The sequence below is a fragment of the Nannobrachium achirus genome (genome assembly GCF_963921795.1).
Source record: "Nannobrachium achirus genome assembly, chromosome: 24".
Taxonomy (NCBI): Eukaryota; Metazoa; Chordata; class Actinopteri; order Myctophiformes; family Myctophidae; genus Nannobrachium; species Nannobrachium achirus.
In genome coordinates, this window is record NC_137831.1 from 23,723,898 (window position 1) to 23,791,312 (window position 67,415).

At 40.6% G+C, this 67,415-nt stretch overlaps 3 protein-coding genes across 3 annotated transcripts in view; 2 read left to right on the top strand and 1 right to left on the bottom strand.

The window, feature by feature from the left end:
- Positions 1-21,068: 21,068 nt before the first annotated feature.
- LOC308280540 (N-chimaerin) lies at positions 21,069-58,566 on the bottom strand (the record flags this gene model as incomplete). Its single annotated transcript, XM_080720860.1, has 15 exons — positions 58,461-58,566; positions 58,231-58,361; positions 56,315-56,353; positions 52,188-52,243; positions 46,116-46,147; positions 45,008-45,121; positions 42,063-42,189; positions 40,150-40,308; positions 29,032-29,109; positions 26,290-26,374; positions 25,629-25,802; positions 24,688-24,765; positions 24,007-24,144; positions 22,944-23,049; positions 21,069-21,240 (listed from the first exon to the last, which is right to left on the bottom strand). Exons 2-15 carry the CDS (start codon positions 58,247-58,249, stop codon positions 21,069-21,071), a joined length of 1,377 nt encoding a protein of 458 aa, XP_080576986.1. The 5' UTR covers positions 58,250-58,361; positions 58,461-58,566.
- A 4,052-nt stretch (positions 58,567-62,618) lies between these two features.
- On the top strand, positions 62,619-65,168 carry LOC308280428 (gamma-glutamylaminecyclotransferase-like). Its single transcript, XM_080720693.1, has 2 exons — positions 62,619-62,660; positions 64,506-65,168. Exons 1-2 carry the CDS (start codon positions 62,640-62,642, stop codon positions 64,998-65,000), a joined length of 516 nt encoding a protein of 171 aa, XP_080576819.1. The 5' UTR covers positions 62,619-62,639; the 3' UTR covers positions 65,001-65,168.
- A 2,161-nt stretch (positions 65,169-67,329) lies between these two features.
- The window catches only part of LOC308280152 (gamma-glutamylaminecyclotransferase-like), a gene marked incomplete at both ends in the record, with an annotated part of 474 nt that continues 388 nt past the window's right edge, over positions 67,330-67,415 (top strand). The window contains one exon of the mRNA XM_080720413.1: positions 67,330-67,415. This exon is cut by the window's right edge and continues 388 nt beyond it. Within this exon, the coding sequence (XP_080576539.1) occupies positions 67,330-67,415 (86 nt within the window).

Sequence of the window (67,415 nt, forward strand, 5' to 3'; positions counted from 1 at the left end):
AAAGAAGAAAAATAAATAAATAAAACACTATATCAATATTATGAGTTTTCTTTCTTCCAAATGTACTTATGATCAGCTTAAAAAAATGGGTATATTACATATGCATATATGCATATTTGTTAAAATATTTACCACTAAACATTACTAGACATCACTGTGTAGTACAGTGGTAAACACAATTATACACAGGTATTATTTAATAACTGAGCATGAACATGAACACCATAGCTATTGAAAATGGTTCAAAATGCATGTATATCATTTTGGGTTATTAGAAGTGAGTTGAACCATACCATCTAGTGAAACACAAACTAATTTCAAAGCTAATACAGTAAAACCAACAACCAACAAGTATATCAGTATATATTTTATTAGTAAACAGGAACAAGTATTTACAAGGATATAATGATATACAATACACCTGACTGAATACACACACACAAAACATCACTATGGAGTACAAAGTGATAATAATAATTTACACAGAGTTCATTAAATAATTGAACATGATCACCATAGGTGATTCACCATAGGTCTTCTTTCATTCTTCTCAGTAAAATATACATTATTGAGAACTATAGTGCAGTACATGTTTATGCAGCTGGTGACGAGTTACTCCAAAATGTAACAAATTCATTCAGCAAATCATCTTTCTTCATGTATCCACCCAAGACATGATCAACATTAATGTGATCAAAAGTACATTCTTTGGATCAATGGAATTTGACCTAATTGCCCCTAATTGATTGAAATCAATCAAAAGATCATGTCTTTGTTTTCTTTGTTTTTGGTTTCATGTTGTTGTCAATTGATTTGACTGTAAGCACACGTTTCCTTTTTTGCTTGTTTTCTACATGGTCACTAGAATTGTACCAGGGCAATGTATTCAGAGCAGGAAACATTAATATTACACGTCTTGTTTTCAGAATATCCAGGAAAGCAATACATGTTGATTCATCCTTGGCCATAATCGTGTCCACAAGTTCAGTGGCTGGGTCTAAGGAGATACGATTATGGCCAAGGATGAATCAACATGTATTGCTTTCCTGGATATTCTGAAAACAAGACGTGTAATATTAATGTTTCCTGCTCTGAATACATTGCCCTGGTACAATTCTAGTGACCATGTAGAAAACAAGCAAAAAAGGAAACGTGTGCTTACAGTCAAATCAATTGACAACAACATGAAACCAAAAACAAAGAAAACAAAGACATGATCTTTTGATTGATTTCAATCAATTAGGGGCAATTAGGTCAAATTCCATTGATCCAAAGAATGTACTTTTGATCACATTAATGTTGATCATGTCTTGGGTGGATACATGAAGAAAGATGATTTGCTGAATGAATTTGTTACATTTTGGAGTAACTCGTCACCAGCTGCATAAACATGTACTGCACTATAGTTCTCAATAATGTATATTTTACTGAGAAGAATGAAAGAAGACCTATGGTGAATCACCTATGGTGATCATGTTCAATTATTTAATGAACTCTGTGTAAATTATTATTATCACTTTGTACTCCATAGTGATGTTTTGTGTGTGTGTATTCAGTCAGGTGTATTGTATATCATTATATCCTTGTAAATACTTGTTCCTGTTTACTAATAAAATATATACTGATATACTTGTTGGTTGTTGGTTTTACTGTATTAGCTTTGAAATTAGTTTGTGTTTCACTAGATGGTATGGTTCAACTCACTTCTAATAACCCAAAATGATATACATGCATTTTGAACCATTTTCAATAGCTATGGTGTTCATGTTCATGCTCAGTTATTAAATAATACCTGTGTATAATTGTGTTTACCACTGTACTACACAGTGATGTCTAGTAATGTTTAGTGGTAAATATTTTAACAAATATGCATATATGCATATGTAATATACCCATTTTTTTAAGCTGATCATAAGTACATTTGGAAGAAAGAAAACTCATAATATTGATATAGTGTTTTATTTATTTATTTTTCTTCTTTTCATAGGTGAACTAATATTAATATTAGCTTTACACAATAGTACAATAAGTACAATCAAGACATGGTGGTGTAGCTATGAACGCAGTCTGTACACATGGTTGTAGAACCATCCATGTGCTGTAAGATCTCTTTTCATACTATTCAAACCAATTCTACATTATTAGTCAGGATTATACTCAATCATCAACTAATTAGACATAGCTTTCAGCAAATAAAACATTATTTTCATTATGATTAAAGGTATGAGGACCAGCACTTGCCCTTGCATAGCAAGTGCTCACACAGAAAAGCTAAAGCATTGGGTTCCAATGTATACATATTCACAATGTCACCGTATAATCACGGTTGTAAGAACTTTAACTATAATTTGAATTCGAGAAGCCCGTTGTTAAGGCTATGTATGAGTTCTGTCATTTTTTGGTAACAGTTTTGCACATGATTACCAGCTGAACGTCCGCACAAGTAACACCATTCCTGTGTAGCCAGTGTCACATATATCCTGTTTGTTAATTTCATTTTGGGTAGTTTCCATGCATCGGGGGCTGTGATTATGTTTGGATGTGCAATAAATCCTCTACGGAATCTCTCCTGACCAATTGCAATCTTTAGCCGGTCGGGTGTATAGTTTGCTTTGAGATACGGACATTCTCCTCTGCTGTAGAATGCATGCTGATTTAAAAGTTTATCGCCTGGCAGAAACTTTGAAAGCAGAAGGTGACAGACTCCGCAGCGGTGATTATTCCCTACCCCTGTGTGCTCCATGTTAGCCGGTTCCCCTAACCACTCAAACTGCGATGATTTAAAATTGAAAGCACTATCATTGTTTGAATTGCTGCTGGACACGTGTTGTGGTGGAAGGCCGCATAGAGCTGCTTCAGATGCGTACATTGAATGATCATCTGGTGGGATATTTTTCCCTCCATTAGTATCATTCATCCATTTAATTCGACCTTGCATAAATCCATCAAAATAGGGATCTATGCCTGTGGGTACATATTCTCCATCTTTAAAAATGATTCCGGGAAAGATTGTGGGCTTTCCATCTTTCTCGTTAAAGCCTAAGGATTCTTCTACATCTTTAGCGAAGGTATACAATACATTGGTCGCTACTTTGCCATAATCCTGTTTTTCTAGCCCCAATTGATGGGTATTATCCATTTTTGAAAAAGAGACTGAAGTAGACTTCTCATTCTCCTTTTTTATATCCACGGCTTTCCAACGTCCCATAGTGCATTGCGCAATTTATTCTATTGAACACTTTATTATTAGAACATATTGTGTATTTTGTCTTTACGTTAATGGACAAGTTGTGTTTTTTATGTTTTTGTGTGGATCTACTAGTAATGTGTAGTAAGTATGGTGTTGATTTCTGTTGGTGATGTATATTTGTGCTGAATATACAGTAGTTGATTTGATATTATGCAGGCATGTTGATGTTGTATAGTTGTGTTGTGTAGTCCGGCCTGTACACTTATACAGTTTGTACGATTTGCATCCCATACGGTCTAACGATTAGTATTTCATGGTTTTCACCCCGGCAGCCCCCCGGTTCAACTCTTGGTATGGGAACTAATCTTTTATCCGCCTGTCATTCAAGTTAAATCTTTAGATTTCACGCAATATTTAGTATAATTTAAGGAATAGCTAGTCTTTTAATCCATCTATAGATAATATACGAATAAACAAATAAATGTTTTCTGTGTATTGGACTAATGTCACAAACTTTAAAAATGTTAACATGTTCATGTTTTAGTGAAAACAATGTAAATTGACTGACCATGGTTAGTCCCTTGCATATCATAAAGTTATACACAGTGAGACCCCGTATTTAGGCTGTTTTGAGATTTGTTCACGCAAAAAGAGTAAACTAATTTTCTCACAGACCCCACCCTGTAACAGGTCTGTCGCATTATAGCTATAAGCTTTGTAGATCGGTCATTTTTGCCAATATGGTTCAAGTGGTTAAAACACTAATATGAGGTTATTTTTAATCGGTCATCGCTTTGTTGATATAATTGTAACATGTTTATGGGATGGGTCGATATAGTTGTAGCAGAGACCATAGTTGGGGTTAATATCAGATAAAAATAATAGAAAAAAAAAACTCGTTTACCAATACTCTGTGGAGATAGTCAGTAGCCTGGTAAGAATTAATAGACCTATAGGGTATTGACATGTAACAAAATGATCTGACTGGTTGAATAAAACAGTAACTGAATGAACATTTGCCAATTTTAACATTATGATGGCTTTAGTGCTTATGTTATAATTTGATTAGGGATTATACCAATCATACAATCATATTTATGCTGAGAATATATCACAGTCAAAATATTAGATCTACAAGCTGACACTGTATCATTTTTGTAATATTAGTACAATTTCATGTGTATTCTGTCCAATATCACTACAGTGAAAACACCTAATGAATGATCCAACATGACTGGGGACCAAATGGTTTGGCAGACAAACCCAACTAAGTTTTACTGTATTACTAAGTTACACTTTATGATCAAGATGTGGTTAGATAGATCTTTTGAATCATTTAACATATTGGAGGCCAGATTGGACCTCAGCAATAAAACTATAAGTAGTTGAGCTAATCAAACTAGTGAAAATAGCAGATCTATAACTTTGGTTCCTCTCTCATTTTGTAATGTTAATGAGAATTACATGTATTATCTTACAGATGGAATACCACTACTGACAACGCAACTAATGCCTTGAATTCAACATACATAGTCCTACCGAGCCAAATGATAAAACATACAATATTACCAGTAGATTATGCAACCTCTTATGGAAATAATACTCTTACATCACCACCCCAGTAAAAATAGTAGATCTGTAAGCTATTACCATCAAAACAACACATCTACAAGCTGGTTGCCTTGGGACTCAAAAGAGCCCATCTATAAGCCTGTACTCAAAAAATAAATAAATACATCTATACATTTTCAATACAATATGATGCATGCAATCCTAAAATATGGATATCTTCCTCTTAATGTCATAGACCTTACACAGTTTGCAAATCTATAATTGTTATGGCCCTGTTACCAGTGTACTCTTTCCTATGTGTGACCTGGTGCGGCTTTGCATTTACTCTTAATTATACCAGACAACGCCACCTCTATTCAATAGAGGACAATTCAATAAACCTTAAATTAGGCTCCCCAAAAACAGGCTCGAAACAAGGCTTGAGACAAAAGGTTCCTCTACACAGAGGATTTTATTTAAATTTCAGGTAACAGGTTTAATAGCAAATCAATAATTAAAAGTAACAATAACCAATAAGAACTTCAGTGTAATACATTCAATATCAAGCAACAATATAATCAGTAAAAGCAGCTTTATCTATATGGCTGAGGGGCTGGGTCAGGACTGCTTCATAGGGGTGTGCCAAAACTAAAACTAACTCAATGCCCAAGGCCAAGCTAAAGAAGAAAACACATCACACACACACACACACGCATGCAAAAGAAATAAAGCGACACCGTGCAAAGGGTGATCGCGTTCACACAAAAGCCTTACTAGTGGGCGATTAGTGTCTTTATGGTGACCCCCTGAATCCAGCCTGGCTGTTCCCCTGGTGCCCAGCAGCAGTAGGTAGGTTGCTTGTTACATTTGGGGGGAAACAAAGAAGAAACAAATATTAAACAAAAGAAATGGCTCAAATGAAAACAAACAAAACTCTAACTAAACAAAACAGCAGTGGTGACTCAACAATCTATGGGAATAAAACACACTTTAGTTTACAAACAAATAAAACTAAGAAATCAAAGGATCAAACAGGAATCGAACAAAAGCATCTACTGTATATACCTTGAAGTGTCTTTCATTTCATCCCTACGGATGAATGGGCAACCTGGAGTGTTCAACGCCCCCTCAACACCACAGCACACCATGGAACATTGCAGTCAGACTGCACTCTACCTGGTAGGCATAACAGAATATTAAATTACAAAAATGTAAACGTTGTACAGCAAACAAACATAAAACAACTTTTACTCACCCCTGTGTAGGGAAATAAACACATAAAAGACCTCGGGTCACGAAGCCCTGCAGCCGACACTACCCAGCGTTTGTGTCATGTGTCTGTGCTGCCGGCTGAGCATTTAAATACCAACACTCATTGAAAGGAATGCGGATGTGGGGCATGCCGGTAGTGCTACGGTGGCCCCACTAGTTCACACCTAGCCGGCCACATATGCAAAATGTTTTCATTCAATTAGTCAAACTACTATTCAGACTGAATATAACATATATAGCCATATACCTGCTGTCTTATTGGATGTTTTAGGATTAAGGGTTGAAACTATTAGTTCATTGACACTAGTCTATTGAACACATTGTTAGTAACATTGTTAGTAATATTGTGACTTTTTGGTTTCATGTTTTGCATGTTGCATGTGTTTTAGCTTTTGTTGTGCTGTAATATGTTGGAGTGTTGATGTTTTAGGATTAAGGGTTGAAACTATTAGTTTATTGACACTAGTCTATTGAACACATTGTTATTAACATTGTTAGTAATATTGTGACTTTTTGGTTTCATGTTTTGCATTTTGCATGTGTTTTAGCTTTTGTTGTGCTGTAATATGTTGGAGTATTGATGTTTTGTTGATGTAAGTCAAACTAGTGAAAATAGCAGATCTACAAGCACATAATATTGCATGCTACGAGACATTGTGAGCTTGTAAATTGGTTTACAAAGAGGTTTGGTGTAGGGTATAATGCAATTATCTTAGGTAATGGCTCTAGTGGTTAAATATATGAAAAAAACACAAATTGACATCCAAAATCCACTAATGATTGTGCTGTCAAAAAATGAAACTATAAGAAAATCTCTGAAAAGGTTGTGGTAACACCATAACTATTGGTACAGCTGTCATCTCTCACACCACATAAACCCTTCCCTGCGCTGTCACCTAACACCTGTTCATAATACACACACACTAGCTAATGGATGCTTTAGGATTACTGGTTGTTATTGACACTAGTCTATCGAACATATTGTTATTAACATTGTTAGTAATATTGTGACTTTATGGTTTAATGTTATGCATTTTGTCATGTGTTTTAGCTTTTGTTGTGCTGTAATGTGTAGGGGTGTTGATGTTTTGTTGATGTACTGGGTTTTGTAGATGTGTATGAGGGTGACTGGGTGAGCTTTTTTAATTGTAGTGTGTAAAACAAATATGTAGTGAGAGGAAAATAGAAAGGTACAGTAGCACTGGTTTATTTCGTAGCATTGTATAGCTGAGCCTCCATACCTCCCTGCTATTAGACCAGTGAAATAGAATAATGTCATAGATAAAACACCAAATAGTCAGCTTTGCATACATGTTTTACTGCAAATATAACGTACATGGTGTGAGTAATAGCATGTTCATTAGAAACGTACTTAACCTACAGAACACCCAAGAAATAAAACAATAAGTTGTCTAATTACTATATACACCCCTATACATGGTATGGTTAGGGTGAAAATCCTTCTCTGACAACTGCATTGGCAATACTTACTGTGTGAAATTTGACATTTTGTGTAACTTAGGTACCATTTCATGATGTACCATATCATCTATTGAAATATATAATTAGGGGGGAAAAAATGTATGTAAGAGTGTGATAACTCAACTAATGAGTGTTGTTAGTAATAATCACTGTATAATGTTAGGGATTAACCATTAATTTAATGAGTTTGTTTACGTACACTACCGGTTCTACCCTTTATGATGTTTTGCCTATAATATGTACAGTATACAGTACCACCTATAACTACCATATTAGGGTAAAAGGGTAGTAAAAGACCTGCATCAAAAACTGTGCAGGTATATCACATGGTATGCCCCTAAAGATTTAAATATAAACACATATATGTATAAAGCAAAATCACAGAATCCGTTTTCTGTGTATCTGTATTCTTAAGTTCAGTTCCCTTCACCGCTTTAAAAGTAGGCAAATCCACAATGCAATGCAAGAGTCAGTAAAACACCTGAAAACCTACAGAATTAGCAGATCTACACGCACATAATATTGCGCACAACAAGACATTGTGAGCATGTAAATTGGTTATTTTTGGCAAAAAGGTATGGTGTAGGGGATACAAAATAGCAGCCTAAGTAATTTATTAAGACTTGATGGTGGTCTCCATCAAGTATCTGAAAAACACACATTGACATGAATCCAAAATACACTGATGATTGGGCTGTCAAATAATGAAAATAAGGAATATAAGGAAATCTCTGAAAAAGTTTGAAGGGGTCCCTGGTAACACCTTTAACCGTGAGAATTGACACCTCTCTGATAGTACAATATGTTATTGTTGTTTAACATGGTATAGATATCATTCTCAGTGTTAAAAGTCAATGCCATGATGTTTTGATCTGATAACTAATGCACGAGACGAGAATCTGCCCCACTCCAGGGACAGAAAGATTGACCGGCGAAATGTCAAAGTGTCCTGGACACTGGATAATGAGAAACCAAAACATTCTACATCCTTGCTTCTGAGTTCACGAGACTCAGTCACAACACCATCTCATGATCCATTGTTATGCTTAATTGTCCAATCATAATGTGACTAATGTATTTTATGCTGTACACATTCAACTATATATGTGGAATCATTATGCTTTGTACTCAGAGAAACTATGGGTGAGAAAATGCTCTATACTGTACTTGTACAGTACTTTGAACTCTGACTAAACTTCAACACAAAAACGCATATTCTCCGGTGTGGTCTCATTCATTGTGTGGAGTATTTTATTATGATTGGGGAAACTGTTTATCCATATGGAATATGATCCAAAATTCCATCAAATGGTCCATTCGATTGCCGGATTAGCTCCGAGGAGATATTGGTCTCTTCCGCTGCTAGAACCAGTTAACAACCAGCCGGGGATATTATCAGACGTTTCCCCTGACTCCCACGGAAAGGACTATCTCCCACACGTTTTTTCCTCCTGCGCGAGGAGAAATTACCTTGGGACGCCCCGAGCACAGGGAGGCAGAAAACACCTGCCGAAATCTAAACAACCTTTTTACAAACGGAACAATTGCACCATTTTTGAGCTTGAAGCCTCTCTCCAAAGCTTGGAGAATGAACTGATAACAGCCGTAACGGCTAAGTTCCACACCAGGGACCGGACACAGACAGTTTCTCTCACAGAGACTTGAGAGGCGGGCTTCATTCTCACACACTGTCCTAATTCAACAGAACCCAGGTCATACGTTTATACCTGCTGTCTTAAGAGGCTAGCTAGCTCTTAACACAGCTGCGTTTTTATTGTTTAATGTTTAATGTTTTGTAGTCTATTGTTTTTGTCGCTTTTTGTTACATGTTTTGAGGACATAGCAGCCGTTTGGCCACGGAGATTGCTTGTCTAAGGTTGGGTTTGTATCAGTACGAGACTTCAATATAGATTTCATTTTATGCTCTAGAACGGCTGTTTCAAGAAGTTCTGAGAAGAAATCTTTTTATTTGGGGCCAGAACATATTTTGTTCTGAAGGAATGTCTCTTCGGCCAGTACGATAACCCAATACGGCTGATTAGAGCCACTTAATCACATAAGAAATAGCGTGGTTATTTTAATTAGGAGATTTCACTTTATGCTCTAGAACCGAACGTTCTGACGGAAATCTTCAAGCTTTAAGCTTACATGTCTTCGTTTTCGTCTTATCTTATTTTATTTTTAATTTCCGTCTCAGGCCACTCTGAGATGTTGAATACAGGAGCTTTTTATCTCAACGCTCCCAAGAACATTTTTAAGAAACATGACCATTCAAGCTAAAAAAGCCCCCTGCTCCGAGAAGCAGTGTTTTTATCGTGTAAATCCTGGACACACACGGATGAGATGTTACAATCTAAACCTAGAACCTTTTTTTTTTTTTAACCCGGACCTCACATCACTCTGGAAGATCATCGGGAACTCCCATTTACCAGCAATACCTAAAACCTTTCCTGGAACATTTCAATGGATATGTGCGAAGCTGACATTATTGCCACTGGATGTGTTGCTGGATACCACTGGATGTTCAAACCTCATTAGGAAGGAACAGAGGACGCAAACCATGTTTTCAAGATGCTGAAGGGCTTGACAGAGCCCCCCCCCCCCCCAGCCGAACCTGGCTGGCATTGCCCTTTCACTCACAATGCGATGGGACGCGTTGTGAGCTTGTAGATCTGCTACGTGACTGTCATGGATTACAATGTCCCGAAAAGAACAAACGCTCTTTTGACCCTGGGGACGCCCGAGATAATGGTACTATATATTTTGTTTACTTTTGACTAAGTACGACTTCTGAGAGAAAAAAAAAAAGAAAAAAAAATCAAGTTCTGACTGACAAACCCATCTGTTAAATGTTTTTGATATATTGTCTGTCTAATCATCTCTAATCCAATTTTCCTCCCCTGGTTACATTTCGGTTTGTCTATTATGAAAGCAGGAAAATCAAACCAAGTATAAAGTGAGCGGTGCGGCTTCTGTGTACAATATGGTACAATATGTGCTTGGCTTATGCTGCTTGCTTGCTGCTTGCCCGCGCTCGCTTGACCGATGCTTACATTTTGGTTTATTATTGTTTTATTTTGGAAAAAAACTATGAGGGGATTGCTGGAATTGTTTTTTATTTCATTTTTCTTATTTTTACCTTGAGAGGCCACGAGCCGATTCAGTTTCTGTGTGACCTTGCTCTCTCTTTCTCTCTCAAAAATGGGTTTCATTCGCTCTTGTTCTGTATAATCTACTGTTTACATTCTAATACAGGGCTTGATAACAATGTGCTGGGGTTATATTTGAATCTGTCTTGGGTTTTTCTCCCTCTGTATTGTGTTCTAACTCACTTGCCTGGTTTGCAAAACTAGGAATTATTTACACATATGACTGTCTCTCCCTCTCTCTCTCAAAGGGGATCTCATTCGCTCTTGTTATGACTACACTCGTACTGATAAACAACCAACGCTTGGGTTTATTTGAATGTTTCTATGTCTTAATAATTTTTTTCTTCCCATCAATGACAGGTGGGCTTTATTTTATTTTAGGGGACAGGACGGACTAATGACATGGCAGAACAGGTATAGTGGAACTAACTCCACTAACTCGCTACCAACTTAACTGACTGATTATCAGCTACCAACTTAACTGACTGATTATCAGTGACTGACTGACTGACTGTTTTATTTCAATTTTATTTTAACCTGTTTAATTTCATGACTGTTTATTTTATTTTAACCAGTTTTCTCCTGTCCTCCTGTTTTGTCGTGAAAAACACTATTTCCTGTGTAACAACTGAACGTTGTTCTTTCAAACCACATCTTATGGACATGAACCAAAAACATTTACTTTTACCATTCTTAACACATAAACTGCAGTATGGGTTAAGGATGGAAGAGGCCTAGCCCTGCTTTACTCAACCTTTAATTTCTCATGTTGGTTTATTTTTGGTAATACTTTATCCTCTTTACTTGAGTAAAAGCAGGCTGAGACGGTTCCAAAAACAATTTAGATGGCTGGGCTCCATTCAAACCCGTTCAGTCAAATTCCACAATTATTACAACCCTACTGGGCTTATACGGGATTACACATTATGGAAAAAAAAAAAAAAATGACATTATGATTATGTTATGTATTTTTATTATTATTATTTTACTTCTTTAAAGTCTCTCTCTCTGGGACACTTTCAGTAGAGAGCCTTTCAGCAGGCCTCGCTAACTATTGTTTTGGGAAAACCTTATCTTGTTATGATACACTTCCCCCCTCACAGGCCTGGAAGCTCACTAACTCTGACAGTGAGCAGAATCACTGTCCATCCACAAGGTTTACTGTACCTCTGGACCATCTGTTTCTCATTTAACCATATTGCCTCCAAACATTAACAAAACAATTTTTGTCACACCCAATATTTTTGGCTGTGGCAAACGGGAGGGAATGTGTTTGGAGAATTAATATTTAGAATTAATATTTTTTCATTTAATTTTATTTCTTTCATATTTACATTTTCTGAATTCATATTTCATTTTCTGATTTCATATTTTCATATTTCATTTTGTTTTCATTTCATCCCATTTAAATATATTTCACCTTATTGAAGTTGATTCCAATCCTCAACAGGGTTAATCTGTTTCCCCTAACAGAACAAACTGACACAACTTGTGTCCTCTTTTGGTGATGTATCTAAACATTTCAATTTAATTTCTATATATAAATACCTTATTGCCTTACATTATGGATTGATTTGTCCCTGTCTTTTCCCTTGTCTTACAGATAAAGATATTTTGAGATGATAATTGAGAATGAGTTGACAGACACATACTTCACTGCATGTCTGTCCAAAGTGGAAATGTCAAAAAGGATGATTGAAAAATCCATATGTATTTCGTGAGTATGAAACTGCATCACACACGTTTTCCCGCTGTAAAGTTTTCTTTAAGACCTTGACTCGGACAAAAGCCAGTAAGGAGGAATAGACAGTTGGCTTTAAGGCGGCTCCGGTTTGACACCTCACTATAAATGTCCCCAACCTGCAGGGACAATTAAGACCACTGATTACCTAAAGGTAACCTCGGAGGTGTACGAATTATGACCGCCAAACGGCTGATTTTCGGATGCTGTCTAAATACATTTTGAATGCTTTTGTCTTTAACCTAAATTATGGTAAAGAGTCAAGTTCGTCTTGTAATAACCACCCGGGAGCGTGATGCTGATGTGTTTTTATCTTGCTTGACATGGATAATTTCCAATCAATCTTCGACACATTGAACCTTTGTAAAATACATATATATAATAATTAATAATTAAGACAATAAAAATCTTTTACCTCTACTTAAAAAACAAAAACAAAGTTCAATTATGATATTCTGATTTAAATACCTTTGGAAATATACAGTTCTTTTGACTCTACTCTTCAAAAACTATCGAAATGTTTTTGACTTAAATTGTTCAATTATTATGTTCTGTTTCTAATACCTTAAAAAAAAAAGTTTAACCCATGTTTTCTTCCCTTGTTGTTTATGCTGCCTTGACATTTAACACTTCAAATGCTATCTCAGGAGGGAATTGATAGTACAATATGTTATTGTTGTTTAACATGGTATAGATATCATTCTCAGTGTTAAAAGTCAATGCCATGATGTTTTGATCTGATAACTAATGCACGAGACGAGAATCTGCCCCACTCCAGGGACAGAAAGATTGACCGGCGAAATGTCAAAGTGTCCTGGACACTGGATAATGAGAAACCAAAACATTCTACATCCTTGCTTCTGAGTTCACGAGACTCAGTCACAACACCATCTCATGATCCATTGTTATGCTTAATTGTCCAATCATAATGTGACTAATGTATTTTATGCTGTACACATTCAACTATATATGTGGAATCATTATGCTTTGTACTCAGAGAAACTATGGGTGAGAAAATGCTCTATACTGTACTTGTACAGTACTTTGAACTCTGACTAAACTTCAACACAAAAACGCATATTCTCCGGTGTGGTCTCATTCATTGTGTGGAGTATTTTATTATGATTGGGGAAACTGTTTATCCATATGGAATATGATCCAAAATTCCATCACTCTCACAGACCACACACACACACACACACACACACACACACACACACACACACACACACACACACACACACACACACACACACACACACACACACACACACACACACACACACACACACACACACACACAACCCCCACATCCACCCTTCATCTGTCAGCCCCTAACTCTGACCCTCTAGCAGATGACCAATATTCTATATCAAAAATAGCAGATCTACATGCACATAATGTATGTGAGCTTGTAAATTGGTTATTTTCGGCAAAGAGGTATGATGTAGGGGAGACAAAATAGCAAATTAAGTAGTTTATTAAGACTTGATGGCTCAAGTGATTAAATATATCAAAAACACAAATTGACATGAATCCAAAATACACTAACGATTGAGCTGACTGTATGCCCCATGATGGCATACACCACCTTGACCTTGGAATTGTCACCCCACCACCTGTTACACACACACACACACACACACACACACACACACACACACACACACACACAACACCACCCCCTCCCTCTCTAACCCCAGCTGTCACCTGTCAATCACAACCCCCCTCCCCCTCTAACCCCCACACACACCCTAACAGATGTCAAATGTTATTTATAGAAATACTATTAATAATCCTATATTAATAGAAGTGCTATTTTTAGAACAAAACTATGCCTATGGGCTATTTTTAGAAGGGCTATTTTTAGAACAAAACTATGCCTATATTACTACTCACAGCAATCTCGTCTTTTTCGCTAAAACAAATAGGTAACTCTTTACTCAAAGAGTGTACAATACACATTACACACATGTTCTGCAAATAAGCTTGTGTGAGCCTTTGTAATCATTTAGATTTCATGTTTATTTTAATGATACAATTCCTTCAACTATTTTCACAATATTTATCTGTGGAACCTAGTCAAACTAAATTTAATGCCTGCAATTCCAAGTGCTTGTCAGGGTGGTGGGGGCCCCAGTTGATTATTTGAGGTTTGCAGCCTGAAAAGCAGCAGCCAGGGAAAATAGTGAATTCACGCTCTTTTTGGTGATATGCCGAAATTATCGTACATTTGCACATTTTTGGAATTATTGATCGTACATCGTACAGAGGGTCAAATTATCGTACAAATACGATAATTATCGTGTCTGGCAACACTGACTCTGTCTGTAACAGGAAGAGACTCTTAAAGGGGCAGTGCTCCTTTTATAGTGGAGTGCACTTAAAGGGATTTGTTCAAAGCCCGATTTTTTTAACCTCACATATAAAATGTTTTTGGCACATTTTACGCAATACAGCATGAGTTTTCAACCTTTTTAAGCATATTTATTACTGTAGATGAACCAACTATTTATTGTTTTTAAGCAAAATCATTTGATGCAATGAATTAACCCGGTAGTCATTTATTTGACTTTTTATCACCATATAATTGACCCTTATTTGGAACCTGGGTTATATAATGTACAGTAAATGTATAAATAATGCCTTACTAATGACAAATTCATGATTAATAAAGTATGAACTCATGATGAATTCAGTAGTTACTAATGCTTAACTACTGTGTTTACTAATGTTCAGTTAATGTATAAATAATGCCTTACTAATGATGAATTCATGATTAATAAACTATGAACTCATGATGAATTCATTAGTTACTAATGCTTAACTAATGCTTTATAGTGTATAGTTATTATAAAGTGCTACCTATAAAAGTTCTTGTTTAATAAATTACTTTTGCTGTACTTACTCGGCTCACAGAGATCGATTTTATTTTTGTATGGATTTGTGATGTTTTCTATATAAAATAAATTCACCCAGGGTCATTGGAAATCCATATTTTGATAATTTAATATCACCATGCATAAATCATATAGAAAATACTTTACAGCAATGACAATACAAAAAACAAAACACATTCCATCATGTGAAAGCAAGTGTCAAAAGATGACTAAAGGCCCCATGGGTCCTAGAGTTGAGTACACAAATCAAAACAAAACTTTCAACCCATGGACAATAAAGACATAAGAGGAAAGAAGAAAAACAAAACAATCAAGGGTTGTTAAGAAATGCTGATAATTACACTATGTTACACTGGGGTGAATAGATAACCGACTGGGCCTTTTCACCCTTTTATAGCCAACAGAAGTATTCACAATAGCAAAGCAATGACGATCTGGTGCGTCCAGGCAGGCAAATCAAGCACACTTGGAATGGTCTGTCAGCGACCCCCGACAGAAGTGGGGGCTAAAAAAGGGTTAACCAGGGCTGTAAACTCAGGTCTGTTTACAAATAATAGAGGGTTTAACTTTAACCAATAAAACCCCGGCATCCACTTTGTGGTGAAGGCTTTCACAGAAAGTAGCAGATCGACAATCTCGCAACGCACTAGGAGCTATGTTGATCTTCTATTTTCAGCTAAACCTTTTCCCACAAAAACACAAGAACGGGAAAACAGAAAAGACTCCAGTATAGAGCCCTGAGGAACTCTGGTAAACCGTATGGGGTTTAAGTGGTTAAAGATGTGTAGAGACTGGTGGTAGTGTTTGTTTTTTGTCGGGGAGTGTTTAGGGTGTGTGTGTGGGGGGGGGGGGGGGGTACAGAGAGTAGTGTTTTTGCCCAGACTAGGGGTACATGCAGACAGCTTCAAGGGGTGCACCGTGCAACAGTTAATTGAATGAATCAATTCAATAAAATAATCGCTACTTTGTTTAAATAGCGAACATAGCTGATCTAGAAGCTTATAACTTGGCATGAGCTTGCAGATAAGCCGTTTAGTGCGACACTGCTGTATGACAAAGTATAAAACAAGTGGTTAACAAGAATAATTGATTTAGTCAATTATTTAAAAAAAAAAAATCCATTTGAAAATGTCCACATCGATTTGCTGATATAAAAAAAGACACTTTGATTATTCAATGAATCCAGAAAACGAAAGTCATCAATAGAATATTTGCAAAGAAAATTATTTATAACTGCAGCCCTAAAAGCAACAGTTCAACACCCCCCACAGCTCCAAATGGCACCAGTTAAAATGTACAACATGGCAAAAGACTCCTTCATGTTAGACGATTATGATGCCACAGCTACAGTAATACTGCTCTCATCATATATATTCTATCATTGTCATAATCATTTCAGACCATAGTCAAAACATTACTTGAAAACCTTCACAGTAAAATGCAGAGAGTTCATTTTACTGTGTGTGCTGTTACACAACAAAAGCCATTGACTGTTGTTGACTATTCACATATTTTATTTTGAAGAAACCTGAGGAGTGCTGTCCAATGTGCAACCCACTGACTGGTGTTAGAAAAAAGAAAGTGGCATGGAAAGGCCATGTTTTCATGAACATTAAGTAGTCTACATTAATCTGTACTGCACATATCTGACAAACACCAGATACCATTTACACTAGCCACTTGAACTCTACATTGTACATAGGTTAAGTCCCTGCTTTTTGACGAAAATAACCGATCTAAGCCCACAATGCATCACGTTGTAGATCTCCGTTCATGCCCGAATTGGGACTCAAGGGTTCCATGTCGTTAAAGGCTATTTAAAGCCAGATGTAATCAAACTACCACAACCAGATTTTTCAGAGTAACGGAAGCATAGTGTGAATGTAAATGTGATCAATTCTGGGCAGACCAATAATTCTAAAACTAGACTCAACGCAGATTCAGCTGTACGGAAAAATAAATTGGAACATGTGACCTGGGTGTTTCATTTGAGCCATCACCCCGTTACTAGCATGATCAGATGGCTTCTGTTGGGTGCAGACAAACTCAGTGGGTCCCTGATTTTCAAATAGCATTTTGACCATGAAAGCTGCTTCATAAACACCATTTAAATACAATACTGCTTCGTTCACAAAAAACATAGTACTGCATCACATATTCAAGTAATTTATGATGTGGCCCTCTTTCTTCTCCCTCCGAGTGTCTAGTGAAACTAACAGAGTAGCAGTTGGTGTAGTTGTCGCAGAAATGGCTTGTTTGGAGGATTTAATTTGTACACGTTTTTTCTTATTGGGTTTTTCTACAGCAATCTCAGCTTCCTTCTGCCCATCCTCCACCGTTCCCTTGTCTTTTCCAAAAAATAAACAAAATAAAATACTACCAAACAACCCATTTCTTAGACTGCTACAGTTGGATTGAATTAATTTAATGAACAGATTTTTGTTGTTGATAATTGGCCGACTTTAGAATCGCACCTGCTTAGATATTTAGATGTTAGCCATAGTTGAGTGCTTTAAATGAAGCCATAGGAATATTCTTTTGAGTCAAGTTTAATGACCTTGGTGTGACAAGCTAAAACCCAATAAGATCATATTCTAGCTACCATAATCAGATTTCCATTGCCAGGCCAACAGCTTATCAGTTATTGTAAATGGCATGACATACAGTGTTCACATGTACCAGAATATCCGGACAGTGCTGGACTTTGGGGACTATAGAAATGCATTAACATTTTGATTCGTACTGTGGCCACCATTTAAGCGAAGAAACATCCCCAACTGAAGCTTAGAATACCACTTTTAGAGGTGAGGAGAAACCAAATTGGTTCAAAAGTCTGAAAGGACTGCACCCCTAGGAGAAAATGTCAGCGCTCTCATTTCCATAATAGCTGCGAAATTGGACATTAGAAAAAATATATAAATGGTCAACTACTACAGTATAAGCTCTAAAACTACAAATACTGCAAGATATAAAGGGGCTGGGGAGCGTTTTCCGTTGTGAATCATGCCTGTTTCTCACACCGTAGCCACAGACCTTGATGAAAGCAATAGCATAAGATGTGTGTGATCATGTTGCACTACAACGCTAGCATCTTATTGCACATGAAGCTGCAATGTAAACACTGTGTGTGTGTGTGTGTGTGTGTGTGTGTGTGTGTGTGTGTGTACACTGTAGGTCCATGGCACCTGCAGTTCCAGTCAACAGAACTAATCATGGGTGAGTGTTTCCTCCTCTCCTATAAGGCGCTGTACAGACATTTGCGTGAAACATCTTCTCCGTATCATCTGAGAATGGCCACTGGGGGCGCCGTACTAATGCATTGTCAATGGAAGGTTGTTTGGTGTTTTGTCGTTGCCGTGTCTCTTGGCCAAAAGACAGGCTGCGGTTGAGCTAGAGACACGGCAACGACAAAAAACCAAACAACCTTCCATTGACAATGCATTAGTACGGCGCCCCCAGTGGCCATTCTCAGCCGATACGGAGAAGATGTTTCACGCAGCTGTGTGTGGGACGCCTAAGAGACCCTCAAATCCTTGACAAAACAAAACAAACAAATCTCAGTCAGTCAGTGCATCCGTCCTCGTCCATTTCTCCTCAGGGGGTTGACCAATCGATCTGAACTGACCATTGACATGCAGGGAGAGGGAAAAACACATTCAACTTTCCCCAAGCCGTTTATTAGCATTTTCGCCACAGGCGTAGTTGCAGGCCATAGCCGCCTAGATAGATGGCATTGCTGTGGTTCTATGGGATTTGCAGTCGTGGTCCAATCTCCCCAACGGATGCGAATAGAAATGCAGGTATGGCCTTGTTTGGAACAACAGATAACTTTTCTTATTCAGTGGCTGTTTTGGCACAATGTGAGGAGAGAAGTGGTGGCATGTGGTAAATTTAACCAGGTCAAAAAAACATTGTTAGCTTTGTCCTCATTACAACCAACGGGACAGGCTAGGAATGAGCTTGTTGCTAAGAACACCCGAGTGGATTCAATGACAACACAAATATAGAAACTTCTCCCCCAAAATGTTGCGAGTGTCCGGTCAAGAGCAATGCCTCAATGACACACGTGCTACATGTCATCATCTATTCAATACTATGCTATATACATGTATATAAACGGTGACCATTTTCCCATAAATGTCTATATTTGTTCATTGCTCTCCCCCCCATGTCATGTGTCTTCACAAAAGAAAATCCTGTATCAATATTCTACAGCAGGGTTCCCCAATTAGTTTTCCCCAAGGGCCGAATTATGTCTAGGGTACCAAGCCGAGGGCCACAACATTGCAGGGGGCGACGGTGGCGTTCCCGCTACTCCAGCGACAGTTCAGATATCATCGTTGTCGGGTGTGTCCAAAACCGTTTGTTTTGCATTCAGCATTTTAAAAATGATTTAACTAGTGAAAACAGCCGATCTACAGGCACACAACGCATCGCACCGCGAGGCGTTGTGTCCTTCTGCTGTTTTCACTAGTTTTGTGCGACAACCTTGTATGAAGAAGCAGGGCTTTACTTTGCGAAAGAACTTACACATTTGGAGATACAAGGTGTCCACGTGACAACGACGATATACTAGTGTTGTTGCTGCTCTTATACCACCATTATTACTGGGGTTGGTGGGGGCCAGACAGTAGCCCCCCGCGGGCCGCAAATGACCCGCGGGCCGCCTATTGGGGAACCCTGTTCTACAACATGAGCAGGACTTTAAATCTGAAATCCAAATGTTTTATTTCCTAACTGGGATTCTGATCCCCATCTCTTGGTTGGGAGATCAAACGTGCCGTTCATCCAAAAGGGGATCCTAGATTAGCCAGGGGAGATAGTTATGGGGTCTCTACCATACAGATTGGTGGTTGGCTGCTTTAAAACGCCCCTTCTGGATTTTAAGTCGAATTTTACTTTGAACAGGCATCTTCTCCAGAGGACACCGTGAGGTTTAGCCAATTGGAGTCTATGTCTATGGAGAGAGAGAAAAAAAAAGTGACATCTAAACAAAAATAAAAAGCAAGCCATTTACTGAAAAATTGTCAACATTTATGTACAATATATGGCCAAAGCTGTGAATAGACCATGCTGTTGTTTAAAAGTAAAACCAGGTCCAGGTATCCCTTTGAGAGAGGACACAGTAGCATTGCTGCACCGATATCATGCGTTCTTTTCTAAACGATCGCTCACATTTTCAGCTTTTTACAGTAAACCGGGAGGGAGCGATGCTTCCGTCACCTCTCAGAGGTTTTGTTCGACATCGTGTTTGTTCTAGAATCCAGAGGGAAATGCTGGAACACATTCATTCCCTTCACTCATAAGCTACATTTATACACCGGTCGCGGTGCAACGCCGCAGTTAGCTTGAAAATCCTTTCCTTGACGGCAAGCGACAGCGTCGCAATACGGCGTATAAATCGGGCTTTAGCCTCCTGTCCTTCATTTCTTCCATGAAAGGCAAAGGTTGATTCGCCTTCCTGTCCGTCTCTCCACGAGGAAAAGAGACCGCGGTCTTCTCCTCCGGTCCAAATCCGTCTATCCTTCCTTCCGTTCACCTTCCCTCTTTTCTTGGAACATTAGGACCTTGCCCGTTAAAATAAAGTCTACTTAAAAAAACAAATACGCAGCTGCATTTCTTTACCTTTTCCACGTCCAAAGACGCACGCTTGCTTTTCCGTCCATCAGTCCACGAACGCCAGAATAAGACATAATTTCCAAAGGGCCGTCCATCTACCTTGCCTTCCTTTTATTCTGGAATGAAAGAGTCCCTTCCCGTGCCTACCCAACCTCCCCCCACCCTCAGAAGAGCACGTCTTCATTGGTGATCAGGGCCTCCACCACCATCCTCTGGTAGCGGATGTCGTTGAGGGCCGTCATGGCGTCCAGGTCGGCGGCCCGCATCAACGTGGGGCCGAACACGATGCCCAGGTTCTCGGGCGTCATCAGGTTGTCCTTCTCATTCTGAACCACCCTGGACGGACAGAGAGGGAGAGAGACAGAGAGTTCACAACTAGGGCTGTCACCCCCCTGAAAAATTCTATCTATCCATCCCACCATGGAGAATTATGGATTTTGTTTTTGCCGCATTCCTAAGCCAATAATTTGATTCCCCATGGAGACACAAAGAGTCTGCTTCTTTCCCTATGAAGACACAAAGAGTCTCCTCAAATTATTGTCTTAGTAATGCAACAAAAACATCTCCATGAAGTTGAGTCTCCATGGGGTGAGTAATCAATAGACAGAAAATTGTCAATTTGGAGTGAACTATCCCTTTAATTGTCAATCAAATAATACATTTTTTGTCCTTGAAAATGCCATTTCTGTTTGGCCTTTAGGCTTGAGTTGCACATAGCAGATACATAACCTAAATATACAAAGAAATGACTGACATATTTAATAGCTTTTAGTGGAATTAATACATTAATAGTGGAGATAGGCTAACTACAAGCTCACAACGAGCTTGTAGATCGGCTATTTCCACGATTTTTGAAAATGTTTGAAAATATGAACATTGTTCAACATGGAAAACGCTCATAGATAAAAAATGTATTGCGATCAGACTATTGTTAACAGGACTATTCATAACGAGAGTAAAAGACAAAACAATTTAAATCATAGAAGGAAATGCCCATTGATTGTGGTTAAGAACTCAAATAGGCCAGGGGAGATGATGTGTTCATGTGCTTCAGGCAGCGCAACTTGTCAACAGCCAGATTCTACCAAAATGCAACAGTACAAAGACCACCGGCAACCACTACAGATTTATATTGTATTACAGTATACACTTGACTATACAGATTGGTTAAATTAATTTGAATTCCGTCAAATAAGTATCGGATTGCAGCTTTAATGGAAATCAACCACCCAGCCCTGATCATTACTGTCCATTAGGAGGAAGGCAACTATGCTGCCCTCTACTGACAATTTCCAGTATGACATTAATCTGGTTAACGGAGCCAGGCAAAGACATAGAAAAGTAACACCTCCTTTGTATCAGGTCTGAGTGTAGAGCTTGTAGATCTGCTATTTTAGAAAAATCTTGAACATTTGTGCAAATCTTTGAATACATATATATTTTTAAAGCAAACATTTTAACTAACCGTGTAACAAAGAATATTTTGAGATGGGGGTCAGCGGCCAAATACATGTAATTATGGGGGTCCTTGGCATGAAAAGGTTTGAGCACCACTGACATAGCAAATAGGTTTTTCAGAAAAACTGTTTTAGATTTTTTTTTTTTTAACTGCCTCAGGTCTTAATGGGTGTACAAGTCCATAGAGATGAGAGCCAAACTGAACTAATGAGCTAAAAATAGATTGTATTATCCCAAACTGAATGTGTAACAAAAAGTATGTCAGAGTGGGAAGAGCACCGTAAAATCCATTGAGGAGTTTAGTTTACGGTGCAACATCAAGGCTGATCAGTCGGCTGTATTTATATTCAGTGGTGGAGTAAAATTTCTCGATTATGATTAGGCATTTTTCATTTGATTAGTAGAAATAGGCAGATCGTTATAGCACACCTAGCCATGCTCAGGTTGCTTGGTCAGAACTACCTGTTTTATATTAAGGATTATGTGAGTGACCATGTCTCAAGAGTGTGGCAATCGTTGATGAAAGGTGGAACGCTAGCATCCAGAGTGACAAACGTGAGGCCTGTCTCAAGTGTTCTGACCTCTTTAAGTGTGCCATGAGGTATCGCAGTGACTCGCAGTGAGCAGGGGGCAGCAGCTTCAACGCTTCATGCAGCGCCTCCAGCCGCTTGTCTGTGTCTATGATCTCTGCAACACAAATCGTAAAGACAGGAGGTTCATTTTAAATTCATTGGGGGGTAAAGGAAAGAAGCAGCTTCATTTACTCCCTTATGTCAACAAACACAAAGAACGAGAATGCTCTTAACTCTCTTGGTGGTGGTGCCAAACACGAGTTTCCCCAGTTTGGGCCGTATACGTCCCTGTGCCAAACAAGATATGTCCCTGTGCCAAACACAAGTTTTTTTTGCTCTCCCTACTTCCTACTTCGGGTTTCGGCATGATCGAGATCGCAAAATGCATGTTTGACTCCCAGAACAGCTACATCTTTCAAACATGGCAGCCATGTTTGTTTGAAGAAAACACTATAGCCTCTATCTTTTGAATGCCTGAATGGATTTCCAAGCAGATGTATTTGTTTGAAAGCTGTGAATGGCGTGCACACGTGGCTGTGCATTATCCGTGTGTGACCCGTGCACATCGTGCACATTAAAAGGTAAAATTCTGGCAATTAGGGACATTAGTCGATTTTAATTCTTGGAATCATCAAGGATGATGATACACGAAAGAAGAAGAAGCAACAAGCAGGTTAAATGTGCAGACCTCCATCAAGGCCAAACTCCTCAGTTTGCTCATTTGATAGTTTGGCCGGATGATGGCCCTAAAGGAAATGTCATGGAGGTCGCATAAGGTCAATCAACAGCAAATGTGACAGGGTTATTCTCCCTACATGATTTAAGACTAAGCAGAGGAAAAGATAAATTGAGCCACTTGAATAAGAGTGAATAGAATAATAATGTAGAAAGACACTTCTGTGCCAATAAGGCTTCCACCCAGGGGAAACTACAAGCTCACATCGTGGCGCATCGAAAACATGTTGCAAAGTAAAGAGCCATGCCGGAACCTGATCAACTAAGTATATATTATGTATTAAGAGGTTAATTGCGCTGTGGTTTTTCTGGGTAATGCCAGTCAACAAGGACATACTTGCAGCCTCAATGAAGCGTGGGTAGGCGTCGTATGTGATGAGGGGAATGGGCAGCTCCCGGAAGTAGAGCTTGAGGGCTCCGGTGATGATGTTAATGTCTTCATAAACGTTGGAGGATATGTCAGCCTTCTCGCCATCTGTAGAGTCAATCAACCAATCCCTCATTTAAATCAATCAAACAATCAATTCGTCTGTAAAAGACAGGTCAAGAAGACAGTAAGGATTATACGGATAAATAAAACTTTCAGATGACTCAAACGAGGACGTTTTGTAGCCGTCAAATTGTTTGACAATAGCAAAAGCGGCTAAATATGTCTTTTTAGACACAATAAGCCATTAATGTCTTTATTACTATTTATAGTGACACTACTAGCCCCCATAAGTCACATCTGCCCATGAAAGATTGCGGTGTATCTTGGGAATGGGCTTATTGTGTCTAAAAATACATATTTAGCCACTTGTACTTGTGCCCGCACCCACTGAAATCAAAATCATTAAAATCGCAAAAAATGATAGAAAGTAAATGAAAACATTTTATCACTCATCTTTTCTTTTATTGCAATCTAAAATATGAACCCTTGTTGTAAGAAAAACAAAGTTGTTCTTTAAGACTAAACCTAAAAACTGAGAAGTGTGACTGTATTAAATGAATGTTTAGAGGGACTGCAGGTGATACTCACCTCTGTCAAAGGCCAGCTTGACATCTTCTATTAGATCAGTGAAACCTGATATTCTGTACAAGCCCTCGGACTGCAGACCTGCAGGCAGAGACGAGCAGTGCGTGAGGGAGAGACACAGCAGCATAAATAAATGAACACATTTCAAACAACAGATTCAGCAGAAATATTATGCCAGCCTCGAAACCCTGACTCAGAAGAACTCATAACTCAGAACATGGACAGAAATAACTCGAGCTGATCCATCAAAACGGCAGCTCCTTTCAACCAAATCAGTAGAGTAACCTTAAGGGCCTATTGGTTCACCAACCGTCACAGGAATGGGATGATATTGTTTGAGTTACCGCAATCATCCTGCCCATAATAACATAAACACACAATAAAATGTTAAATGGTGCATTTTATACGGTGCCTAGTTCCAAAAACACTTTACATTCACATATTCAAACATTTTTGGTGGAGGAAACCTACTCATCAAGAGCATTTACGTGTTCAGTGTCTTGCTCATTGACAATCTGACACGAAGCTAGGTAGAGCCAGGGTATCGAACCGGGAACTTTCCGATTCCAATCCGGCCACTCTACCACTCACAAACATCGTCCAGCATAATTTTTACAACTTGGCAAAGCTGTCAATAAACAGTCGCTGCAACTAGACGTCACTTTCTCCCTATTGGCTAAAGGCCAGTCGATGAGGGGTCGCCCCTACTCTGAACCAAGCCCCCAGAACCGCGGTACAACAGTGAAGCTGCCGCAAATCTGGGACTGAATCAAACGCTACTGCGGTGATTCTATCATCTGAAATCCTAGTGACACACTGCAACAGTCAAGACATGAGTGACACACACACACACACACGCACAAATACAGACAGACAGATGCAATTGTTTTCTTTATATTGGTAGCCACGCTGTAAATGACATTTTATGAGAGTCTTGTTTTTACCTCGAGCCTCGATCTCCTGTATGCACATGTCAACCACCATGGGTCTCTTGGTGTTGTGGGCTTTGACCAGCGTGGTCAGGTCACAGCTGTACACCTTCTTCACATGCCGCAGGTCCGGCTGACAGTCGTTGGGAACCATCTTTGAACACTGCTTATGGACGTTCAGCCCGCAGTCTGACAGATGGAAAGACGTAATACATTAACAGACGTACACATGAATGTTTTAACAATTAAAAAAATAGCAGATATACAAGCTCTGTGCCGCGCTGCGAGCTTGTAGATCTGCAAATTTATTTTTATCGTGAACATTCTTCGCGATCAGTATGTATTGAAAAATCGAAGGATTTTGTCTACAAAAAAGTATTTTGGCAGGCCTTGATGATGTCGTAATGCCGATTTTACCCCTTGCATGCTGAAAATAGTCGATCAAATGATTTGTCTTTTAGTTCTACTGGTACTCTCCTCCACTAGTCCCAACATTTTAGTCTAGTTTTTATTTGTTGACAAAATCTTCAATATATTTAGTCTCAGTTATAGTCATCATAGCTTAGTTTTTATTTATTTTTTTCAGTGAAAAAAGGTAGTCGACAACATTTTTCGTCATAGTTTTAGACAAAATCAACACTGCCTGGTTTGTTATTATGGTGCATGTTGGTCTTACCTGCACACTTGACTCCCTGAGCGATCAGGCCCCACATGAAGTTGGCACAGTACTCACACCAGTGAGGGCCACGGAATGTATGAACCTGAGTGAAGAACAGAGGAGAGGAGAGAGGAGAGCAATTTGGCAAAAAAATAATAATAATAATCTGATGAGCTATGACCACAGCTTTGACGTGGAACCAAACGGAATGAAGGTCAGCATGAACCGTGCTGCATCCTTGAAAACTAGTACAAGATATTTAAAGACATCTGCAGAGGCCTTGACGTTCATAAAACAATCTGCGTGGATAATTCATGATGAGGAACTGAGGAAAAAACTCTGTGACTAGTGTGATAAGAGGCGTATTGAACCACATATCAGAAACTCACATTTCGTCCTTACCGTATAGATTTAGTGCAATGAATCGTCAATGCATTTTACAATTTAGGCATTTTACAGACCGGGGCAACTTACACTCTTACAGCATATGTGAACGTTACAAGTAAACAAGTTTGTTAACCTCCCCTTTAAAGGTAGGGTAAGTGATTTTCTTTGGTTAAGATAAGTGTTAAATGGCTGTATATTCTGATAGTACTCATTGCTATAGACTAGAGCATGTTCAGAAGTCTCTCCAGATCTTTATTTAACAGAAAATGCATTTTTGGGTCAGGATACCAATCTTATCTAATCAGAAATGAGAGCTGAGACAGGATACAGATTAAACAAGTGAAACTGGAAGTGATGAGACAAATAAATGAGCAGACAAAAAGTGGAACTGGAACACATAAATATGAAGCTCCTGATTGGCTGAAATTCTGTCACCTACCGGACAATGCATTTTCTGTTTATTAAAGGGCTGGAGAGACCGGGAGACCCGGTTACTGAACACACACTATATAGCAATGTTTACTACTAGAATATAGAGCTTTAACCTTGTAACAAAAAAATATATTTTGTTTTAACCAAAACATATCACTGTAACTCCTGGAGTTAAAGGGGAAGAAGGGTAAAAATGTGGCACTTTAGACATTTCTTCATATATGTAGTGAATATTTGGTTTATTTTTTGTTATCTCTATTTTGGTTACATCTCGCACGTACCGTACTTATTCAAATATGCACAAACTAATCTTACGGATAACACTGTCTACTGTTGACCATGTTGCGTTTACTGTTGATACAACTCTTTACTGTAGGCTCTTGTTTACTGTTTTTGGGTCAAATGCCCCCTTGCGGTTGTTTATCACTGCCGTCATTGTCCCCTGATTGTAAGCACAATGAGAGTCACTGAGCTGGAGTCAAATTCCTCACGTTTAGCCAACTAAACACTATAAACGTTGTCGACCCCAGGAGGTTTACAGCAGGTCCCCCCCCCCCCCCCTCCTTTTCCCCCCTCTTCACTAAACATCATCTCTGACAATAGACAATGTACATTTGCCTTTTGATCGGCTATTTTCAGCAAAAGAGGTTTGGTGAAGAGGGGAAAAAAGAGCAGACTAAGTACACAGTGAAAGGTCAAATGTATTAGGTAACGACGGTTCAAGTGGTTAAATATCCGAAAACACAAATTGACATGAATCCAAAATACACTGATGGAACTATATAGAATCTACGAAAAGGTTGTGGGGGTCCCTGCTTCATCTCCATCTCAACTAAGGGGTCCTCGGCCTGAAAATGTTGGAAGACCCCTGGTGTAGAGGAAAAAAGGAGGGGACCAAGTATAAGCCGCCCCAGGGTACCCCGGTCAACGTAGTGTGTATGGTTTAATAAGTGGTCAACAGATCTTACTATACTGATAGGAGCGGCTGGGGTTATCCTGCTGATAAGCTCTATAACTGTAATCTACGTGTGTGTGTGTGTGTGTGTGTGTGTGTGTGTGTGTGTGTGTGTGTGTGTGTGTGTGTGTGTGTGAGCTAACGACCCTGTCCTGTGAGGTGAATGGGATTAAGTCCACAGAAGCTGAGTCGGCGAGTCGAGCACGTCCTCGACAGATGGGGAGAACGGGGGAGGGCCCTTCTATATATGTTTATGTATACAATAATATAATCATGTACAATACATGTATTCATCTGTGTCATTGAAAAGTGACGCCGATTCTGGGACTAATTGGCCGATGGGTCACAGGTGTGGCATGTCACACTGCATGTATAAAACGCTCTGTCTGCACTGTGTGTGTGTGAAGGTAGGGCTGTCATAATTATTACATAATAGTCTAATCGCAATTATTTGACTTAATTGCAATTATTTTGTGATAATCTTCATAAAGGTTTACATGTTGAAAATGTTTTATATATCTTCAAACATTTAAAAAAATAGTGGAAATAGATGCGATGCGACGTGTTGTGCGCTTGTAGATCTGCTATTTCCACTATCATTGTCCTTTTTAAAGTGTAAAGTTGTCAAATACTGTATGTCCTTCATTTCTTTGTATATTTAGGTTTAGGTGTCATATCTGCCATGTGCAACTTCAAAGCCTACAAGCCAAACAGAAATGTAATTGTCAACGACAAAAACACAATTAAATGCCTGGTTAATCGCAATTATTTGAGTGACAATTAATCGTCATGTAAAATGTCATAATCGTGACAGCCCTATGTGAAGGTCTGAGGAAGAGCAGGGAGGCTCGAAACGTTATCCATCAAGTAAACGTACTCTTTTGGGAGCAGAAAATTGGTGTGCAGACTCTTATTTTCTCATGAGAACAGAAACAGTGTCATGAAGAACAGAGAGACAGAACGGAATAGAAAGAAGGACGCCTCACCTTGAAGTTGTGGACCTTCTCGTATTTGGCCGCGAAGTCGCTCTCTCGCAAGGTGGCGCGTCTCACCAGCGACGTCAACTGTGAAAGGGCAAAGGATCTGATTGGCCGCCAGAAGGTAGAAGCGGGGGAGGGGGGTTTTGGGGGAGAGACCAGGCCCGGGCGGTCCGGGGGTCTCGGCCCAGACCCAGGATTCGGGGGGCCAGCGAGGGGGGGCTGGGCGGGCTGCGTTCCCCCCATGTGCAAACCCAAGGCGGAGGTGAGCACCGCCTCCCTGTGGGCCTGCCCAACCAATCGCCTCTCGCCCTTCCTGACCATGTGCGACTCTCGGCTCGGCATCCTGGGACGTGTAGTCCCCAATGGGAATTAATCAATCAATTAATGAAAATAATTAAATGTTACAAGTCAATCGCATGCCTTGCAGAACAGACTATGAATCTCTCGGGCAGGTCAAGAAATCGACCAGCTTAAAAGACAAATGATGATTTTCTTTAAAAAAATGAGCATAACAAAAACAAGGAAAGCACAGGGGGGTCCATAAGGATAAACCAATCAAACAGAAATTCCAGATTGAGTTTAGGCACAAAAGTCTCTGTTGGGCACAGTGGAGCTCCTCTCACAACAACGCGCGTCACCGTAGAATACCCGACGCATTGGCTTACAGATCAGCCAACCACGGCGACCCCCGCATGTGACTGCGTGGGGGTGTCTGCGACTCGGACCCCAGCCCAGGATACAAAACAACTGAAGAAAACAAAAAACTAAAAAACATTTAAATTATTAAATCGATCTCTGGCGCAGCAGACAATATCTGCACAAGGACATCTATAAAAGATTGAAAAAGGTACTGAAAATTCTCCAAAAAGACAGTTTGGTGCAGTGTAGTGTGCAGTATTGGAGGTGAGCCTGTTTCCCTGTGTGCGTACGCTAATCTGCTTTTCCCTTTCCTATCTGAGCTCGCACACTGGCTGGGCAGAGCCAATAAAGGACAGAGAGAGAGAGAGAGAGAGAGAGAGAGAGAGGAGAGAGAGAGGGGGGGGGAGAGGGAGGGAGGGAGTAGAAAAGGGGGCAGGGCCACAGTGCGGTAATGGATTGATTTTACAGGTCACATTGAGAACACAGTGGAACAATAAGAAAGAACCCATTCATGTTTACCACGAGTCCTCCATTGCTGAGGAACCAGAGAAAGAAGAGAGTTGAAAGGAGTTAGAGCTGGGCTTTTAAACTGAAAACAATAAAAAAAAGAAACAATAACCGTACCGACGTAATTGCTCACGTAGGTTAACTGAATGATCAAGAAGAGTTTTTTGTTTTGATATTTAAAAAAATGTCTTATATATCAATTGACACGCCAACGTTCTAATAGAGTTTTGTTATAATCGGCTGTATAGATTATACTAAAACATTGTCCCTGTATTATATTTGTTGTACAATAGTGCCGTAACAAGACATTTGAAAATAGCCGATCTAGCATGTAGATCTGCCATTTGCCATTTCATTCATTAATTGTAATCGAATAATCGTGATATTGACTGAAGTAATATCACCCAGCCCTAAAAAGTCAGTATCATCATCATGACATTGCAGGCTATTTAAGGATCCCATTGGGTGAATCAAGCTAACTGCAATAAGCATTTAGTGATGCACATGAGGAGGGGGGGTGTGAGAGGCAAGACATAACCAATTTCTTCATTAGAGGAGGAGATGTTTCAGGCAGTGGTGTCACACCAAATTCTGGTCCCTGGATACAAGGAACGCATTATTATGTATTCTTGTTTTGTGCTTTAACCATTGAAAAATAGCAGATATACAAGCTGTGAGCTTGCATATCTATATATAGTATAAAAAAAATCACACCCAATGTGAAGTGAGCGGTGGTCGTGCTTGCATAACATCTTCAGACTAGGATTTGAGTCTAGGATGTATGCTACACACACACACGTTTTGCTATGGCAAAACGCTGAGGAAAAAGGCTACAGACATACGACATATGACATCACTAGACAAACATGATGCTAGGTACACACATTTTGCTATGGCAAAACGCTGAGGAAAAAGGCTACAGACACACGCACAGCCACTCTATGGAGCGGTTTACGTGCTACACACACACGTTTTGCTATGGCAAAACGCTGAGCAAAAAGGCTACAGACACAAGACATATGACATCACTAGACAAACATGATGCTACGCGCACACATTTTACTATAGCAAAACGCTGAGGAAAAAGGCTACGGACACACGCACAGCCACTTATAGAAGCGGTTTGCACCGCTCAAAAATAATTCCAGGCCCCTCCACCTTGGGCCCTAGTAACTCAGTCCCACTTTCCCCCCCTTGTGACGCCCCTGTCTCTCATCCTATTCAAACTGACTGAAATGTTATCTTTGGCAACCCAATTCTTTTTTAATAATTCAAGGAAAATGTTTCCTAAAAAAGAAAAATGGTTGCACGAAAAACAAATACACCATGTTCTGTTTTCAAGCTTCGATGCATTCTGAAAGATGTGGTTCCGGAACAAAGCAGCCCTCTCTGTCTTTTTGATGTCCTGTCCTTCTGCGTCTTAAACTGTACACAGAGGACTTTGGTTACTCTATGGTGAATAGTAGAGCTCTTACATTTCTGTTTTATATGATTTTTCATTGTTTAAAAACCTTCCAGACTGCGCCTATCAAAATGGCAGCTATGCTGTGTTCTCTGTATTGTGTACTTGAGTCTTCTCTCACAGCTCATATGCATAATAACACAGTCAGTATGTATGGTTGGTCATGGATATTTAATGACGAGTTTCAACAAAAAGAACACCAAGCGCAGACGGATTATGTTAAACAGACAGACTGTGTCTGAGAAAAGACAGGATCTTTCCTGTCTTTTCTCAAAAACAGAGAGAAACTAAATACAACTGCCCAAATAGAGTCAAACAGAAACTAATTCTGCCTGGAATGTTTTTTCGGAACAGAATCTACAGTAGCTGTTGAACCATTGATTTTAACTAAAATTGCTATGGGCAATAGAGTACCCAGTGGCATTGCACAATACCCTGATGGTCTGCATCCATTTCATTAATAATGGATCGTCTTTCCGGTCTCTCTCCTGCAACTGGAGGTGATCTTAGTTCAATCCATTGTCATGATTTAGATTTAGTTTTTTGGAACAAACATTGCCATCTTAGTAACCTTTTCTCAAATTTTCCATCAATTGTTTATAATGTACGTGCTAATCACAAAAAAATCCGACTTGTATATAATAAGCTAATGGGGGAAACGACAATTTCTAAAACAGGACATCTGCAACCTCACAACGCAATGTGTTGAAAGCTTGTAGATTGTATATTTTTGCTACGTGTGTGACTGCCGTAAGACGTAGTAGTATTAATTTATGTTGAAATATGGAGATACAAAGTTTCTTTAAGGCATGACCCTAGTTACTACTGGCCACTGTGTCTGTGGTAGGTAACTAATTTGTAAATAACGGTTTGATTAGATGTCCTTGTTTATCATGTCACCACTTTCATTATATACATTTTGACTTTAACCTCGGTCAATGACAGTGTTTATCATCAGTATCTGCTGACTTATCGAGCCTCATGGTAGACAAAGTAATCTGACATAGTGAACATCAAAGCTGTCCTGATTATTGAGGATTTCTTTGGCATTTAGATTTCATATCAAGATACAAATACTGTGACGTCACGCAAAACAATAGCGCTCAATGGTTTGAGCGTATTGAACATTGTTTTTAAAACTAGTTTTTAAACACAGTTTTAAATACATTTTTGGTTTGCTGATTTTGTTGATGTGGTCCTGTGGTTATCTGGACTACTCCCTTGTTTTTGAAACCTACGTTTCAAAAGACAAAGCAAAATAAATACCGTAAATGTTGACATACAATGATAAACACTGAACAGATTGTGAACTGTCTAAACAGTGTTTGATTGATTGATAACTGTATTACATGATCTGCTTATTGGATTGATTCCAGGAGTGCATGTTGCACTACTCCTACCTACTGTAGGTAATTATCTATGGACTGGATCCTAAATAAGACTTTTATAAACTAATAAGTACTGTATTAAGTAGCCTTGGGCACCAAGGGATTCAGAGCCATGTGAGCTATAGGTTACATTACATCCCCAGGACAGGACGCCAGTATGTTGAAGGGGACTTACCCCCAATCCAACCCTTGATGCAGAGTCCCAATCAGGGGGGGCATTGGGCATCATTTTTTATGGTCTTGTATGACACAGGATTGAACCCCTGACCTCCCAATCTCGGGGCACACAATCTAACCAGTAACCACAAAACTGATATGGGATATCGTGTTGTTGTTTTGGCTCAGCGGGACCAGGAGGCAACGAGTGGCCTGTTTTAGTCACAACTCGGCATGTTCGTACTGTTAGCCTAGAATATTGACGCTAGGGTTAAGATGGAGTCTCCGTACATTCCGTTTAGTCTGATAAGGGCAGTGGCTTGAAATTATTTATCTTTTTTATTGTTGTTTTCCCTTGGCCCAAAACGTGCCTTAAATTGTTTGTGAGCTTTGCTCATTTGACAAAGTGACTGGTGGAGATGACTTTACCATCTCCTGAAACAAAAATCACCCGCATTTAGATGGTGCGAGCTTAAAGCTGGAACCAGGAGCTCCATGCTCAATGTCACAGAGCCATCCTGCTTTGTCTGCAGATCCTCCCCATTATGAAAACACATGTACAGGAGCCCTCGCACACGCACGCACACGGACACGCACACGCACACACACACACACACACACACACACACACACACACACACACACACACACACACACACACACACAGGAGCATCAGCAGCGTTATGTCATGCACCACAGTTCAACTGATTGAGCATTTAATAAATCAATACATTCAGGCCAAATTATTCTACATACTGTAGACTGTGCAAAATCTAAGAATGCATGGTGCATTGTTATGCAACTGTCACATCGGGGTATGTGTGTGTAAGCACATTGTGAGTGTGGAGGGGTGGCTCTGCAGCAGCTATTCCAGATCCTTTGCCTCATTTGCACCCACCCAACCACGCACAACCCCCCACTCACACACACACACACACACTCCACAGAGCATCCAGTCGTTTAACGTCCCGGCTATCCTGTCCTGGAGAATACCTCTCATTATTTCCCAATGCACCTCTGCACGTTAAAAGAGCTGCATGAAATAAGATCTGATTAAAACAATTATTAACAATCTTCTGGTCGGTCAATAAGAACGACGTTGCAAAAGGGACACAATGTGCGTGAGAAAGATGAGATGGAAAATAAATGTGCGTGCACACACAAACGCGCACACCCGCACGGCCCAAGTGGAACAACGGACAACTCTGGGGCCGAGCAAGACGCTGACAGTCAAATGTACTCAGGCTGACAGCATCCATATTCTGGAGAGAACATTCAGCGACACGTGCAGAGTTTACTTTGCAGGTTGCCTATTTTTGGCCACGAGATTCGGTGTAGAGGGAAAGGGGAGACTGCATAGTACAGACCCCCCCCTGAGGGACTCGGATCAACTAAGTACAGTATATATACAGGGTTTAATCCATTTAGAACGGGTACACATTATTGTGTATCATTATTTTATGCTATAACTATTGAAAAATAGCAGATATACCAGTAAGGCTCCCTAATCGGGAGATAAGCGACCGTAGGTCACTTATCTCCACAAATAGGGCAAAAATGTGTTTTGCCAAAATCTTCCTGATCCATGTTGATGACATGAGTGTAGACATACTGTGTAGTGATTTTCGTGATTTTAGGGCAAAATCTGTAGGAGCAGTGTCCAAAAATGTGTTTTTAAAAATCGGCCTGGAGGTGGCGCTATATGGGAGAGATTCATGTTGATGGGATGAGTGTAGACATACTGTGTACCGATTTGCGTGATTTTAGGGCAAAAATTGTAGGAGCAGTGTCCAAAAATGTGTTTTGCAAGAATCGGCCTCATGGTGGCGCTAGAAGAGGGCCATGTGAGAAATGAGGGGTGGGGTCTCCGCGCCGGCAAGGCGGACGAATAGGTACCGGCCCCGGCTGTCCCGGTCGCTCCTAGCCGGAGTTACGGCATTTTATGTGAGCTGCAGTGTAGGGGGTCCTCCACTGGGGGCGCCACCACTTTTGCATCCGTTCTGGAGCATCAGGAGTCGGTGGTCCCCGGGAATTCCCCGTGAGCAGCCCCGTTGGGGTGGTCATTTGGTCAGTTTAGCACATTTGGTCATTTTTTACATCTGGGGGTCCCCCAGGGACCTGGGGGTCCCTGGAGCTCCGGGGGTGCTTGGAGGTTGTAGTTTGGCAGGTAAGGAGTGTGTGTGCAAAATTTGGCATGGATCGGGGCAACGGTTGCGGAGATATGAGCAGGGCAAGAGTGTGACGTGTGAGGTGTGACAGACAGACTGACTGACTGACTGACTGACTGACTGACTGACTGACGGACTTACACTTTGTGCAGGGTTTGATAGTAAATGCGACCTACGGTCGCAACAAGCTCACAGCGCGCTGCGAGCTTGTAGATCTGCTATTTTTGAAAAATCGTGAAAATTAGAATTTTGACCCGATTCTATAAGTGTCTTTTGAATCCTTCTAAGATTTTTTGAAAAACCTATGTTTCTGTGTCAGCAATCTGGCCGGCCATCGTCGAAGAAAAGGTCCTTTTCACTTAACTGGAGCTCAGTTAGTCTGTTCTTGAGAGACTACTATGTCAGTGGTTCTCATGTGAAGGACCCCCAAAATGATATGCATTTGGCCACGGACCCCCATCTCAAAATATTTAGTTCCAGGGACCCCCCCAGAAGCAAAATTTGAGTTACAAACATTCGCTTTGAAAATACAAATATTCAAAGATTCGCACAGATTTTCACGACTTTTTCAAAAATAGCAGATCTACAAGCTCGCAGCGCGGCACTCGGTGCCGCGCTGTGAGCTTGTATATCTGCTATTTTTCACTGGTTAAAGCATTCAATAATTCTAGGCCTAAATGGGTTTTAAGGGGTTCATTCCTGAAAAGTTGTCTTCTAGTGGGGTTTTCACAACTGCGGGGTGAGAACTGCCGATGTTACGTAATTTTACTGCAGAGCCCCTGGCTGGTGGCCAGCTCCTCCCTGCAGCCCTGCTCCTTATCGCTGTGTCCTTTAAGCATTGCTCTGTCGTCTCCCTCACCCTGAGGTCACACAACACACGTTGTACATCCAGAAAGTCCCACACACGCCAGTGAATAAAGTTACTTTGTCGTCTATTACTTTTTTGATTAATTGAATAACCAAGAAGCCCCCGCTTTTTTTGGGGGGGGGGGGGGGGTCTACACAAAACCTGAATAGATTTTATTTTATAATTGACTAAACCAATCAGTCTGATTAAAGATAAAATCCCTATTTTATACTTTGTCAAATAACAGGGCATAAAAGGGATTTGGTTCACCTGACATCACAGTGATGTCAGAGCGGCAAACCCTAAGACCCCATCAACAAGCGGCAAACCCTAAGACAATAAAAAAAGTGTACACGGACGGACGGACAGACACGGACATGATGTGCCCGTAAACTGCGAGCTTCGGTCGCAATAATAAATCAATTAGAACAATGTAATGTTGCAGCCCTAATATACCAATTTTGTTTCCTTGCTTATAAAGTTTGAAGCAGGCGGCAAGTATTAGTGATGGGCAATCCCGTTCATTTCAGTGAACGGATCATTTCGTTCACGTTCACGGTAATGATCCGTTCAAAAGATTCGTTCATAGCGCGATCGTCCTGTGAAAAACACAATCGTGGGAGCGTTTTTATTACGTCGCGAGTACAGCCCCCCGAATCACTCATGAACGACACATCACTAGCAAGCATGCTAGTGCCGTCTTGAAAATTATGCTCATGAGAAAGTGCCAAATCCCTTGCAGTTCTCATTAATGGCCTGGCAGGTGTCGCCATTTCCCCTCTTGCTGGCTGCAGAAGAATTACCACACCATTGATTACAATGGGGATCTGACCAGACTTTACACTTGATCTTATTACCTTAGTAATCATTGTCATAAATACTTTATGCTTTCAGTCGCTGGTTCTTCTTTCAGTTACTATGATATGCGTACAATGGACATTAAAGTAGGTAGTAGGGCATGCTTCAAAAGGGTCTACTCAGAGCCTCAGAGTTCAGCCAATGTGGAGTCAGAAACAGCGCCGGTCACGTCGTTCATGTAACTCGAAATGTCACTTTTCCCTCATAGACTCAATTGCATTCTGTAAACTTCCGGTTCACGCTTCCTCACTATTCGCCAATAGATGTGTATGTAGAACACCTGGCCCCATGAAGTGAACAGAGTACAGGGCTCTAGATCTACTCTACTGAGTGAAGAAGATACTATACCTATACTATACCTATACTTTGTTGACCAGGGACTCCCCGGAGTCTGCACTTGGTCTCCTCCCTTTCTCCCAAATCTGTTCGTCGAAAATAGCAGATCTACAAGCTCACAGCGTCAGTGATGCTACTAGCCCTGCATCCTGCGTCCCTGACGCATGCTTTTAAATAAAGGACGCATTAAACTAAGCATAACTGCATCCCCAGGACGCATACAACTCTATCCTTCCTGTTATCAGTCATTTCACTGCACCAGCTGAGCTGCATGTGGTGGAGTCTCCACAGCTGTGAATTCTGGCATTATTGATGAGATGATTGAGATTGTCTTGTAAATCCATGGTTCTGTCCTTTAACTACATACAAGTAGCTATTTGCCACTATTTGTTTAAAGTTTTCAGCATTGATACAGAATGTGTGTGTCGTCGCGGGACCCATAAAATAATTCTGGGACCCATTTGAATGAACACCTGTGGGTCCCAGGACCCATTACATTGAAAACCTAGCAACATCACTGCAACGTGTTCGCATTGCAGCACGTTGTGAGCTTGTAAGATTGGCTATTTGTTAATTTGTATTTGTTTGGCCAAATGTTCATTTATAATGTAGGGATGTAAGGACCGCTTCACCTCTGGGACAACCAGATCTGGGGTCATATGACGCAAAACGCATCATATGACCAGTTGTTGCATGCTGAAATACTAAAATATCTAAAAACACAGATTGAACACAAAAAATAACTCAGGATTGTGTTGATCGTGTCCCAAACAACAATAAAATAAGATCTGGTTGTCCCAGAGGTGAAGTGGTCCTTTAAGCATAATGCATACTTAATATACCCCACTGATATGTAAATTATAACCTTTTTTCCTCCAAATCACCATGTGACTGTTCGGGGAACATACAGCAAGATTAACAAAGTATAAGTAATGAATGAAGAGTTTTACAAAGACACTGCCGAGGGGACTTGAATTCCAGATCTACAGAGAAACAGGTCAAGGCCTTGTTCTTGGATGGCACATTTCCAACTATCCTTTTACCCACGAGGCCCTGCAAAGCTCTGCAGTGATGCTCCGACAATGCTTGGATTCAGACTCAGATCCAGTCCACAAAAGTTGCTCAGCACCTGAAGCCTTTGGCCTAGTTTGCCGAAAAAAACATGCAGCACTTTTACGCAGCGCGCCTTTACGGCACAACCATGAATAGGGACTGGACGATAAGTGATGTTATCGTTTATCGTGATAACACTCACGATAATCGTATCGTGGAGATTTAATTCATCGTGATATCGTCCTCCGTCATGCACTGGGATCAATTCACCTTTTATTTGCTAGCTGCATATCCGGTACCACTTAAACCCTCTATAATTGGTAAAAGGTACTTATAATATACGTACTTGATACAGTCTTTTTTCACTCCCTATCAAATGTCTTTGCAAAGAAATAGCCGATCTACGTACTTGATAATAGATCTGCTATTTTTTGGCAAATGTTCTGCCCCAGGATAATAGATTTTGATTATCGCAAAAATATCGTAAATCGCAATTTCTTTTGTCACAATAATGGTGAAATGAAATTTTCATATCGTCCCATCCCTAACCATGACTGAATACACGCATCACTGGCTTACTGTGGGCACAGCCGATGCAAGTGTTAATGAAGCATACGCAAACCAAGACAGCAAATTCAACGGGAGGTATCAAATATTTCCAGTGCAGTGCACAGTGATCATGGACAACATAAATGAACCTTGGGTCAGTGATTCTCATCCTTTTTCATTTCAAGGACCCCCGATTTGATATGCATTAGGCCACGGACCCCCATATGGTACACTATTTTTCATCTCTAGGACCCCAATCTACAGTGTAAAATCTTCTGTTAAGTTAACTCTGAGAGGGTACAGATCCAGTGGAACCAGTGAACCTATAAAGAGGGTCCATTTGGCAGTTGTTTCCCATAAATTAACCAAACTGGTTAATTAATGACCACTGTGGTGGTCTGCCATAGTCTACTGTATGTTTTTCACTCTATTCATGTGATTATTTACCTTGTTGTTTGTTTGACTAGAGTTCATGCTCGCTCTGCGATTTCGCACTTGCAAGTCGCTCTGGATAAAATAAATGGCTAAATGATTTATTATTATTCGAAATTTCTCTGCCATAGTGTCACTGTCATAATGAACAGATTCTTTACAGGATCCTCCCAATGGTCAAAAAACAACACACACTGCATTATGGACCCCCTGGAACGCCCTCAAGGACCCCGTGTTGAGAACCACAGCCTTAGGCAATATCTCACATGGTAAGACCAGCAAAATGCAGATGTGCACAAGGGGGACGATATGAAAATTACATGTCACGATTATTGTGGCAAAAATAATTGCGATTAGCAATATTATCGTGATAATCAAAATATACTTAATACTTAAAATGCCACATTTGTTAACCACTTCAACCCCTAGCATCCCTATTCTGGTGGGAAAGTGCTTGTAGATCTGTTATTTCTGAGTGAAATAAGAGCGTACCAAATGCGCTCTAAAGGTCCGCTTTATCAAGTATAGAGGGGTTTAAGTGGTACTGAATTCGCAGCTCAACAAAAGGCAATTGATCCTAGTGTACGACAGAGGACAATTTCACTATGAATTGAAATCTCTGCGATACGATTATTGTGAGCCGCCTTTTTTATTTATCACGATGAACAATAATAGCGATTACCACCACATCCCCAATGTGCACATCAACATGAGGGCTCTCATCCTCACCCTCTCCTCTGCGATACTGTCCTTGATCAGGGCTGGGCCGTCGGGGGCGTCGAGGCTGAGAGGCACGTGTTTCTTCAGCGTGGGCTCCTGGTTGAGGGTGGTGTAGCCCACGTGCTCGTAGATGGGATTAATGGTCATTTTGGCGATGTACTCCGCAGCCTGACACATGAAAGGGCACACACACACGTTGGCATTAGTATACTTCAAAATGTTAGGAAGTTTTGTGTTTTACAACCTATACTTCTATAACACTGCTAACAAACTCAAGTGTTTTTAATTAACCACAAAAGGTTTCTGTGTTCACAACAGTCCTAGTCTAATTTGTATGCCAATGCTGTACTGAATGAATGAATGAATGAAAGCATGAATGAATGAATGAGAACCATGGAAGACTTTTCTAATGTAACATCTAATATGTTACCACCCTCAACCAGGTTAGAAAAGAACTCTGTCAAGTTTCAGTGCAGCTTTCTTCCTACTTGTTGTATTGTATCCTTACTTGTTGTATTATAATACCCTTATCTGCTCTGTGAATATTGTCATTACAATTCATCATGTGAATATCTAACTATTAATTTACCGAATGTCTGTCTGTCCACCGTCTGTCTACAGTACTCTGACGTCATAGTACTTATGTCACATACTGGCCTGGACACACGGAACACCATATATCAGCATAAACAGGTGAAACAGTTCCCAAATTTCATGAGTCACTGCCATGGTTACACCCGCATGCTGAAACAATGCCTGAATTTGGAGATGACTGCGTTGGTTAAAATAGCCGATCTATCTACAAGCTATTTTCGGCATGCAACACACGTCATACGACAAAGTATAGTCAGGCTTTACTTCGGAGATGTAACGAGGAGGTGATTGACACACAGCTGCAGACAGCACTGCTCACATATCAACATTCGCGAGGTCTGTGAGTCTGCAGCTGGGTGCTATTGGAGCATGTGAATGCAAAGAAAGACGAGAGGACAGACAACCGCAGACCGCCACACAAACGGCCGAAGAGTGCCGTTAACGGACGTCAGAATGAACGCGTTTGACAATAACGTTCATCAAGCGGTAACAAAGAACGTTCAGTTCACGTTCGCCCAAAATATGAAAGTGTTCATGAATGATCGTTCATTGTACGCGTTCGGGTACAACACTGATCCCTCATATACTATTAGTAAGGAGATATCTTCAGAAAGTTTCAAATCCTGGAATAAATTCCTTACCAAAAACTTTCTTCACCAATGTGTTTTAAAGGTCTCTAGTAACACATCTTACAAAGACTGAAATTCAGTTTCCATATGAGAATCCTTGACAGCTGCTGAAAGTTGGGGTCCCATTAAATTAACTATACAGGATAAAACACACCAAAAATAAATATGCTTTAAGTAGCATGTGAGGGGTCAAACTAGGGTTTTTTCATGATTCTGAATCCATTGCAAGCATTTGTTTTGCGCAAAAAACATTCCTTGGACAAAAAATGGCCCAAAACTATATTTTAGTGATGAGTCATCACTTTTCACAGTTTTGTGGGAGCTGCCTTTACCCCAAGGAATGTTTTTTTTTGTGCAAAACAAATACTTGGATGCAATGGATTCAGAATCATGAGAAATCCCTAGTTTGACCCTTCACATGCTACTTATTTATTTTGGTGAGTTTTTTTCGTGTATAGTTAAGTTAATGGGACCCCAACTTTCAGCAGCTGTAACGGATTCTCCTAGGGAAACGGAATTTCAGTCTTTGTGAGATGAAGGAATTTATTCCAGGACCTTTTAAGATATCCCCTTACTATATGCAGTTATACATTTATTTTTTCCGACCTACAATGGCATGCCCAAAATAGAGATAGGATATGAATCGGTTACTTTCATAACTTATCGATTTCATTTTTAATAAATTGATTAGTCACACACCTTGGTCTCGATGTACAGTGTGATGAGTCCATCCGTGACCAGGTCGTGGATGGACTCGAACCTCTTCTCTCCCACAAAGTGCTTTCCATCGTGGTACAGACGGAAGTTTCTCGTTTGGTTACCGAAGCTAGTGGTGGACAAAAAGAGAGGACATACGGATGAGGAGACAAACTTTGCATCATCACCCGTCACGTGAAAGATACAGAATGTCTGACAGAAGATCCATGAGCTACATTCAAGATGATTTAATTAAACTACAGGGCACAATTTGCAGATTTGGAAACTATAGTAAATCCCATTGTTCTGACAACAGAAACCTTATGCATAACTTTTTTTGTTGTTGTATTCTATTTATTTACATATAATTGTGTTTACAATTTTAGGGATTTTGGTATCATGACACAACTACTCCAACTACATTCCAACTACTTTTATTTCAGTTAAGTCAGCTGACGTGTGGTTTAAGTGCAACAAATACAACATAAAATAGCACAAGCTATGACAGAACTATGACAAAACATCCCTGAACTGGACCTAATTATTCCCGGGCTCCATAGCGGATTACTAATAAAACCACCAGGAAAAAAGAAAAATGCATTAACCCAAAATCCAACCTTTCCTTTTCTGCCAACCCAGAGTGGGCCATGGGTTTGTGGACAGATATTTATGGAAAGCAATTATGGGACAGTGGGAGGTTGAGAGGGGGGGGGGGGAGAGAGCAAGAGAGTGAAATAAAGTGAGAGTGAAAGAGAAGGCTGGAGTCAAAATGGGAGCAGTTGGAAACTTATCAAGGTTCTGTTCCACTGAATCATTCAACAGATACAACAGAAGACAAATGCACACCATATAACACAAGTACGTACTGTAACACACGGTACGTGTGAGAAGCGACCGTCAGGTCGTGCTGAAATTAGGGCTGTCACGATATGACATTTTACATGACGATTAATTGTCATTCAAATAATTGGCGATTGACGATTTAATTGTGTTTTTGTCGTTGATAATTACATTTCTGTTTGTATTTTAGGCTTTGAAGTTGCATATGGCAGATATGATACATAACCTAAACAGTAAACACACAAATACATTACTGACATATTTGACGATTTACTACTTAAAAAATAACATTGATAGTGGAAATAGCCGATCTACAAGCTCACAACGCGTCGCATCGAGCTTGTAGATCTGCTATTTCCACTATCTCTGAAATTTTTCAACATTCACGATTATGACGATTATGACAAAATAATTGCGCTAATGTCAAATAATCACGATTAGACGAATATGTAATAATTGTGACAGCCCTAGCTGAAATAATTCTGTGAAACTGTGTGTTATACACAGCAAATCCCCCGAAAGAAGACGACGATTGGCAATGTACAGTCACATACAGGAGTGTCCCAGCTGACAGAGGTGTGTTCCGTGAATCAGCGTATTAACCCTATTAGTGCCTATCCCGAACAAGTTCGGCTTTATTTCAATCCAATCCAATATTTTATTTGCTATTTTACTTACCCCGAGCTGCTTGGAGCAATGTGGGTGGTCCTTGCTCGTCCAACGCTTACCAACGAGAGATGCTAGATGGTCCGACGATTTATTCCATTGAAAATGGTTTAAAATAAAGTTTAGAGCCCCCCAAAAAAAACTCAATCTATACTGTCGGCGGCGCAACGTATTCCAGGGTGCCTATCCCGAACTAGTCCGGGATATTTAATAAAATTAATTATTTAATCGGAGGCCTCAACGAAGCCCCGGTCTAAACGTCCATCCATGGTCCGGGCCAACACTCGGCCATACACGGGCCGTAGTCGTGCTAACGGCCGCATCGCGCCGCCCACTCCAATAATAAATCACATCTTTAGACAGGATTTTCTCCGGATTGTGTTCCCAGACCCAAAGAGAAAGTTTTCTGCGACTGAAATAGCTTTAGATCGGGCTTCTAAATGGGTTAGCATTTTGGCTACGTGTCAGCTAGCTTCCTCCTCTAGTCACCCATAGCATTGGCTGGAGTGAAATCCCAAGGCACTTGGGACAGTGTCGACGGAAGCTAGAGCGAAGGTCTATAGAGAAATTTCTGGCACTCTAGCGCCCCTTGTGGCCGGCGGCACTGTATGAGTTAAGCAGTGACAGCTGAATGAGCAGCGTTCGCACAGACCATGTGAGAGGCAATCCACAACGCGCTGTATTAGCGTGCCTCATGGACTGACGGACGGACATGAGGCGGACGTTTCTATACTAACTAACTGCGACTACAACTACAAGACAAGACAATATATGATACAACTGTAAACGTACTGCATAACACTGTATATTTCTCTACATACTGAAGGGAGAACCCGAAAGACGTGAGAGAAGGTATAAGGAAAAGCCAATGTAAAAATATACAGACGAGTAGATAGACACTGTGATATTACTTTTCCCGAGCGAGCAAGTATACGTTTCTCTCGTCGCTCTCTTCTTCTCTCCATTGCCCTGGTTTGAACGGGAGAGTGTTTTCTGCTGGTGTTTCAGCCAGAGTGTATCAAAGGGTGCGTTTGGAAATGCGCACCGGGTGTGTGCTCAGTGTAGTGAGTGCCTAAACCTAACCTCAGTAAAACTATGCCTAACTCTAACCTTAACCTCAGTAAAACTATGCCTAAACCTAACCAGAACCGGTGCGCATTTCCGAACGCACCCTTTGATACGCTCTGACTGAAACACCAGCAGAAAACACTCTCCCGGTTTGAACTGCCACACCTTTCGCTGTCACACACACACACACACACACACACACACACACACACACACACACACACACACACACACACACACACACACACACACACACACACACACACACACACACACACACACACACACACACACACACACACACACACACACACACACACACACACGTGAACGTGCATGCGTGGTGGCATGTGACACTGTGTAGTGGTGCGTACCGCAGGGCCAGTGTGTAGGTGCCAGGCTGTCTCTGACTCTCCCTGATAAGGTAGCTGCCCTCGGCTTGGCTGAGCAGCTGGTCTGCCTCCTCTCTGGAGATCATCCCATGGTACCTGGACAGCAAAAAAAAAAACACAACCACACCTCGTTTCCTTTACGCGGCAACAAACACACACACAAGTTCAGTACAGTAGCAACTACTGGAAAAAATGCTGTTGGTGTATACCAGGGGTAGGCAACCTTGGGCACGGGTGCCAACATTGGCAGATTTGGCACTGGGGAGGGTGGCACTGGCACACTGGCAGAAGTGTATGAGAGGATTTATATTTTAAAATCAAATATTGTTTTAAACGTGGTCAATTAAATTAAAAGTCACCTAATTTGCAGCAAATTACATCCTGCCCATAATTCTACATTCATTAAAATTCTGAACTCTGACTGGGGAGGGAGTCGGGGAGATAGGCGTCTAATGGTTGTTATAACAATGTCCTGACAATCAAAATATGACCCAATTTTGATGGGGTGTCATTAAAATGTATGTCGACATGGCAGACTGACTATCTAGAAAATAAAAACATGGCACTTCATTTGAAAAAGGTTGCTGACCCCTGGTGTATACAATATACCAAACTTTATGCACATGTACATTTGATTTAGAGGATGCTCTTTTATTCTCTCTTTGCTCTTTTGCCTTTTACACACTTTTCCCTAAACCTTTCTACGTTGTCATTATTATTATTACTACAATCTTTTTTAATTTGTATTTGTTCTGCTGTCATTATATAAACTGCTGCATTGTCAGAAGGAAGCCAAACCAAAAAGGTTTTACTCTTATGTACCTGTACAAAAGATGAAACAATAAAGTACAAGCTTGAACACACACAGAAAAGCCTTATGTCTTCTAGTTTTATCACCGTTTATTCAGACTATTTCTATTTGACCGACTTATTTACATTTTATTCTTGTCTACTGTACAGTAAAATGGTGAGGAAGATTGAAGTAGGCGTGATTGCCTGTGTATGTGACTAAAACACCTTGAAGCCTGTCAACTTTTCTTTTGAAATGCAAAATGTGTGAACTCCTGTTATTAATAAAAAGAGAACTTACTCTCGTCCATAGTATTTGGGTCGGTTGTCCACCTGGGAGAATAAAAAAGAAAAACACAGCATGTGAGACAAGAACGAAGGCCACTGAATTTCCCCAAACCTTTATAAATACTGACTCTCTCCTGCTGTATATACAATTTAAAGAAATCAATTTCTTTCTGTACATTGCACAATGTGTTTCAAATGCTCTCAGGGTATGAGGATAAAAAACTATAAAACATACACAATTCTTTTTTTTACACAGTATTGAAGGAGGGAAGGGTGTTGGTAGAGCACAAGCCTTTGGACCACATGGTTCCCAGTTCGATCCCAGTCACCACCAACTCAACATCAGCTTCCAGTAGACACACAGTTGCCCAAGCACTAAAGTGCAATACATGCTCGTTTCTATGTCTTAACTTTTTTTCAGGTGAGACAACTACATTTTGACGTCAATCAGAACTTCTTATAACATTTTTTGGCCTGATCTCCCAGGGGTCTAGTGCATTGAAAAGGGGATAGTGGACACTAGGGCTGTCACGATTATGACATTTTACATACCGATTAACTGTCACTCAAATAATTGCGATTAACGATTTAATTGTGTTTTCGTCATTGACAATTACATTTCTGTTTGACAACTTTATGCTTAAAAAAAGAACATGGATAGTGGAAATAGCCGATCTACAAGCTCACAACGCGTTGTGAGCTTGTAGATTATGTACGATTATGAAAAATAATCGTGATTATGTCAAATAATCACGATTAGACGATTATGTAATAATTGTGACAGCCCTAGTGGACACCCTTGCTGGGCTGTTACGGTCAATCATCTACTCTCTCTTCTAAAATGCAATTTACACACAAAGTTACGATAAAGCTTACTGTGCTTTAGGTTCCAGTATTTACTGTATAAACTAAACATTCTATTCAGAATCAGCACAAGAAATCAAACAACATGCACATGGATGTGCAAAACCTGGCCACACAAACACATCTTGTTCCAGGGTCTGCCCATTCCCGAGTTATAATCGATTATATCATTTTGACTTTCATTGAGACCTTCACCTTTGAGACCCAAAGGTTTATCCCATCAGGGCAGACTGATCATTCCCATCCCATGTCATGTCATGAAACTCCACACAGCCGCCCTTGATTTCCACCTTTTACTTTTTCTACCCAAAAGTATGTCTTCAGGCCAGCCAAGAGATCATTTACAGCTAGTTTCATTAGAAACCAGCAATCCGTTCTCAAGTTATGTTGTTCACATACAGAACATACTGTACATACACAGGTATAATTACAATACCCTACCACAGGTAGTAGGCAGGGTAAAAAGTATACTTCTATTTGCCTATGCTCTGAAGTACAAGTTATGAATGAATGAAGCTGAGAAAAGTAGGTACATTTTGACACAGTTTGACTGAAAGAAATGTTGTGAAGAAATGCCAAGGATATCCAAAATTATTCATGCTCTAGTGGACTGTCCATATCCTGTGGGAAAACCACACAAACATTGGGGATTAGACTTTGTGTTAATTATAAAATCACATTCCTGGAGGAACTGACAGAGTGCGTGTAGAATGTTGGATTATAAACCCAGTACAAACTGCTGCCTGGCCAAGCCCTGACAAAGTGAAGTGAATATTAATTTGGCTGCAGTGTGTGTGTGTGTGTGGTGTGTGTGTGTGTGGGGGGGGGGGGGGGGGGGGGGGGGGGGGGGGGGGGTGGCAGGTAGGCGTGTGCACATCAAGGAGGCTGCAAGGGCTAAATGAAAGCTTGCTAGTGAAAGTTTCACCGTTCATATTGAACATTGATTGCTTTATTGATGCTTGTACACGTTTTGCTATTACAAGTATCTTCTCCGAGTTTTGATCAGCGGTAACCTGAACACAGATTAGCAGTGTGAAGCTTTATCAGTAGAATAAATTACTCATAATCTCTATAGCACTCTGTGAAAAGTGGATTACAAGTCAGACAGTATCCGACTATCCGTTTATCTTCCAAATTGGAACAGCACTCTGTATTGACCAAGTTAAGATATAGAAACGATGACAGCAGTGAGTGTTCCTTAATTAAACAGTAGAAATGGCCATAAGGACAAAGTACGGCTAAGTGCCTCTACAGCCAGTCTTCCAGTTAATGATCACTGATTTAAAGTGGGTCAATGGTGGCAACCTGAATTGAAATGGACATCCAGTCCAGCTGTTCACACACACACACACACACACACACACACACACACACACACACACACACACACACACACACACACACACACACACACACACACACACACACACACACACACACACACACACACACACACACACACACACACACACACACACACACACACAACTCCAATGTCTTGACAGAAGTGCCCATCAGGCACGTGCACACAGACATCAAAAGGGGCTTGAGCCCCCTGCCCTTTTATCTGTCTGTAATGAAAGTAATGAATGCAGTTTTTACTATGGTGAAAGAAATGCAAATGCCTTCTGTCCATGCCATACCTGAATGCAGCATTTTATGTTGACCAAGCGTCGCAGCGCGACTCGGTGTGAGCTTGGAGGTCGGCTATTTTCGCCTTTTTAGAAATGTCAGCCCCTGCCTCTTAAACATTCTCTGCACGTCCCTGGTGCCCAACTGCCCATTGCAGGACACACACGGAAACACAGTTCCAGTACTTACTCCCACTTGGATTGGCTCAACCTTGGCACACCACACTGTCCTTTACGTGGCACACTGGTAGACACCACATGTGGTGGCACTGTGCCCCCAGGGCAGAACCTGCCGGTGCATGTTGTTGTCTGGTGGTCACATGCAGTGTGCTCTAGCACCTGGCCGTCATTGGCTGGGATTGTGTTAATGCAGCCACAAAATAGCCCTGTGTTAATAGCTTTAACATTGTTATAGCCTTTCCTGAAAGAATCAGGTTCTTACTTGGCTATACCTGCGTCATTAACTGAACCATTTAGTTATCCTTTGAGGGAAATATTCAGGACACGGTACCAATGTTTTTTGAGAGCAAGGTTCAAAATCACATTTTGGCCTTTTGGTTGTTTTTCGGCCTGCCTTTGAGAGAAGGTAAAAAGATGTGTATAGTAAATTGGGGCAGCAATTATCGATTATCTTCTTTGCGATTATTCTATCAATTAACATTTCAATTAATCGAGAAGCTAATTATTTTATAGAAAATGTATAATGAATTGACACAAGTGTTGCACAAAAATAGCCAATCTACAAGATTGTAGCGGTTCTACTTTTACCATTTCAATTATTTTTAATCAAATTAATCAAATAACAAATGTATTAATTCAAACATTCTACACATACTGCATCATGTACCTTCTAACCAGGTTCGAGTTTAGCTTGTGACCTTTGTTGCCCTTCATGCGCTCTTCTCAATCCCATCTTTCTTGTCAATCTTTCTTCTCAATCCCATCTTTCCTGTGTACACCAACTAATAAAGCAGAAATGCCTTAAAGATAATATTACAGAAAAGAACTATCTTACAAATGAAAACGCCCAGTCCTCATAAAATAACTACTCATTAGTGAAGCAGTAATGTTAATTGAACCAAGGTGGAAAGTCACGTCCTTGCTGTGTCAGACATAAAGGACAGCCTGCTGTCTTCTCTGGGTCTCTGAGGACATGGGATTTGTGGACAACAGCCCAGCTAAAAGCACAGTGTCGACAAATACCGTAAACAGACATGCATGTAAGCTTGCATAAACAAAGCTGCGCTCAATAATGTTGGATAATAAACAGTCATCCTTTTCCATACAACCCACCCACACAATTCTCAGAACATTCCAGGTAAATGAATGCTTCTTTCCTTCTTTTTGCCTGTTCTGGTGTAATACTACATCTATCTATAAATGCGAGAAGTCTCTGCGTGTCTGTCTGTCTGTGTGTCTGTAATCCGCGTATCTCGAGAACCGTTCGTCCCACCGGCTTCAGATTCGGCACGCGCGTTCCCCGCCGCGGCACGGAGTGCAGTGCCGGGTCTCGACCCGACCCGACGCGCGGTTTTCCCGAACCGGCGCGAAACGTTCGGAATCTCCTTATGCGGGGTTGATTGTTGACATCAGGCTGTTCCGGAGGAAATCGGCGAAAGCTCTGACTCATTGTGACATCACTTCATAAAAGGCTCTGACATCACGTACGCCACATGAGTCAACAAAAAATCTCTGTGAGTGTGTATGTATGTACAGCTATCTCCATATATGGACATAAATGGACAGAGGCAAACAGATGGTCAAAGATCTCCATATATGGGCATAAAATGGACGCAGACAGACAGATACAGATATCTCCATGTATGGGCATAAATGGACACAGGCAAACAGATGTTCAAAACGGGTCCTATGACAACAGGTATAATGAGGTTTGCATTAAAGGGGGAACCGGCACTGTGTCTGCAACACAGTTGGAGGCACAGACAGATACTCCATATATGGGCATAAAATGGACGCAGATAGACAGATATCTCCATATATGGGCATAAAATGGACCCAGAACTATAACTGCAGTGATCTCCATATATGGACATAAAATGGACGCCGACAGACAGACAGACAGATACAAATATCTCCATATATGGGCATAAATGGACACAGGCAGGCAGATGGTCAAAACGGGTCCTATGAAAACAGGTATAATGGGGTTTGCATTAAAGGACGGGGCATTCATTCCCTATTTACATTGTTCCGAGTTGGCCAGGTCGCCGACTAGACGCTGGGAAGGGCGGCCCAGCTTCTAGTAATTATAATGTTCCTCATATACAGAATACCCTGAATTAAACATTTACATTCCATGACATAAGCTGGATTGCAGATTCTTTATTTTTAAAGGGGGTGGGGGGCATAATGCTTAATTGTTGTATGGTGGCCTCGATGAGGTTCAATGACACAGAAAGGTTAGGACAGAGCAAAGAACATTTTTACTGTGCAAAATGTGTCGGGTTACCACCTTTACCACCTTTCAGCCTTTGCTGACTCTTATTTTGTCCTGCACCAGCAACCATTGGATATGCACAACATAACTCTTTGAAAGAGAAAGGTTAGGACTATTCAGCTGAGATTTTTATGCATGTTATTTTGTATCCTAAAAAAATAAAGAAGGAAAAAGAACATTGCCCATGTTCTCAAGGAATATTACACTGACCAAAGCAACAGTACAACTGTGACTTGTAATAATTATTTTGGACAGCATGACTATGACTTCAAGATATTTATAAGGTTGTAACTACTGTTTACTAGATGGACAATAGTTTCTGCCTTTTCATAGACTGAGTTGACTTTAAATGAAAACGTTTTTCTTTTCTTTTTTTTCTTAAACATTTCAAGGAGCCCAAAATTGATATGCATTTGGCCGCAGGCCCCCATTTGAAAAGAGTTTGTCACAGGGATCTACAAGCTCGCTACTATAAGAGATCTACAAGCACATAGCCTGCTGCCATGGGATGCGTTGAGCTTGTATTATGGGCAATTCTCAAATATCGGGAAAATAAAATAGGCTTAAATGTTTATATTTAGTTCCTTAACTGTTCCTTATTTTGCTAGGGACCGACTGTAACCTTCACCAAAGACCCCACTTGGAGAACCACTGCAACCACATCAACAGGACAAAATTAAATATAATAAAACAATTATGCCATCTTCATCATGTCTGCACATTATGAAGATGGCATAATTATGTTATTATATTTAATGTCTGTATAGCAATGCAAAGAAAGCAGTCACTGAAGGAGGACGTTTTGAGTGGGAAGTGTGGTCTATTGCATCTACCAGAGCATATGACATAGTACATCTTTCCCAAAAATTGTGACAATGCTTTGCTGCCCCATTGCAATATTAGACCGTTCAATCACACACCAATTTCCAAAAATAACCAACAATAGGTTTTGAATGGGCTAATTAAACAATGGCTGGCCCTCTGTCAAAGTGGCTAGCAGGACCAAATAGGTTCACCAGTTCACCAGCTGCAACTGAAAAGGCACCAGTTTATGACTGGTTTCTTGTAGTGCCAATTTGAAGATGAACACGTTATTATGTATTTTGCACATGTGGGTATGCAGAGTTCTTACCTCACAGATGCAGGTAATTCTGCGAGGGTGTGGTGCCTCCTGCTGGAGCTGGTACACTAAGGCAATAGAGACAGAAAATATTATTAAAGCGGTAGTTCACCCCCAAAATCACTTTTTTTCTATTGATTACGCATGCCATTACTCATAATACAGTATCTGGCTTAAAGTCCTGTTCGCAATTTGGTGTTAGGGGAGTTTCTCACCTGAACTGAGTCAGTGGGTCCCTAGACATTAAAAATCACAGAGGTGCTCGTCCGCCATAGTGCCAGGAATGGCGCAATGGCCAAATCAAATATGGCTGCCATCGGCTATGATGAAAATCCAACTTTTCTGTTTCTGGGTGTATATGCACATGTAATACCTCTATTTGGACTAATTGTGGTGTGGGGAATTCATTTCTGATATTGTTTTGACCATTTTGGTCGATTTGGACCTCAAAAGGTCATGGTCAAGGTCATTTTGCTATTCCGAAGACCGTGGGCCATAACTTGGCCATTGTTAGGAGTAAAAACAGGTGCAGTAGGTCTAAATCAACTAATGCTGACATGTATAATTCATTTCTGACATTGTTTTGACCATTAAGGATCATCTTGTCTTTGAAATATCAATGTCAATGCCATTTTTCAAAAACGATTTTGTTCATTACTTGCACTTTTATAGTATTTTGTGTAAGTTTGTTACTATTTTATAGTAAGTTTGTTTTGTTTATAACAAAAGACATACTAGTGAGAAATACAACAAGTAAGCATCCACATTTAACTTTAAATTGGGGTTTAAAATGGGTGTTTTAATGAGCAAATAAGACTATTTACGAATAAAAGTGACAAATAAAATTACACAACAAAATCACACACACAATTAAATAACAATTTCCCTCAAAGTGCACCATATTGGGATTGTGTGCATGCAAGTTAGTATGAGGTGTTTTTACAGGATTGATTTGGCATTGTTCCATGGCAAAATATGATGCACAGAACTCCATCAGTGTCGAGTATCTTGCTTCAGACATGGCAGGAGTGTACTAAAGTCAAAGTGCTCCTTCCATCCATCAGAGCTTGACATTGACTTTTTGAGGCAGTTGTCCTTTGGACAAGTATATTTCCCATTCACTTGTCCGGAGACAAAAGTCACTTGTCCGGATAAAAATTTCATACATTGAAATAATAACAAAAGGACGGCTAATGACCCCCCTTGCTACCTCCACTCCATAGTATGGGCACTTGTCCCGGACAACAGGACAAGCCTTTATGTCATGCCCTGTTCCATGTTCCATTGGTTCTAGTCTTTCCTCAGGTTCCTTGGCTGTTCAAGCAGGTGGCAAGAAATGCGCTAGAAAGGTGCCTTGTTGGTCTCAGCAGTTGTACTTCTCTGCTACCAATACTGTGTCTTGTTCTGTCAAGGTCTTTGCCTCTCCAAAGTTTGTTAGACATTGTACTCGGTCAGAAGCCATAACTACATGTTTAATCCTCACCTGGCCCATGCAGTCATCTCCTGTCTCCAAGGCATATGTGCCTTGATCAATGTCTTGGCTAGTGGTGCTCCAAGATGAGACTGCTTGATGCAGTGCAAGTGAGTCTCACCAGTGCCATACTGCTGCCAGATCTCCTTCATCCCCAGTGCTTGGAAATATGGGGTGTAGTATAGCAGTAATGTGAAGGAGACAACAACTCTCTGGGGTCCGCTCATAGTTCCGACATCCCATTATTCTGACCATTAGGTTAGTGAAGGTTAGGGATAGGCTTAGTTATAATGGAGGCTGTACATGCACCAGGTGACAGCCTCCTCAATCCTATTCAAGATGTCTGGGATCTCTTCTCCACTAGCGACATCATCAACAGAGACAACAGAGCTGATAATGGTAAATGGACTGCATTTACAGTATATAGCGCTCTTCTCCAAAGCGCTGTACAATGTATTTCACATTCACCCATTAACACACACATTCACACATACATTCACACCAAGAAACCATGCAAGGTGCTCATCGGGAGCAGTTAGGGGTTCAGTGTCTTGCTTAAGCACACTTCGACAAATAAGCAGGAGGAGACATAAATCGACCCTGGAACCTTCAGATTCCAAGGCAGCCGTTCTACCTACATCGCCACAAGCTTGAATGGACACCATATTCCGAACACACAGCTGGAGAGCTGTTTGTTCACCTCAGACACCCAGAATGTGTAAAGTTGATGAGGGATGGGTGCGTCTATCGACTCTGTTATCTCTGATGATGATGAGTGGCTCCCTGCAAAAGGGGCTGGAGGTGAAGAGATCCCAAAGATTGAACTAGATTGAGGAGGCTGTCACCAAGCTGCTGGTACATGTGGAGTCAACTGGCCCTATTATAACTAAACCTACCCATAACCCTAACCTAATGGAGGGAGTAATGGGTCGCCAGGATTATGAGTGGACCCCAGAGAGTTGTCGTAGTGATACTGTACTTCCAAGCACTGGGGATTAAGTAGATCTGGTAGCAGTATGGCACTAGGTGTGCAGCGGCACATGCTTCTACAGCATCAAGCAGTCTCTCATCTTGGAGCACCACTAGCCAAGACAGTGATCAGGGGACATATGCCTTGGAAACTGGAGATGACTGCATGGGCCAGGTGGGGACTAAGCATGCAGCTATGGCTTCTGACCGAATACAATATCTAACAAACTTTGGAGAGGCAAAGACCTTGACAGAACAAGACAGCATTGGTAGCAGAGAAGTACAACTGCTGCCTGAGACCAACAAGGCACCTTTCTAGTGCATGTCTTGCCACCTGCTTGCAACAGCCAAGGAACCTGAGGAAAGACTAGAACCAATGGAACATGGACGGATGCAAGGATTCGACTCTCGAGGATATGGCTGCCTTGCTGAATACATCCTGTAAAAACACATCATACTAACTTGGATGCACACAATCCCAATATGGTGCACTTTGGAAATTGTTATTTAATTTTATGTGTGCTTTTGTTGTGTGATTTTATTTGTCACTTTTATTCGTAAATAGTCTTATTTGCTCATTTAAACACCCATTTAAAACACCCCTTTGAAGTTAAATGTGGATTTTTACTTGTTGTATTTCCCACTAGTATGTCTTTTGTTATAAACAAAACAAACTTACTATAAAATAGTAACAAACTTACAAAAAATACTATAAAAGTGCAAGTAATGAACAAAATCGTTTTTAGAAAATGGCATTGACATTGATATTTCAAAGACAAGATGATCCTTAATGGTCAAAACAATGTCAGAAATGAATTATACATGTCAGCATTAGTTGATTTAGACCTACTGCACCTGTTTTTACTCCTAACAATGGCCAAGTTATGGCCCACAGTCTTCGGAATAGCAAAATGACCTTGACCATGACCTTTTGAGGTCCAAATCGCCCAAAATGGTCAAAACAATATCAGAAATGAATTCCCCACACCACAATTAGTCCAAATAGAGGTATTACATGTGCATATACACCCAGAAACAGAAAAGTTGGATTTTCATCATAGCCGATGGCAGCCATATTTGATTTGGCCATTGCGCCATTCCTGGCACTATGGCGGACGAGCACCTCTGTGATTTTTCATGTCTAGGGACCCACTGACTCAGTTCAGGTGAGAAACTCCCCTAACACCAAATTGCGAACAGGACTTTAAGCCAGATACTGTATTATCATGAGTTATTAAAGGAGTACCGGTAGTTCATCCCCCAAATTACTACCCAGATTACTCATGCCATGGAGACTTGAGTTCAATCATAATGTTTGGTATTTCTTGCATTCCTAAGACAAAAATGTGATTATAGTAAATGTACCCCCATTGATTCCGGATGGGGACCCGGGTGCATGGCTCTGGAATGGAAAACCATCAAGGTACTTTTTTAATTTATTTTTAATTACATTTTTGTCTTTGGAATGCGACAAAAAACAAAAAACATTATTGAACTCGAGTCTCCATGGCATGAGTAAAACAATAGAAAAAAAGTAATTTTGGGGGTGAACTACTCCTTTAAACACAACATGTCAAACTGATTAATTTGGTGTATTTTTAATAATTCACTCGGGTGGTTTACTGTACTACAGAAACAATGGAATGTAAACAATTGTGAACCGTGGGATAATTCTGTAAATAAATCCTTTAATACTTACAGTAGGACTTCCATACTGGAGGCCTGTACTCGTCATGATCTAAAAACCAAAGAAAGGTTACAGTCACTTTTCATCCCACTTATTAAACATTCTGCCATACCACAGAATGTTTGTTTTGGCCAATTTATCAGGAACCTCATTTCCTTGGTTACAGTGACCCCAGGAGGTCAATAGGGGAAACTGATGTGTGTGTGGGGGGAGAGAGAGAGAGAGAGAGAGAGAGAGAGAGAGAGAGAGAGAGAGAGAGAGAGAGAATGCATTTATTTATTAAATAGGGCTTAAGTGGTTCATATAGAATGGAACATAAGGAATCGACTGGAAATGAATGCAGGTGAACATTCAAAAGCCCAGAGAGAATAGAAGAAGAAAAAAATACAGAGAGGAAACCCGTTTGTTCTGTATTTATCTTTTGTTAAATCTTTCTTCCTCTTAGCTCAGCTCATTGTTTTAATTGCCGGCTGCTATTAATAATAACAACACACGGATTTTATTACCACAATTCATACAATGAAACCTATTGTCTTTTTCAAAAACAAAAAAGCTTTCATACAGACTAGCGCAATTTTTGGACCACTTGACTTCCCCCCCAAAAATTAAATCGAACTGATTATGGTCACAAACGAAGAGAGCGCAAGTGGTAATGCTTTTACAGCAAGCATCTAAAAAAGAAAACAAGGGTGAGTTATCACTCATGTTCTCTTCTTGGCACAAACTAAGCGTCCATTTCCTATCGTGGTGTGTATGTGTGTGTGTGTGTGTGTGTGTGTGTGTGTGCGTGCGTGCGTGCGTGCGTGCGTGCGTGCGTGCGTGCGTGCGTGCGTGCGAGACACTACGACCACGAGCCTTATCTACTCAACACTCGCTTTCCTTGTATCCTGTCTTCAAAATAAGCACCAACAAACACTGCGCAGGAAAGTGATTCTGGCTCTTTCCGTCTTTCGGGGAGGCATTACTCACTGCATCCAGACACCTGATACTTCCCAGTTTTGTCTTTGTGTGGGACAGAATCTGCAGGTTGCCTTACTAATCAACGTGCACTCATATCTTGTATGACCTGCTGCAATACCTCTACAATGGTAGGGTGGAGATGGGGCGTGTGTGTGCGTGTCCGTTTTTAAAGATGACATCATATATTATCCTGTTAAAACTGTGTGTGTGTGTGTGTGTGTGTGTGTGTGTGTGTGTGTGTGTGTGTGTGTGTGTGTGTGTGTGTGTGTGTGTGTGTGTGTGATTGGATGTGCGCTGAATTGAAGAACAGCCAAAATCATTTGGGGAAGGTCTTACGTCACCTCAGACAAGCTGAAGCTACGTGCATTTACTGATAATCAAAAGGCGCATTGCCAATTTGCCAAAAGTTCCCGACAGGATTGATGTGATCATCTCTCTTTAATACAAAGAGAGTGTACCTACTACAAATCGACTGCGTTAGGAGTGTGTCACAGAATTTCAAATAGTGAACAATAGTGAAACGTTAATTTACTAAGAGACCAGACTACCCCAGCCAGTGACACACACACACACACACACACACACACACACACACACACACACACACACACACACACACACACACACACACACACACACACACACACACACACACCTGCATTGACTTACATTCATTCCATATCCCCTTAACCTAAACCCAAGTCTATGAAACTTAAGTGAAATCTAAATGGAGATTTTGTAGCCACACTTACATGCCTATACCCCCAAATAAAATTCCCTACATTATCCCCAAATGCAGCCTGTCAGGAACACATGCACCTCACACGCACGCACGCACACACACACACACACACACACACACACACACACACACACACACACACACACACACGTAGAAATATCATTGCACAATTAATATGCAAGCATGATATAATCCGTACATGTCCACAGTGTGATGTTCTCCTTACCAAACACATTTAGAGCCATGTTGCCTCTGGTCTAATGATGGTGCGACGGACAGACAGACAGATGCCCAGAATGATCCCCAGCACAGGAGCAGCACCAGCAGCAAACGTGGCTTCTATACTTAGCTCAGATCCTGCAAGAAAGAAGAAAAACACAATGAAACGTAAACGCCAACGGAACGCAGCAGGCAGCGACAGAGAAATAGAGAACAACTCGTTCAAAATAAACGTACCGAAGAGATCAGCCGGGGAGTGTGCGATACCATGGCGCGCTGCTATTATTATATCTGCTGTTATCGCGGCGCTGCTTTGACTTCCATTCTGTCTACAATGTGGTCGCCATCTTTGCTTTGTCACGTGATCCCGTTTGGTTTTGCCTTTGCCCCCCCCCCCTTAGAAAAGATGATGCTGTGTGTGTGTGTGTGTGTGTGTGTGTGTGTGTGTGTGTGTGTGTGTGTGTGTGTGTGTGATGGTGGTGGAGGGGGGGGTCTCTATGGCAACGGAGGCTGACTGGACCTGACCGTTGCTGAAGATGAAATTATTGAATCATCACATCACACGAAACAGATCGATACAGTGCCAGTGGTGGATAGATGAATAGGCCTACATTAATTTCACTTTGTAAACCCCTTCACAGTAAATAACTATATATTTTTGTTATTATTATTATGGTTCACCCGGGCTACTTTGTTGGTTTTGGCCTACTTACCCGTATTTTCCGGACTATAAGGCGCACTTAAAAGCCTTTAATTTTCTCAAAAAACTACAGTGCGCCTTATAGTCCAGTGCGCCTTATATATGGATCATTCATTGACATTGACATTCCCTTTAGCACAGCTCCATCTGTTTGATGCATAACGCAACGGTAGCGTCTATTATGTGCGCCTTATAGTCAGGTGCGCCTTATATATGAAAACAGTTTGAAAATAGACCATTCATTGACAGTGCGCCTTATAGTCAGGTGCGCCTTATAGTCCAGAAAATACTGTACTTATATTGTTTAATGGATCCTATATCCCCAATGATTCATGAATGTTCTAAGGCTACCGGTATAAGTCAGTGAATAACTGACAATGATTCATGAAAAGCCTACCAGTATGTCAATGAATAACTGACTGACAATGATTCATGCTGCAGTGCAAACACAATTTCTTTCATCTAAATAATTATTGATTTTAATTGCTCCAAATCAATCAAATCAGGGGGTCATCTGATCTATTTCCATGGGTTCCCAAACTTTTCCATGTCCCCAAAAGGACCCTCAAATAGCCATAACCTCAGCATTCTATGGCTCCCAATTGCAAAATGGCCTATTAAAGAATACAGTATAGTGTGTGTGTATATATGTGGCGGAGAGAGTCGCAGCCCCAGCCTGAAGCCTCAAAAGTCTAGTATCTGCCCTCATTCCATAGGGATATCCCTTTGGAGTGATGGTTAAGATATTGGACTTTCACGTGGGATACCTGGGTTCGAAACCGGGTGGGGAGGTTCGGATCACCTCCGTTACATTGGTGCCGTGACCCGGATCCGGGCTTCCCCGTAGGAGGAGGTCAAAGGGGGCTGGGGGGTGAGTGTGGCGGAGAGAGTCGCAGCCCCAGCCTGAAGCCTCAGTATCTGCCCTCATTCCATAGAAGGTGTCAGGCATAATCGCCTATAACATTTTCGCCAGGTCTTTTCGCGGGGCACTTTTGCCGTGGAGGAGAGTCTTTTCACCTACCTGTCTGAGCCATTTCGCCTACCCTCAATTCTGCTGTCAGACTGTCCATGTTTTCATATTATCTCTTTGTCATTTAAATATTAGAGTGACTGTGACAGTGGTGTTACATGTCAAACCTACACACGGCTATCCTATGCACTCCATAGTAATCACACAAATACAGAGCTATTGGAATCAGGTGCGCCCAAATAATTAATTAATCCATGTCCCGATACTATACATTCTTTGGTGCAGTATTGAACAGTATTGTAAAATGAACAGTATTGTAGGCCTATATTGTTTTAACATTAGGCTATACAACATATATAGGCTATTAGCCTATATAGGTCTATATAAGATATGCTACACCTAAATAGCCTATAGAATCAACCTTGCCTGTCAACAGGCATAAAAAAATATTTTGCCATTTTTTAGGAATAAAATGTGATGTAAATAATAAATGTCAAGTAAACTGTTAGATTCACTTGACACCACTGTCACAGTCACTATAATATTTAAATGACAAAGAGATAATTTGCCAACATGGACAGTCTGACAGCAGAATTGAGGGTAGGCGAAATGGCTCAGACAGGTAGGTGAAAAGACTCTCCTCCAAGGCGAAAATGCCCGGCGAAAGGACCAAATGCGTGTAGGCGAATATGTTATAGGCGAAAGTGCTGGTGACCCCATAGTGATATCCCTTTGGAGTAATGGTTAAGATATTGGACTTTCATGCGGGAGACCCGGGTTCGAAGCCGGGTGGGGAGGTTCGGATCACCTCCGTTACATATATATAGAGAGAGAGAGAGCGAGAGAAAGAAAGAGCGAGAGAGAGAGAGATATCACAGAGAGATATCACAATGTGTCACACTCAAGCATTGGTAGTTGTAGATGGACTATGAGAGGACATTGAAAATGTTTCAACACTTTGACAATAGTCGGGGGCCTTAGGGAGATAGAATGGTATGGTAATTCCATGCTAATCAGTCTAAAAGCGCCAAATGTTGCACAGATGTAGCCCAGGGCTAATCAATGATTTAGCTAGGGCACCCGAGTCGGCGACCTTCGGGGTCGCCACAGCGGCCAAATTAAGTTGGGCTCCCATCGACTTTCTATACACGAGGAAAATAAATTTCTGAGTATTTAAGTAGGACTAGCCCTTACCCGTTCAAAGATATGAGCTCCAAAATGATGTGCAGTGTGTGGGTTATGGGATGTGCACTGTGCATACAGTATATGAGGGATGGAAAGTAACTTTAACTGGTGCTTGCATGATAATATGTAGGAGCATCAATGTAAGAAATACCCGTTTCGTTTAATGGCTACCCCCCCCCCCCCGCCCACCCGCCTGCGCGCACACCCGCCTGCCTGCACACACACACACACACACACACACACACACACACACACACAGAGAGCTGGTTAAACATGTTGCCTCATGCTAGATGCAGAATAGATGTGCCTCATGCTAGATGCAGAATAGATAGTAGATACACCATAAAAATGCTAATATACAGTATATGATTTGTGAAAGTGACAAAAGGGCTTCACAGTTATGTCAGGTGTGTTCATATGCTAATGGTGATGCGATTTCAGATCAATTGCTCCAGCCACTGAGGAGAAACGCTGTGACAGACACTCAGACATTCGCAAAATTATAGTATAGATGTGAGGGGTCTAACTAGGGGTTTGTCATGATGCTGAATCCATTGCAAGCATTTGTTTTTCACAAAAAAAAAACATTCCTTGGGCTATAAATGGCCCCAGAAAACGATGTTTTAGTGATGAAAAGTGATGAATCACCACTTTTCACAGTTTTGTGGGCGTTTTCTGGGTCCATTTGCAGCCCAAGGAATGTTTGTTGTGCAAAACAAATGCTTGCAATGGATTCAGCATCATGACAAACCCCTAGTTAGACCCTTCACATCCTATTTAAATACCCAGAAAAAAATAAGTTATTCTGGGTATTTTCCTCCTGTATAGAAAGTCGATGGGAGCCCAACTTGATTTGGCCGCTGTGGCGACCCCGAAGCTTTTGTGAACACCCTGGACAGTTTTTAATTTGCTTGATTCATTTCAATATTTAGATATTTGATATCCATTGTATCAGACACTCCACATCCAGTGTTAGAAGTCACCAGAAAAATCTATCATGGTTAAATGGAGTTTGAAGTTATAATGGTTTTGTATAGGAAGGTCCTGGAAGGGGGGAAATGGGGGGAAATGAATATCAAATATCTAAATACTGAATAAAGAAATTCAGAAACTGTCCTAACTCCTAAGTGTTCCCAAAAGCCTCATTAGAAGATAAAATGACAAAAAGTTTTTTTGAAAGTGAAATATCCCTTTAACTTCAAACAGTCTTTGTTCTGGTGACTCATAATGGTTCTGGACTAGTATAACAATTTATAACAAAGACAGGGTCTTCCACTGAGCTAATAATGCATTTTGACTTCATATGCATTAGGCCTTTTTATGTATTTTTTTTAAACTCTGGAACCCCGATTGGAAAATAACGCTTGCCGAAAGTGTGCAACCGGCATCACGTTGCAAACCTTTGCGCATGCTCAAAGTGTCATTGGCCAATCACGTTCTTCGTACTGCCGGCACCTGACAAACCAGGAAGTAAACATTGCTGTGCAAATAAGTGACGTGAGGCTGATGTTGGAGAGATTTATAAATCACATATCTTGTATATGGTCCTGACCAAAAGTCCATGAACAATAAAATAGTCAAGGTTAGTATTATGTAATTATGTAAGTAATTTCACAATGGTACAAAACAATCTCTCTCTCAAACGTCTTAGTTATTATGCAATATGCATATAACGTGGAGAGGACAACTTTATATTCTCTCATGAGCATGAAAGACTAATAATGTAGATCCTTTCCAGATAATAGTCTAACATGTAAATGTTTGATTTAGCGTAGTTGTACAGTGTTGACAATACTCACTATCAGTATCAGTGCTAGCTTTTATTGGCATACCCAAGTCAAACATCTAACATATAATTTTCCGAATGTCTGTCTGTCTGAGTGTCTGTCTGTCTGAAACCACGTTTCTCATCAGTGGCTGGAGCAATTGATCTGAAATCGCATCACCATCAGCATATGAACACACCTGACATAACTGTGAAGCCCGTTTGTCACTTTCACAAATCGTATGCTGTATAATTGCATTTTTATGGTGTATCTATATCTATTTAGCCTACAGTACCTTTTGTCACCACACATGTTAAGGGAGGGGCGCTGTTGTTCAGGCCATGCACAATCACACACAAACACACACACACACACACACACACACACACACATGGGGGGGGGGGGGGGGGGGGGAGTGTGTGTGTGTGCAGGCGGGCAGGCGGGCGGGCGGGCGGGGGGGGGTTCTGGCCCTGTTACATATGTTGTCCAAAATCATGCAGATCGGTACACAGTATCTCTGTAGCCGTTAAATGGAAAGGGTATTTCTTACATTGATGCTCCTACATATTAGCATGCAAGCACCAGTTAAAGTTACTTTCCATCCCTCATATACTGTGTGCACAGTGCACATCCCATAATCCACACACACTGCACATCATTTCGGAGCTCATATCTTTGAACGGGTAAGGGCTAGTTAATGTAATTACACAGTACCCTACTGTTCAACTACACTTCTGTTGTCAGACAGATCTGCTCAATCTCATGGACATGAATTCAGTGATGGGAGATGTATATTTTACTTAAAGGTAGGGAAAGTGTTATTTTTTTGGTTAAAATAAAACTTAAAAAAAGGCAAAAGCAATATATTCTGATAGTATTTATTGATATAGAGTGTTTGTTCAGTCACAGGGGTCTCCCTCTCTTAAGCTCTTTAGCCTCAGCCAATCAGGTGTATTACCCGTTGAATACCCATTTATCAGCTTCATTTTATAGATTGGATGCGATTGGTATCCCGACCTGAAAATGCATTTTCTGTTTAACAAGGAGCTGGAGAGACATGGATTTATTTTAGCCAACAAAACCTTACCCTACAACTATCAGTGCCACACAAGTACATATTCATTACCTACTTACTTGTTAAAAGTCCTGTTTTATTCAAAATCAGTCATTATGCTGACATGTATCATGCTGTTGTTGGTTGAGGACAGGCCTCATTGGTCTTTAAGTATTTTATTATGTAATTTAGCAGCTGACAGCTAGTAAAGATGGAGCTGATTTGAATGACTTTACATGATATTGCCAGGGACCAGGCGCACCGGCCGGCCCGGGTACCCACCGTTAATCTAAAATGTATATAATAATGTATTAGTTGTGTAGTGTATCTGACTGCCCCCCACGTCTCGAGAACAGCTCATCCACACTGCCAGCGACGCAACGCGAGCAATGAAATCTCATTAAAATAAATTTGTTTCAATACAGTATATGTACAAAACACATCTGGTAATCAACATTCTGTGTCCCTTTTATGCCCATGTATGGAGTTCACTGATGTCACCAATATGACATCATAGTGCTGACATTCACCACTGTGTGTTATGGGACTTTCTCAGAGCATGCTCGAGGCGACACCAATCCTGATTATTGACTGTCTTGTTTTCCAGGCTTGTTTAGCATCCTTCTCCCAGATGACGCATGTGTTCGTGTACGGGACCCTGAAGAAGGGCCAGCCCAACTACCATCGCATGTTTGACACAGCCAACGGCAAGTCCCAGTTCCTCGCCTCTGCACGCACCATGGAGAAATATCCCCTCGTGATCGCCGGCGAATACAACATCCCTTTCCTCCTCAACATCCCAGGAGAGGGCCAGCGCGTCCTGGGTGAGATCTACAGCGTCGACGACCGGATGCTGGAGTTCCTGGATGCTTTCGAGAGCGTTCCCACCATGTACCAACGGACCACAGTAAAGCTGGAGGTGGTGGAATGGGTTGGAAGGAAAGACGGAGAGGAGGGCCCGTCGGTGGGGAGCGTAGTCGAAGCGTTTATATACAGCACGAAGACATACCAGCCGGACTGGCCCACACTGCCTAACTATGACAATTATGACTCCTATGGGGATCATGGCTTAGATTATGTTTACAGAGAGGCCAGAGACTGATATCATCAAAATTGGCTAGATACCAGGAATAGCACCGTCCTAGATGAAGAAGCATTAGCATTTATTTGTTTTGTTACCATGTAGATTGAATTAACCACAGGAATCGTAGCATCCCTATTCTAGCCATTTCGTTATATGCGAACATTCAGTGAAAATAATAACCGATCTACAAGGTCACATGTCGCAGTGCAACACATTGTGAGGTTGTAGATCAGCTGTTTTCAGCTAAGAGACACAGGAGGTAGGGGTTGATTTCACACACCCTATTCGCCGTCAAGTAGACAATGTAGTTCCTGGCTGATTCCTGGGAGTCCACAGCAATACCATCGATCGCGGAACTGACATTACAATTGGATTCAGGCTAAGAAGATAAAAATGAACATGAACTTGAATATATTTTCTCCATTAAGGTCCAAATGAGACCCGCTTTTGTTGGTTAAGTAAAAAATAAATCCTATTGTCCTTGCTTCAGTATCCAATCAACTCCCCCCTGACTCCCATCTTCAAATTAGTCAGTAACTGATGAATCCAGGGCTGAGCGTGTATGAACTTTTGACTCAGGAGTTTGTACAAAATTAGATTGGTAATTTGTAAATAAATTATATAAATGTTGAAATAAACAGCTTTTTATTTCCTTAATCCTCAAGTTCAATTCATTATTTACATGACGTGGATGTAAAATCCTACTTGCTGGCCATTGTGTGCTAAAGGAAAACATCGACAACACCAAAGGCCAAGTGGCCTTGCCCCATAAAATGATGAAATGCCAGGCCTGAAGAATTGGTTCTATAAAACATAGGACACTGCTGTAAATAAAATATGCTGACCATGGATGTGTGAACACACGATGGCGCTGTAGCACTGGAAGGAGCTTCATCAGGATTGTCATGAAAACTCATAAAAAACCTTTCTACATTCTCAATGAAAGCCTTTCCTCGCTGCACTGCCGGTAAGAATGTCATGAATAATAGCCCAAATGTTGTTGGTCATTAGTTGTGTTTTCTACACTACCCTAACAAGTTGGTTTCTGCTTAGCAGCCTCATACACGTTGTTAGGGAAATGTAATATTAATGTAATATCAAGAAGTTGTACATAGTTATCAAATTGTTGTACAGGCGAGAAACCATGTTGCTTCAGGAGAAATGGGTTGGTATAAATGTGCAACTTCAAGTGTTATTGCTGTAATAGTGTATTATTACTGCGGTGCATGATGTAATCACAGTCTCACTCTAAACTCTCATCTTGAGAACATTTTAAAACTTGAAATGTTGATCTAGAGAACATGATCTACTTTGGCTAAATTGATCATGAGACTACAGTATAATATAAATTCTTTCCACCGTCTCATAATCAGGTAAAGACAGCTGCAACTAATACATTATACAATGCACGTTTGATAATAAGTTAAAGTACATTGATTATTGTGTGTTTTCTCTTTGGCTTGATCAGATTCATCAGTAATTTAATCATGACATGTAGAACAAACGTCATCCCAGTTCCATTAGAATTAATCATTGAACTTCGTCACCTTAGCCTAATACAAAGTCCAAAGGGCTTCATTGACAGGCTGCTAGTCATGGTGTACCGTAAGAGAGACACTTTGTTAGTTGGTCTATTTCTATAATTTTATATATATATATAATAATATATATTCTATAATTTCTAAGTGTGTGTGTGTGTGTGTGTGTGTGTGTGTGTGTGTGTGTGTGTGTGCGTGTGTGTGTGTGTATAGTAGTAGGCTATACTCAAACAAGCCATGGTTTCATACTGTGCTTAAACAATTTAAGAGGCATAGTAGTTTTTGTTATGAGACAAGTTAGGAGCCTCCTGTGATTCAGTGATGAGAAGTACATTTACTCGGGTACAAGTTTATGAACGTTGAGAAATATTTTCTTTCTTTGCTTCCAATTGTCGGTATGCTATTTCTACTACAATAGATTTAGTATTAGGACTTAAGTGCAAGCTATTTGACCTTGTAGACCCAAATAGCAGATCTTCAAGCTCACTTCACGTTTATTACAGTTTGTTATTTATTTATGGCAATTGTTTGATTTGTTTTAATTGATCAAAAGTTGTGTTTAAAAAAAAAATATTTGTAGGAAATGTAGTGACCATAAAAGATCATAAAATCTGGCATCTGTTAGACAGACTCTCTCCTGATGTGAATTGTTATGAGACTGTCACTGATACAGTGGTTGTGCAGATACAGAGAGACTTAGAAGACAAATATTCCAAGCACGGCCCTCTGAGCCGACAAGATGCTCGACGTGACACCAAGTCTGATTATTGACTCTTGTTTTCCAGGCTTGTTTAGCATCCTGCTCCCAGATGACGCATGTGTTCGTGTACGGGACCCTGAAGAAGGGCCAGCCCAACTCCCATCGCATGTTTGACACAGCCAACGGCAAGTCCCA

Bases quoted from the DNA above. Each gene is read 5' to 3' on its own strand.
- LOC308280428 (XM_080720693.1), top strand. From the start codon at position 62,640: ATGAACAATAAAATAGTCAAG. The intron at 62,661-64,505 runs GTTAGTATTATG...CTTGTTTTCCAG, and splicing joins TGAACAATAAAATAGTCAAG to GCTTGTTTAGCATCCTTCTC.